This window comes from Sturnira hondurensis, unplaced genomic scaffold, assembly GCF_014824575.4.
Source record: "Sturnira hondurensis isolate 20B ecotype Veracruz unplaced genomic scaffold, ASM1482457v3 Scaffold0001304, whole genome shotgun sequence".
In the NCBI taxonomy this organism is placed as follows: domain Eukaryota; kingdom Metazoa; phylum Chordata; class Mammalia; order Chiroptera; family Phyllostomidae; genus Sturnira; species Sturnira hondurensis.
The window spans coordinates 2,762,654-2,834,742 of NW_028073935.1; the positions used below are offsets into that span (position 1 = coordinate 2,762,654).

A 72,089-nucleotide genomic window follows, 5' to 3' on the forward strand; every position below is an offset into this window, starting at 1 on the left:
AAGAAATCAAGGAAGACACAAAAAAATAGAAACATATAACATGTTCATGGATTGGAAGAATTAACATCATCAAAATGTCTACACTACCCAAAGCAATTTACAAATTCAAAGCAATAACTATTAAAGTACCAATGGAATATTTCACAGACATAGAACAAACACCTCAAAACTTTATATGTAACCATAAAAGACCCTGAATTGCAGCTGCAATGTTGAGAAAGAAGAACAAAGTAGGAGGGATCACAATACGTGATATCAAACTGTATTACAAGGTCACTGTAATCAAAACAGCCTGGTACTGGCATAAAAACAAACCATAGACCAATGGAATAGAACAGAGAGCCCAGAAATAAACCCAACTCTCTATAGTCAATTAATATTCGACAAAAAGGGCAATAACATAAAATGGAGTAAAGATAGCCTTTTCAACAAATGGTGTTGGGAGAACTGGACAGCTATGTGCAAAAAAAAAAAAACAAACAAACAAAACGAAACTCGAGCACCAACTTACACCATACACCAAAATAAATTCAAGATGGATAAAAGACTTAAATGTAAGCCATGAAACCATTAAAGCCCTAGAAGAGAATATTGGCAGGAAAATCTCAGATATTCCATGCAGCAATATTTTTACTGATACATACCCTAGAGCAAGGAACATAAAGGAAGGAATAAACAAATGGGATCTCATTACAATTAAAAGTTTCTGCATGGCTAAGGAAAACAGTATCAAGAAACAAAGAGAAGCAACTGTTTGGGAAAACATATTTGCCAATGATACCTCAGACAAAGGATTAATCTCCAAAATACAAAAAGAACTCCCTCGAATCCCCTCAAAGAAGAAGAGCAACCCAATTAAAAAATGGGCAAAGGACTTGAACAGACATTTCTCCAAGGAGGGCATACAGAGGATGCAGAGACACATGAAAAGTTGCTCGATATCACTATCTATCAGAGAGTTGCAAATTAAAACCACAAAGAGATACCACTTTACACCAGTCAGAATGGCTATCATAAACAAAGAAAGAAATAACAAGTACTGACATCGTGATGATGTTAATTCTTTCAATCCATGAACATGTTATATGTTTCCATTTGTTTGTGTCTTCCTTGATTTCTTTCTTCAGTGTTGTGTAGTTTTCTGCATACAGGGAAAAGGGGACCCTAGTTCGCTGTTGGTGGGATTGCAGACTGTTACAAACACTATGGAATTCTCTGAGAAAACTAAAAATGAACGTGCCTTTTGACCCAGCAATTCCACTATGAGGAGTATATCTTAAGAATACTGAAACATCAATCCAAAAGAACTTATGCACCCTGATGTTCATAGCAGCACAATTTACATAGCCAAGAGTTGGAAGCAACCTAGATGCCCATCGGTAAATGACTGGATCAAAAAGCTATGGTACATTTACTCAATGGAATTCTATACTGCAGAAAGGAAGAAGGAGTTTCTACCCTTTGCAACATCATGGATGGAACTGGTCAGCATTATACTGAGGGAAATAACTCAGGTGGTGAAAGACAAATACCATATGATATCACCATTAACAGAAATCTAAACAACAAACGAAACAAGCAAGCAAAATATGACCGAAGACACTCAAATACGGAACAGGCTGACAGGGTTCAGAGGGGAGAGGGGAGAGAATCATAGGGGAAAAGGGGAAGGACTCACATGAAGAAGTATAAAGGACACATGGACAATAACTAGGAGTTGGGGGCGGAAATGTGAGGGAGGTGGGGAGCTCTGGGGGGGGCAGGGCTGGGAATATAAGACAGAAAACTGTACTTGAACAAGAATTGAATGAAAATAAAAATTTAAAAAAAGAATAAACAAATGGGATCCCATCAAAATGAAAAGCTTCTGCATGGCTAAGGAAAACAGTATCAAGATAAAAATAGAAGCAACTCTTTGGAAAACATATTTCCAATGATACCTCAAACAAAGGTTTAATCTCCAAAATATACAAAGAATTTGCATGACTCCACTCAAAGAAGATGAGCAACCCAATTAAAAAATGGGCAAAGGGCATGAGCAGACACTTCTCCAAGGAGGACATACAGAGAATCCAGAGACACATGAAAAGATGCTTGATATCGCTAGCTATCAGAGAGATGCAAATTAAAACCTCAATGAGATATCACTTAACACAAGTCAGAATGGCTATCATAAACAAAGAAACAAACAATAAGTGCTGGAGAGGTTGTGGGGAAAAGGGGACCCTAGTTCACTGTTGGTGGGATTGCATTCTGGTACATTCGCTATGGAAAATAGTATGCAATTTTCTAAGAAAACTTAAAAATTAATGTGCCTTTTGACCCAGCAATTCCACTATTAGGAGTATATCCCAAGCACTCTGAAACACGAATCCAAAAGAACGTATGCACCCCGATGTTCATAGCAGCACAATTTATGATAGCCAAGAGTTGGAAGCAACCTAGATGCCCATTGGTAAATGACTGGCTCAAAAAGCTATGGTACATTTACACAATGGGATTCTATGCTGCAGAAAGAAGAAGGAGCTTCTACCCTTTGCAACATCATGGATGGACCTGGAAAGCATTATGCTGAGTGAAGGAAGCCTGGCGGTGAAAGACAAATACCATATGATATCACCATTAACAGAAATCTAAACAACAAAGCAAATACGCAAGCAAAATATGACCGAAGACACTCAAATACAGAACACGCTGACAGGGACCAGAGGGGAGAGGGGATAGAATCACAGGGGAAAAGGGGAAGGACTCACATGAACAAGTATAAAGGACACATGGACAATAACTAAGGTGGGGGGCAGAAATGGGAGGGAGGTGGGGACCACTGGGAGGTCAGGGCTGGGAATATAAGACAGAAAACTGTACTTGAACAAGAATTTAATAAAAAAGAAAAATACTCCATAGTACATATGTATTATTAATATTGCTATTTCTTTTTTATTTAAATTCCTGTTAAACTAATAGCATAGAATATTTGTCTTTCACTACCTTGCTTATTTCGGTCAGCATAATGCTTTCCAGTTCCATCCATGCTGTTGCAAAGGATCGGAGAATTTTCATATCATGGAATGATTACAAAATATTTGCTAATATTTTATTTATTTTGTTAGAGAGCTGGGGAGGAGAAAGTCAGGGAGAGAGATATCAATGTGCAGTTGCCCCTCATGTGTCCCTTATTGGGGACTTGGCCCGCAACCCATACATGTGCCCTAACTGGGAGTCAAATTGGTGACCCTTCACTTCGCAGTTCAGTTTTCAATGCACTTAGCTCTGCAAGCCAGGGCTGATTACAAACATGTTTTAACTGACCTGTTTTATCAGTCTATTTTTTGTCCGTGATGTTGGGGTTCATAGGAAGATAATGAAGAGAATTCCTAACACAAATTTTTTCACTGAAATGGGAACTTCTACCCTGACAGGAAACCTTACTCCCAGCCTCTGTTTTCCATGCCTATGGAGATGGTCCCAGAACTCCAATGGTGCTGGGCTTTCCCACATGACACATGACATTCTTAATGTACAATAAACACTTTCTTCCATCAGACATGTGATTTAAAATATATTTTCATGTCTATTCTTTTAAAATATTTATTTATTTTTAGAGATAAGGGGAGGGAGAGAGAAAGAGTGGGAGAGAAACATCAATATGTGAATGCCTGTCATGTGTCCCCTACTGGGAACTGGCCTACAACCCAGGCATGTGCCCTGAATGCAGATTACACCTGGAACCCTTTGGTTTTCAGGCCCATTCTCAATCTACTGAGCCACACCAGCCAATGCTTCCTGTCTATTCTTGTCATTTAATTCCCTTAGTGTAATTTTTGGTGGGAGACATGTTTATTCCTTCTGTTAACAAATTTCTTTTTATTACACTTTTTAAAACCGGGTCTTGTTTTTGGTGTTTTATTTAAAATCCTCACAAAATTTGATCTCCTCCACTGTTCATGGAATAACAAATCTTGATGTGGACAGAAAGGTCCTAAAACCTGAGAAAGCAATGTGGTTGTAATACTTAATATGATTGAAAATTGGATTCCTTTGGCAGTGTGGCCAGGAGAGCAATGTTTCAAAGTATGAAGCAGTGACTCATGTCAAAATTTGATTCACTTGACAAATGCCATATGATCCCACCTTTAACAGGAATCTAAACAACAAAACAAACAAGCAAGCAAAATATAACCAAAGACACTGAAATGGAGAACAGGCTGACAGTGACCAGAGGAGAGAGGGGAGGGAATTTCATGGGAAATAGGGGAGGGATTTAGAGGAGCATATATAATGGATACATGGACAACTGAGAAGGGTGGAAACGGGAGGGAGTGGGGGGCACGGGGGGTGGAATGAGATGGGACTAATAGACAGAAAACTGTACTTGAAAAATAATTAAATAAAAATTGGAAAAAAAAACTTTGATTCACTTGATAGAAATTTATATTGTGAATCTCCCAACAATATTCAGCAGAGAGTTCTAGAATATCCCTTGAGAAAATATGTTATGTAACTACCAGGCAGATGAGAGATGAACTAGCAAAAATGGGATGGAGACGCTAAGCAGAGATGACAGAGAGAGGGTCTGAGAACTTCCTTCATGAAGATGAACATGGCCAGGCATGGCCAAGGTTGCAGAGAGACTGAGATGTACATAAGAAGATAGACTGGGACTGATACCCAGGCGTGTCAACAGCCCATTGAGAGTTCTTTGTCGAGCTGTGTGTGCAGAACTAATGTTGGAAAGAGGGACAGAGAAAGGACCTAGTGATTGTGAAAGCCTGGATTGGATGGCACTCTTAGTGTGTCCCGAAGGAATGGAAGGGTGCCTCTGGATGGGCAGTGGGGTATTCAACCTTGTTCTTCTGTCCAGAGAGTCATACATCTAACTTCTCATGAAATGTGTGGAAACAGGGTTGTGGAGGTTACACTGTACCCCAGTGGTCACTCTGAACCAATAAGGCAGCAAGACCCTTGTACTTAAACAGCTTCCTTTCCATCCATCTTATTCCTGTGTCAGGAAGAGCTCAATGCAGAGGCAGGATTTTAATCTCTGAAGAAGAGAGGAACACACGGACGTGAACAATGAACCTATTTTGCATCATTTCAGTGTCCTTAGGAGTGACACACGTGGAAACATCTCCGGGTGACTTGGTATTTGCAAATTCTGTGATTTGATTTTAAGTGGAAACACAAATCAAATAGCAGTTTACTGATTTTGAGTGACTGGAATAAAATAAGACAAATTTAAAATGTGACCAGTTTGACTCTAAGATTTTAAGATGAAAGTTGGTATCTGTGGGGCTCTGTTTACTGTTAAGTGAGAATGAGTTGTCTCCCTGACACTTCCTGCTTTCTTTCCATAGCCCTATGCCATATAGGACTAAGCTTCATCACCCCCAAGCACTTGATACACTCTTACATTGTTTCATGACATGAGTTTGAGACAGTCTTGGGTACCATCCATTCTGTACCTTTGTGATTAGAGATGATGGCATGTGGTGAAAACTTCACGTGGGGCCATAGGATGGATCCACTCTGTCACACAGGCTGAAAAACACATTCTGTTGTGTTCTCTCCTTTAGTGGGCCAATACCACTCTTAGTTTTTTTATGCCATAACAGGCATAGGAAAAACAGCATTTTCGAGGTCAATAGCCTCACAGCATGCACAAGTGTTATGTTGGTTTGCTCAGCACTGAAGTCGCATTGCTAGGAAATCTGTACAGAAAGGAAAGAGGAATTTGCAGATGTGGGGCACTGGACTGAGAAGTGATGAACTGAAGGACATGAAGTTTTGTTGGAGGGGAAGAAATACTTTTACCATTATATCGTGATGAAACAGAGATGTGCGACTATATTAGGGTATAGTGAATAGAATATTTAAAAGGCTAAAATGATGAATTTCATGTTGTATTTTATAAATATACATATATATGTAGATATGCATTTGTTTGTTTGTTTGTTTATTTTTTTTTATTTAATATATGTTCTACATTGTAAACTGTAAGACAAAAGAAGCCAGATCGTTGGAAATGGAGAATCTAAGAATTTCAGGGTACAAGTTGCTGAGCAGAGACAGGAAATACCAAAATTAGAAAAAAAAAGGACATCTAAAAAATAGCCTGCACCTGCTCCTGGGCTGATCCTCTGTTTGGTGGGTCTTCAGCAGCCCCTGGTGTTATGAACGCCCACTGCAACCCAGACTTCCTGTTTTCTGCAGGGAGGTTTGTGTCTGGGTTCACACTGGCTTCCCATCTCTGTGTCCCTTGAACATTAGTACACAGTCATATGATCAGATTTTAAGTTGGCCATTTTAAGAGATACTGTGTTGGTAGGATTGTCTGTGAAGATTGTAAAATTTCCTTGAACTGATGGAACATAAAACTGATTTTTCTTCTTGGTTGACTCACTTGGCTATAACTTTATACAAAACTGTTCATCCTTGGAGGTTTAGCCTTAGGTTCACCATCGGCATCTGTGTATGTGCACATGTGATGTAGCTGTAACCAGGGAGCTGAAGAGGGAGTAGTTTTGGGTCCCCTGTTTGGTCCATACTTAATTTTAGAAGAACTATCTCCTCTCTATCATAGTCCCCATTGATGTCTGCATGAGACCGTATATAGTGCTGTCACCATGTGCACACATGATTGACATCCAGTGAACTTGGACATGATGCACTGAATGTATCAATGTGGCAAATGGAAAAAAAGATCTCCATGCAAGGGAATAAATTAACAAGGACAGTGAATGATCATGTCTGAGCTGACACATACTGTCTGTGACCTTGTTGAAACAAACCTTCCTGGTCTTGTGTGTACCCTGGTGTCATGAACACCCTGGTGTCCTGTGTGTCTCCTATAGGCCAGCCCTCCTTTCTCTGGCAGGGTGGTTTGTTTGTGGGCTCACACTGACTTCCCCTCACTGTATCTCTCACAGTGTAATAATACGTGGCCATGTCCTTGGTGATCATAGAGCTCAGCAGTAGAGATAATTGGTTCTTGTTTTTTCTTTGATGGTGGAAGCATGGCTCTTGAGGGTCGGGCTATAGAATATGTTCTTATTAACATATATGCACCCTGTTCATTCCAGCCTTTTCCTGGAGTCTGGCAGGACCAGTGCACATTTATGTTGTTTACAGATAATACAGAGACAATGATGGTTAGGGAGAGGGTCTGTGAGGGCTTTACCAGCTTCGGGGCACATTTGAGACTCCAAATTAATCACATAAGAAATAGTAATGCTTTTACATGAATAATTACTAGAAATGAGAATAGTTACTTTGTATGTGTAAAAATCAGGATTCTCCAAGTATTGAAATGATTGTGTCAGTGGATTATTTTATCAGCCTATTATTGGTAAGGGTGGCTGGTACAAAGGCTGTGAAAGAATTCACAGAGAGAAGAAAATGCAGAGAACAAAGTTTATTCACTTTACAAATAAGGAAAGGGGCTTATGTGAGGAGGGATACAGCAGTAGTAAGATATAGGGGCTTTTGTTTTTTGTTGGAATTTTAAGGAGTTGCTGTGGCTGCATTTGTGTGGTCACTGTGCTGTCAGGGGCATTGCAACACAGAAAGTTTTGATTCTTTTGCATAAGCTACAGTTTGCTCCAGTGTTTTCTTTTGCTTGTGGCTGTGGGTCAGTTTGTCACATTCTATTATTTTTTTCCAGTTGTTTCCCACTTGTAGAGAAATCAGCTCAAAAGAGTAAAATGGAAGTCATGTTTAACAAGGTCTCAGGCCCACTTGGTAAATGACACAAGTAAATGGTGCCAGATTGGTCCTTTCAGAATTATCAGTATTGTTGGGGTTCAGAGGGAGGGGAATGAGAATCCCTTCTACAGTTTTGATCACAGGAAAGGGCATGTCAATCCTGACAGGAAACCCTCACCCCTAGACTCCCTGAACCCTGATTTTTGGGGATAGTCAATTTGGTCAGAGATTGCTGGGCTCTCCCACACAACATACAACCTTCTTAGATACAATGAACACTCTTTTCCTTTAGACATATGATGTGGAAATATATTCTTCATTTCACAAGTCTTTTCACTAGCTTAATGGGTTTTTGTTGGTGTAAATTGATTTAATTTCAGCAAATTAAGTCAACAATGTTTTTTTTAAATGTTTCATTTATTTATTTTTAGAGAGAGAGGAAGGGGAAGAGAAAGAAAGGGAGAGAAACATCAATGTGTGGTTGCCTCTCATGTTCCCCCTACTAGGAACCTGATCAGCAACCCAGTAATGTGCCCTGACTGGGAATTGAAGTTGTGACTCTTCGATTTACAGCCTGCGCTCAATTCACTAAGCTACCCGAGCAAGGGCTATCAATGTGTCTAATTGATTCTCCATTGTGTGTGTGGGGGGGTGTTTCAAAATCAACTCCCCAGAAATTGGTCATCCACCATTGTCCATGTCATTTGATTACAGCAGCCACAGAAACTAGGATTTGGTAACAGGAGTGGACCACTGCTGGAAAAAGTAACCACAAACTTGGAAGTGACTTTGGACTGGGTATGGGGAGGATGTTGGACTTAGTTTAAGTCATATAATAGAAATATGCCTGATTTTCATAAACAAAATGTTGCACAGAACATGGGTGTAAAACCTTTTAAGTGAAGACCCAGATGAAAGAACAAGGCATGATAGAGACAGATTATATTATATTAGAAAATACCAAAATAAGTATAAACACAAGCTGGTTAGAAAGAGAAACTTGCAAGAATGTGCAGGCAGAGATTAAGGGAATTAAGGAGCATGTCATTGTCCATGGGTGGAAGGGGATTACTTATAACCCATATACACATTTTCACAGTGCCCGTTTACACAGGTAACAGGTCTAGAGACTCAGGCCTGTGGCTTTTATTTACCTGGTCACACTATGGATCAGCCAAGCTTCATAATTCACTTGGGATCCATTTATAAAATCTGTCCCCAATTACAGGGAAGAGAGTGCACCCCTGCCTGGATGGTCCCTGGTGATGGTGTGTCTGTGTGAAGGGTCATATTTTCATGGGATCAGATGTCATGTCTCTGCCCATTGTCATCATCTTCATCATCACTATCTTCCTGTTTATCATCATTGGATTATTTAAAACTATATTTTTATTTTCTATAAACATGGTGATCATCCACATATAATGACTTTATCTCATTATTTACCCATTTTTAGGGTTGTTACATAGAATGGGTATCAAACTCAATGTTCTTTTATGTTTGAATGCTGACAATGATGTCTCATCCCAGCTTCTGCTCCATCTGCCCCACATGGAAAATCTCATAAGAAAGGCTGTGTCTCCTCCTTAAATGTCATTGGGAGACTGAAACCACATAAGTGCTTATATGTAGAATTCCCCCTTAACCATTTCTTTTCCAGCCTCTATCAAAGCACATCTGACAGTGCTAATGGGAATTTAGCACTGAACAGTTAAAATCTCTGTTCCTCCAAGTGATTTTAACCCTGTGAAGGGCATATTCCTTTGGTCTGTGTGTTTGTCCTCAGCCTGAACATGGACACCAAGCTGTTGTGGGTCCATATGCCTCTGTGGCGTCATCTGCACTTGGTGCTGTGAGCCTGATGCCAAATGTAAGACCACCACCACCAAGGCTCTTTCTTCTCTGGTGTTTGATTCATATGCTTCTGATGCCCACAGTCCAGCCTTAAGGATGCCTGCTGGGGACTAGCTTGACACAGCTGTGTGGGGTTGGGCTGCAGTGTTGGGTCCAACAGAGCCTGTGGTTATTATAGCTGACATGGGTCAGAAGTTTTGATGATTCATTGGAATTAGGAACAAGAGTGTCTGAAAGAGACTCTGTCTTTTGTCAACATGAAAATTTGCAATAGACTTTTCTAACTCAGAGAATTCAGATGTGTGGACATACACAGGAATCCAGAAAGTTTATCTGGGGAAAATTGTTACATGAAGAGGAAACCAGCCCACATATCAAAGTGAACCTATTCCCGAGATGATCCTTGTGTTCAGGGACATTGAGCTCCCCCTGGTGATCACAGTCCTTCCTGCAGGGAGGTTTGTGTCTGTGCTCACAGTGACTTCCACTCAATGTATTTCTCACACAGTAATACATGTCTTTGACCTTGGTTCTCAGGCTGTTCATCTGTAGATACAGCATATTCCTGTCATTGTCTCTAGAAATGGCAAATCAGCCTTTCATGGAGTTGGCATAGTATGTGGTATCACAACCACCACTAATGACTGAAATCCACTCCAGCCCTTACCATGGAGCCTGGTGGACCCAGTATATGGCATAGTCTTAAAACTAGAATCCAGAAGCCACACAGGAAAGTCTCAGAGATCCCGCAGGCTCCACCAATCCTTCCCCAGACTCCACCAGCTGCACCTCATACTGGACACCTGCAAACACAAAGACATCAAGACAGGAATCTGCCACCCATTTGCTGTTTATCTCATTCATATACACGGACACACTGAGGGTTTATCATTATCCTTAAATTAACTTTTAAAATTACAACAAGGAAAACCCAGCTGAGCCCAATCTTCATGGTGAGTGGTCTGTGTTCTGTCCTGAGATGGGACTAGGAACACCTGGGAATTCCTGCCTTGGCTCTTGTCCCAGAGCTGAAGGGTCAGAGCTGAGCTGCTTTTCATGAGTAGAGGGGCCCTATTTGCATGTCATCTTACTATATAAAGAGCTGTGGTGTTAGAGACCTGCAGAGAGGACTGTGACTCAGTGCAGGTGTGAGTGTCTTGGGAATGGTGATCATGATAGCATTTCAGTTATTACATACAGAATCCTGAGCAGGTCTAGGTCAGGTCCAAGAGGCCATTTCTGGTGACAATGACCTATATCTGGGTCTGTGACCTCCCTGCTTGCCTCTACTGCAGCTCTGACCCTAATCCAGAAGAGTGGAGCAAAACCACAAGATTTTAGGGCTCCTTTTCAGTAATGAGAGCATGTACCTCTAATCCATTTCAGGTTATGACTGTTAACAATAAAAGAAATATTCTGCAAGTTGTGTCCACAGATGTGGTGGGGACATTGTCCTGCTCAACACCCTGTGCTCCACGATTGATGTAGCTCCTGGTTACTGTACTGGGCACTGTGTTAGGGGTATATAGAGTGTTCTGGGGTGAATGGTGTCTACATTATTGACTTATTTAGAAACTAATGTGTTCCTGGAAAGTTCTGCTGTCAGTCATTTGGTCCAAAAATATTTGGGACCCAATCCATACCTTGGAATCCACACTCCACAGTTCTACTAGCCTTTCTGCCTCTGGAATACTTAAATGACATGGGTTGAATGTGTGCCATGCTCTTGTTCCTGCTGTGTGCCTCTTGTCCTTCCATGGCCACCAGGTCCACTGGCCCAAGAGACCTCACATAGAATTTCACTTCAGGGAATCAGACATTAGCACTTTGGAGATTTCTTGTAACAGATGCCATTCAATAGCAAACTCACACCCATGTGTAAATAAAGTCCATCCTAGTGAGGAGTAAGTTCTACCTATCCATGGTTGGCTAGGGTCTGAATTAGTTGACACACCTTGCAGTGTCCCCAGTGACTAGAGCCCAGATACACAGTCAATGTCTGTGAGCCCAGCACTATTCCAGTGGAATAGACCTACTGGAGGACTGAAAGACAAATCCACTTTGGATCAAATCCACTTCCTCCATTTTGGTGGACCTGCCGAAGCTTCCAGTGAACAATGTGAGCCATTAATTTAGGACAATCAATGTTATACCAAACTGAAGATAGCTCACATACTCAAAATACCCAAGTAAAGTTTTGAAAATCATTTGCACCAGCTTAGTTTTGTTAATTGTGTTCATGTCTGGGTTCCACATAATTAAGTAAAAATCCCCACTGGACTATATTTTCACGTGTAATTCTCCCCTTAAACATAATAAAATCATTTTGCTTCAAAAACAAGTTGTGATGGGTGATGAAAGTGGATACTTTACAATGGTGTGAAATGAAAGAGACCATGGGGCAATTGGAATCAACCCCCACCAGCCACAACAAAGCCTGGTCTTCATCCTAAGAAGGTGATGATGTGTATTTAGTGAGATTGGAAGGGAGTCCACTATTATTAGCTTCTTCTGGAAAGCAAAATGATTAATTTCAATGAGTACTGCTCACAGTTAGACCAACTGAAAGCAGCGCTTAGTGGAAAGCACCTGGATTTCTCAAAGTAAATCACAGATTATTCCATCAGGATGAGGCATGTTACCTTGATGACAAGGCAAAAACTGTTACAGCCTGGCCAATAAGGTCTCGTTCATCCACTGTATTCATCAGACATTGAAACTTTGATTTCCACTTGTTTTGGTCTTTAAAAAAATTATCCTAATGGAAAAAATAAATTCCCTGGAAGACTGCAAAGGGCACATGAAAATGTTCTTAGCGAAAAAATATATAAAAGTTTTGGGAAGATGGATTACAAAGTTGCCTGAGAAATGGCAGGAGGTGGTAGAAATAAATGATAAATGCTTCGTTCAATGAAGTTATTGGTGCAAAAAATATGTCTTTCATTTTTACTTTAAAACTTAACTAATTTCTTGGCCAAATAGTGTAAGCTCCTAAAATGTATAACTTTAAATATAGTCAATATAGAGGGACTTTTAAAAGGGCATGATAAAGATGCCGAACAGAGTTTTCTGAGAAAGCTAATGGAAAATATGAATCCCAGACATTGAAAGTGGTTGGTGGAGGCTGAAGCTGTGAGGAGGTTATGTAGAATGTGACTCAAAGCAAAGGTGGAATTACCCCCGGTTCACTTAAGATTTGTCTTTTTATGGTCCATTATTAATTGAGCCAGCAACTGTCCTGACAGTGTGAGTCTTTAAGGATTCATCAAAACACAATATCCTCCTTTCAAATATAAACTAAAAGTTGTACTCATTTAAAACACCTGCCCCGTGACATTCTCCACCTTGCTAAGTGCACCTGTTAGCTCATGATATTTGCTATTTATCAATGCTGTCATTAAAGTATTTCACAAAGTGGATTTGACTCTCAGTCCTCCAGTAGGTCTATTCCACTGCAATAGTGCCGGGCTCATGGACATTGACTGTGTATCTGGGCTCTGGTCACTGGGGACACTGGGGACATTGGGGATGGCCAGCCCATGTTCCTATTCATGGACCCTCATGTGCTGAAGCCACCCATGAACTTGTCCAACATAGTTCCCTGAAGCTGGTCAGTCCACCCAGTTAACTCAGAACTAAGTTGTGTGACTGTTTTATGTGCCCTGGGGTGAGCAGCTTGCTGGACTCATACATGACACAGGTGTGACCTAAACCACGTCCCAGATATGTGCCATGATAACTGATACCCTAACAATCCTGAGGGGATTTAAAGACAGGCCACACACTCAGAATATATATTGAAATTGCATATTTGATAAATGACTAAGTGTCACAAACATACAATAAATCTTCAAAAAGAAGAAAACAAAAAGCAAACCAAACCTTAGCCAGTCATCAGAACAGATCCCTGCTCAAAGGACCCAACTGCTTGATAAGTAGCATGGAATGTTCTCTGAAGCATGAAAACAGAAGTCCCACATAAGCAGCAACTCAGCGTCCAGTGCTTTCCTCCAACAGAAAATAATCAGGGTCTGGAAGAGAGGACCCCTCCTCATTGCCAAGGAATGGGAACCACCTGAATGTTTGTCAGGGGATGGGTAGATGAAGTATGTTATATACTCACAATGCAAACTTCTACTCAGCCTTGAAACAGAGGAGATGCTGTCATAAACTGCAACATGGGTGACACAGCAAGATGTCAGGCAATGTGCACTAAGCCATCAGGAAGAACCAGCACTGTGTAATCCACAGAAGCGACATATTTGAGTTAACACAGCTAATGGACACAAACAGCAGGATAGTGCTTGCAGTGCAAGAGGAGAAACTTGGGAAGCAGTTATTTCCTAGCTAAACATTTCCACCACGGGGCAGAGTGAGGGCTGGCAGTGGGCTATAGTGCTTAAGACTGTAATTAGTTACACTGTGTTGCACACTCAGGGGTTTGTGGTGGACACATCACATGTGAAGGGTCCTCACTGTGAGAAGGTGACAGGAGAGGGATTGTGTTAAAATAGAGTGGGAACAGCCATTTCAGACAAACCATATGGCACATCTTCCTTCTCCAATCTTTGCAGTGTGTGGACTCACCACAATCACCTTTGCACTGGGTCCCAACACAGCATTTCACACAACTGTTTGCACAGCTAACAGGGAAAAGGTATCTTGACTACAGGACTGAAGATTGCAGATAATCTTTACATTTACACCCCACATGCAGCTAAAGACTAACTTAGCTTGTCCGCAGTGACAGAAGTTTCTCCCCCATCCCTGTACCTGCATACCTCGCTGTCTCATAAACACCCTTTTCCTTCACCCCTACTCAGACCAGTGTTAGGGCTTCTACCTGAATATCTGTTTCCCAAAAAGGGTTTCTTTTTGATCTCAGATAAACACTGACTCTAAATCACTTTATGCTTTTATTTTTACAGTATCAGTGCAATAATTAAAAGGAAATCCTGCTTCATGAAACTACAGGGATCAACCTTGAGTACATCATGTTGAGGAAAGAGCAGGTACAGAGGGGCAAACACCAAATGTACCCTCTTATGTCAGGACTCACAGACAGTCCAGATGCAACAGCAGAGGAAAGTGTGGTGGTTTGTTTGTGATGGTGGAGTGGGTATGGTGAGTGGTCTTCCCAGGAAAGAGGCATCCTATGTAGCACGGTGGTTATGTTCCAGAGGTTGCTGCCCATCGCTGCACCTGGGGCCATCAAGCAGCATGTGCATTTGGTTTGTGTCAAGTATAGATCTCACATGGAGTTCTCACCACAACAACAAAAAAAAGGGCAGACAGGATTTCAAATCCAGTGCAAGGGCATGAAGAGCTGCAAGGGCTTCAGTCCTAGTCAGAAGGCAGGCATTGTTTTTAAAAGTCCTACCACGACTGGAGATGGTCCTATTGACACATGAACAATGAAGAAGAATTTACTCCCGAAGTGGTGCTAACAGTGGGAAAAGCTAGACAACATAAACAAATGAAGGTCCATACCCTCCCTTCTCTGTCCAAGCACAGCAATGGAAACTCCCCAGACAGACACATTAAACAGCAGCAATTCCATGCTTCAAGCTCCTCGTCAGATATTCTATTTCCAAAGGAGAAGACATCAGTGACCCTTGTGTAGCCCCAAGCTGTTGGCTTCTGAGTTTGAGCTCCAGGCTGGTGCCATCAAGAGACAGGACACACTCTGTCCACTCCACCCCACTCCTGGGGTGATGTGTCCATGACACAACACCATTAAAATCCTGAGTCCCTCACTAGTCCCCCTGACTCCCTGGCAAGGTTCATCCATCAGGACAGGAGGTCCATAGAGACAGAATGTCAGCACCCAACTCTGAGCACTCAGTCCTTACTGAGTGAGGAGTGAAGCTGTCTCTGTCCTCAAAGACAACTGAAGAACCTGCCTTCGAGCTTTACTGGAAAAGAGATGGAAATTAGCCATCAGGTAGATTTTCACATCTATTACCCATGATGATTAAGTTATTTTCATCAGTGTTCAGAGGTGCTGGAGGACCAGGTGTAGTGAAAAGTCATTGCAGGAGATAGGACCAGCTGACCAATGTCAGCTGCCCTTGGGTCCTACTGTTGTGGAAGAGAACAAACTACAAGGAACCTGGAGGAAACAGCTACTGTGAGGACAACATCAGACCTGGTTGTGGATGCTGTGCATTCAGAGGAGCCTGGAGGTGTTTGTTTCCACAAGTGGAGCTGTCCCTCCTTTGGGACACTGTTGAGAACGAGGAAAATGTAGGTCTATTCAGAGGGCAGCTTCCCACTTGGGAATGGGAAGAAAGAAAGAGAAAGCTCAGTGAAGTCACTGTTATACTGGGGCAGCCATGTGATAACCAAATCAGGCCCTTCTTTAAACTCTGAGCCTGGGTCTTCCATGCTGAGTGATCAGCGAGACCCATCTGCATTGATGTCTGTGCCATTGATCATTATTTTCATTGCTCAGTAGAAATGCATTCATGGATGTTTCCTAGATTTCTTATTTTAAAATTGTAATGTTTTGGCGTTATCTGTAGCTTTGAATAATATAAAGAATCTGTAGCTATTTACATGTATTTTTGTGTGAACATATAATTATTTCTTCTGGAGCAAACACACATACAGGTATGCAAAGGTCTTGTGCTAAATATGATCTGATAGTAAAGTGTGGTGCACTTTGCTGAGATTGAAAAACAGGAAAGAGAGGGACTTGGTGAAGGAGAGGTCTCCAGTCACTGCTGATATGTCATCTGCAAGTGCACAATGTCACCTTTTGTATTATCTGCAGTGAGTATCTGAGGAATCAGATTCACTGCAATGAGTCAAGTGTCCATGGATGCTACTGAGAACTCTGAGAGGAAATACCTTCTCTCAAAAGGAAGCCTCTTCCTTCCCTACCCAGGTCCACACCAGCTCCTGGGTTTGTTTTCTCTGGTGGGTGGGACCTGAGCACCCTCTGGTGTCACTGAGTGCCTTTGCAGCCCAGCCCTCATGTCTCATGCAGAGAGGTTTGTATCTGGGCTCACATCAACTTTCCCTCTCTGCCTCTGTTGTACAGTAGTGCAAAGTTGTGTCCTCAGCTTTCAGGCTGTTCGTTTCCATGTACAGCATGTTCTTGGTATTGTTTCTGGAGATGGTGAATTGGCCTTTCATAGAGTCTGCATAGTATTTCTGACTTCCATCACTCCATATGACTGCCACCAACTCCAGCTCTTTCCTGGGAGCCTGGTGGACCCAGTGCATTCAGTAGCTACTGAAGGTGAATCCAGAGGCTACACAGGAGAGTCTCAGAGACCCCCCAGGCTGTACCAAGCCTTCCCCGGACTCCAGCTGCACCTCATACTGGACACCTGCAAACACAGACATCAGGTCAAGAAACTATCACATGTCCACTGTTTATCTCAGATCTGCTCACATGCTTATTATCTTTATATCTCCATGAAGCACCTCTTAAAATAGCAACCAAAAGAAAATCCAGCTGAGCCCAAACTCCATGGTGAGAGGTCTGTGTCCTGTCCTGAGCAGGGAAAGGGAACACCTGAGTATCTTGTTTTGGGCTCCTATCCCAGAGCTGAATGGTCAGGGCCGGGCTGCTTTTTTGTGAGCAGAACAGCCCTATTTTCATGACTTCCTACTATATATGGAGCTGTGGTGTTGGACAGTAACATGGAGGACATGGTCCCAGAGTACAACATTTCTGAGGACACATGTCTATTAAGAATCATCCTCCAGCCTTGCAGTTTGGCTCAGTTGGTTGGAGTGTAGTCCTGTACCCAAAAGGATATGGTTTTGATCCCACATTATTTGAGTGCATATGATTCCTGGTCTGGGTTTGTATGAGAAGAAATCAATTTTAATCTCTCTCTCTCTCTCTTTCACACACACACACACACACACACACACACACACCTTTTTTTTTCTTTTTTTTAAATTTATTTAACTTTTGTTCAAGTACAGTTTTCTTTCCTGTATTCCCAGCCCTGCACCCCCCAGTGCTCCCCACCCCACTCCCATCTCCGCCCCCCGTCTTAGTTATTGTCCATGTGTCTTTCATACTTNTCACACATTTTTTTAGTTGTTTTTTTTACTGGGGTGGGTTTTTTTGTTAATATATATATTTTTATATCTCTCTCTCTCTGTCACACACACACACACACACACACACACACACACACACCCCTTTTTTTTTCTATAAAAGCAATGGAAAATGTCTTCTGGTGAAGAGAAAAATAGGAATAAAAATAAAAGAATTACTTTCTACATTTTGTCCCCTGCCCTCTCCAGTGACCCAACTGCTCCAGGAGATGGGCACACAAACAAAGAGAGTGAATTGCCATAAGTGGAGAGAGATTTAAAATGAGAGATGCCTTTGAGAGTCACCAGTAATGAACTCACCAAGAGATTTCAACCCTTATGGCCAGAGGCAGTTTTTGTTCAGAAGATGGGAATTTCCTACTGAAACCATTTCCCCTACAAACTGATCATAGAGCACCTGAACCCAGTGTTAGAGAAGTGGGATCCTCTGTTTGGACCACTGGGAGACAGAAGCATGGACTCTACAGAGAAGCAGATAGTGCTCCTGTATCGTATTTCTTCAGGGGAGTTCAGTACTGAATGTGAAGCAGCTTAACTGTCTCATTTTTCCCCCTAAACTCTGTGGTAAAAATAGGTACAAACATTGGAGACACAGAGGAACTCAGTCATGACTAGATCCTTAGGTGAAGATGTAGGTAGGGATTGGAGAGTAACTATGTTTAAATTACAGAAATTTCATTATGGGCAATCTTGATGTAAATCATTAATACATGATAACACATATAAATAAAATATTATTGATATGAGGAATATAGTTTTATTTGTCCATTGATTAAAGGATAAAAAAATCATTCAAGCAACCTCCCATTACTGGAGCTGATGGATCTAAGTTTGTATAAACTGTTCATCCTTGGTGGTTCAGCCTTAGATTCACCGTCAGGATCTGTGTTTGTGCACACGTGACATAGCTGTAATCAGGGAGCTGGAGAGGGAGTAGGTTTGGGCCCCCTGGTGTGTCAGTACTGAATTTCAGAAGAACCATCTCCTTTATCTCACAGTCCTTATTCATGTCTCTGCATGGGAGCCTTTGTAGTGCTGCCTTCATGGCCATGCATGATGGATGTCCACTGAACTTGAACCTAATTCACTGCGTGTATCAGTATGCTAATGGGAAAAGGGAGCTCCCCCCCCCCATGGGGATAAAATAACATGGATGGTTAAGGAAGCTCACCTGAACTTACATTCACGTAGAATTGTCATTTCTCTATGCTGTGATTTTCCTCATTGTTTAATCAGTTCAATTTCTCATAGTTTTCCTGAAATAATATCTAGACTCACTCAGATAAGAAAGCACTCATTTGAAAATGTATCCATGTTCTAGGTTCCAGGTGAGGCCCACACATCTGTGTGGTGCATCTCAAAGAGACAGACAGGTATCATGATTAAATTCCACAACTGGGCTCACAATTGTTTAGTCTCCACCAAGGGAAATTCATTGCAAACCTTAAATTTATTCACAATTCTACTGTAGAACCTGAATCTCACAATATTTCTGATATATTGTATAGCAATATTAAACCTGGTGGTTAGTGATCAGGACTAGTGTAATACCAGGACCTTACTCAGCATCCATTCCTCCACCTGATGTAAAATTAGAGCGGATTTCAGAGGGCACTGCAGATGCTAAGTCTTTTCAATCAGGATGAAAGCAGGAAAGAAACAGAGGTCTGGGGAACAGTGTATGATTTCTACTGTTTGGCACAAAAAGCATTAAGGAATGGGTAGAAATTTTACTTCACTGTCCCCGGTTTCCTCCTCAACACAGAGATTGGGAGACCCCTTACCTCTAGCAACTACCACCAAGAAGAGGGCTCTCCATCTCCAGTCCATGGTGAGGGGCCTTGCAGCCAGGACATCTGTAGGGGAAGGTGTGGCTGTAGGTGATGCTCTCAAGGCCGAGAAAGACACACATTTGGCCTAGTAAAATTCTTCTCATTTGCATATTCATGAGGTAGAGTGTGTCATAGCTGAAGACTGTACCCCATCTGAGAGAAGATAGAGGACACAGGAATCATGCTCACTGGGAATCAGAGTCTAAGTCCTAATCTATTCTGTGAGCTATGTGTCTCCTCTCAAGTCCCTGAGCTCTGTGCAGACATAGCTCCTCGCACTGAGGAACAGGCCCTTACAGGACAAGATCCTCATTAAGATCTGAACTTTAAGTGACAGAGAGACAATCTGGACTTGGTCTGGGCTTTAATGTCTGAATGCCTTACTCCTGGGTCAAGGTATCTCCAAAATGTTGCACTTAGTGTGTCAATAAATCCATCATTGTAACCAGCTCTTTAAAATTCACCTGCAAAAATGCCTTAGAAATACATCAATTGCATGCAGTTCTCTGTTCTTACCAAGTTTGGTAAATGGTTTGACAGAATAGGGTATGTAAGTTGCCTCTTGTCCAACTCTCTTTTTCCAACTCTTTTTTAAATATTTTTAAAAGATTTTATTTATTTATCATTAGAGAGGAAAGGAAGGAGAGAAGGAGAGAAACATCAATGTATGGTTGCCTCTCGCAAGTCCCCTGCTGGGAACTGGCCTGCAACCCAGGCATGTGCCCTAACTGGGAATCGAACCGTGATCGTGTGGTTCGCAGGCCCACGCTCAATCCACTGAGCTACACCAGCCAGGGCTTTCCAACTCTTATTTTAGTTACTTTATGAACAGGAAGACCCAAGGCCTCAGAAGAAATCCCTCCAGGATACCGCTGCACCTGCTCCTGAGTCAGGAGTCCTGAACTTATTGGTCCCTATGTGCCTTTTGTTTCCCAGCACCCTCCATGTACAGAAAGGTCCCTTCTGGGCTCACAGGGCATGGATATATTTGTGTCTCTAATGCAAAAAATGTTTTACAATGTATGAAGAAGATCCTGTGACAGATCAAACGTACCAAAAATGGTTTGTGAAGTTTCACCATGGAGATTTCTCTCTGAATGCTGCTCCATGGTCAGGTAGAACAATTTAAATTGACAGCAATCAAATGGCACATTAAATAAGAACAACCAGTGTTATATTACACAGGTGATAAAAGTATTGGTAAAAATGAAAAAAAAAGTATTTTTGCCAACGTACTGATTTGAGAATTAACCCATTGTTATTCAGTCATAAAAAATATGTATTTCCATTTGTTACAATGTAGATTGATGTAAGTATTATGACTGAGGGATTGAGGGAGTATTATGCTGAGTGAAAAGAGTGTGAAAGATATACAGAAGTATAGCATGATCTCTCGTATGTGGAATCTAAAGAACAAAATAAATAAACAAGAATAGAAACAGAGTCATAGACCCTGAGAACAGACTAGGCAATTCTAGGGGGGGGGGATTTTCAAGCCTGGGTGAAAAGAGTAAAGAGATTAAGAAGCATAAACCAGCAGTTACAGATTAAACATAGGGATGTAAAGTACTGCACAGTCAGTTATGTGAATACTATATGTGCTTCCTGGGGTGCACAGGATCCATAGGGCCTTCACATCACAAATTCAACAAATGCCTGGACACTCTTCTGTAGGCTAGAAGCTCATATAAAATAGTATGTAAAAATTCAATAGGAATTGAAGAGAAGAAACAGAAAATTTTCCCAAATTGCAGTGAAGCTAAGACAAGGGTGTGGGTCAGAATGTGACAGGGAGAAAAAAATGGCTGAACTCAGGAATGTGCTCAGATGTGTAATCTTTATTGGGGAAATTCAGAAAGCTTTTCAGTTTACTAGAAATTCCCATTGAGAACCATAGTCTGGTATTATTTGCGGGGGGCATGATTCCTCAGAAAACAGCCTGGGGGCTGCTAACCATGACTTCCTCTAATAATCTGACTTGCTGAAGGGCCTTTACTGTCCCTCCCAGATATTTTAATGCTGAGCTTGATAAACATTCCATGTCCCCTTGTGTATGTGTGCTTGTTGTCAGCCTGGGCATCCACACCAAGCTGTGCGAGTGCCTCTACCTTGGTGTGGTGTCACCTACATTTGGTGCTGTGAGCATGCCAAGTCTATGACCATCATCACTGGGTATATTTGTCCACAGGAACTGGGCTCATACATCTCTAGTGTCCACTGTCAAGCATGAATATGTCCTGCCACTGACCAGCTTGGGAGTAGTTGTGTGTCCTAGGCTGACTGTTGTGTCGAGTAGAGCCTCTGCTTAGATTCAACCAACATGTGCCAGTAAGTTTGATGATTCATTAGAATTGGGAAAGAGTGTCTGAAGGAAACTCTGCCTTCAGTCCACAGGATTATACTTTCTTCCTTTATTACTGACTTTTATCATGCAGAGATTTCAGATGTGAGTGCTTAATGAGGAATCCAGAGAGGTTCCCTAAAGGAAACAGATACAGGAAGAGGAGACCAGATAAGAAACCAGAACAAATGTCCAAGTGCACCTGCTCCTTTGATGGCCCTTGTATTCAGAGACCCTGAGCAAACCCTAGTATTTACAGCCTTGGTTATGTCCATGTTGCCACAGATGGTAACAGTGAGCGTCTGGACCTCTGCTCTTTCCAGTGACCCCCACTGCTCCCATGACCCTAATAAAGGGCAGTGTGGGACATGGACATAGGACCATAGGAGGACTTAGGACCCCTTTTCTGTAATGAGAGTATGAATGGGTGTCTGTATCTATTGTTACCTAATCTCCATAGCTGTATACACCTGTGGACTTAGAATCTTCACCCAAGTGGAGAAGCTTGTGTATGACCTGTGACATGGTCCTCAGTCAGCTGACATGAGCCAGGTTCACCTAGAACTGTCACAGATAACTGCTGCTAAAGTCTGTGTTGGGCCCAGGACCACTATTGTAGATACACACTGTCCCTGTTCCGTCCCCTCTGTTATCAGAGATTCTTCCTCTCTCATGCCTGCCAGGGCTAAACTCACCAGGGACCCCAGGTCTGCTTCCCTGTAATGCAACCCCAGAGCCCAAAACATGCCCATATGACTCCAGGGCAGAAACTCACTTGTGAGACAGTCCAAAATCCTAGCTCTGTGTGTATTGCTGGCACATTCACATACCCTAGTCAAGATGAAGTTGATCACAAAAAAAAAAAAAAAATCAGGGCAACTTGGCACTATAATTTCCCCAACCCCTTCCAGGCTCCAAAGGGACAACTGATCCCCTCACTCCTGTTCTGTCTAACAAGGATGACGGGGCCAAACATCCAGTCCAGGCCATACTCCTTTTCTCTGGAATACTACAGGACAAGGACTGGATGAACCTAACAACTAATCAGGTGGGGGTGGGCCACTGTTCATGCACACAAAGTAAGTAACACTAGTCATCTTCCTCAAGCCACACTCCAGACTTTCAGTGGTTCTCTGATCACAGTTATTCCAGAGAATAAAGAGCCCCTGAAAGTCATTACTAGATGAATCAAGCAGACCCTTTCTTCAGGCTGGAACTGCCATGAGGCCCCTCCAGCAATCACAGATCCTGGTCTTGTAACAATAGGGACTCTCCCTCCCTGGGGTGCTGTGCTCAGAGTCTCCCAGGTGGACCAAATCCTCATAAATTCCCATCACCAGATGCTATGTGGGCTCCCATTCCAATCTTTGTTTCTGTGTATTGAAGATGCTTGCATGGGCTGAGACATCATGGTCCCAAAATGAGAGAGATCCCAGATGCAACATCCTTTGGACTTCCCAGTCACTGCACTTTTGGGTCAAGTCTCACCTTCTCCTTCTCTCCTCCCATCTTTCCCCCTGCTCCTGTTCATAAAGTTTCAGACCAGCTACCCTTCAACTGGTTTTTCAAGTTTATTGCTCTGGCTTGAGCATGTGGATGGAGCTTCAAGCTTTCTGGTCAGCTAATGTTTCTCTTACACAAAATCCAACCATTTTTTAAACAATGGTAGACTTTGAATTTATTTGTATTCTGCCATATGGAAGGACAATAGCCCATGAAACAATGACATCCAGTAGATTACATTTCTTTCATATGTAACTGACCTTGTTGCGTACAATTTTTATGAAACAAAATGTTCATCTCTCCTGCCTGCACCACAATCAAGGATGTGGGTCTTGTTAGACATAGGTGTCAAACACAAGGCCCGTGGGCTGAATCCCACCCTCCACCTTGTTTTATCAGGCTTAGCACCTCATTTCAACCTGGAACCAGTGCTAAGCTTCTTGCCCCTAGTTAAGGAGTAGTTACATTTATAAAATCCTAAAATTACATTCAGCCCTTTGAAGGCAATAGTGAGGCTGAGGTGTTCCCTGGTGAAAATGACTTTGACACCCCTGTTCTAAGGGGAAAAGAGAAAGAAAGACAGGGCACTGAGCCTGTGGGAGGCAAAATGAAACACCAGAGCCTGGCAAAAAAAAATACCATATCCTCATGCTTTCCTGTCCTACAGATGTGGGACTCAGCTGACATCCACCCAGGTCCTTGTACAGGAGGCCCCTGGGAAATACCTCTGTGCCCTCTGTTCACAGTAATATATGACTGTGTCTTCAAGTTCCATGCTGGTCATTGTGAGAACCACCTGGTTTTTGGAGCTGTCCTTAGAGATGTGAGCCTGCTCCTCAGAGATGGGTGGTAATTCTTATTATCACCCCACCACGCATGTGAGAACCACTCCAATGCCTACCCAGGGGGGCTGATGGATCCAGTCCACACCCATACCACTAGTTCCCAGTAAGAAACCAGAGAAGGAGCAGGTCAGCATGAGGGTCTGGGAAGGTCTCACCAGCCCAGGGCCAGACTCCTGCAGGGTGACCTGAGTCAGAACCCCTGTGGAGAAAGAACTAGAAGAGGTAAAAAGGACTTGAGTAAGAGAACATGAGTCTTTTCTTCCCTGAGGGCATTCCTGATTAGATAACTCATGGGAAGGGAAGGTCAGCAGCAGGCAAGTTGAGCACAGTGTGTCCAAGGTGAGCACAGGAATCACAGACACAGGCCTAGTTCCCAGCTTTTCAACCCAGCTAGGGTGAGGCTGGGTGAAATTTGCATTCACTTCCATGGTCTTGACCCTTCAGGCCTCAGAGCTCTACAGTAGGAGAGCAAGTCTGTGCTGGAGGAGCAGTGAAACATGAACTCTGGGCTCCCTATCTGCTTGTGCTGGGGACACTGCCATTCAGGACCAGGACCCTCAGAGCACAAAATTTGTGGAAAGGCCCTGTGCTGTGGAGGAGACAAGGCAATGTTGCCCTATCTAGCAAACAAATCCTTCCCTCGGGGCTCACCCAAGTCTCTTGACCTGTGCATCCTGTCCTAGAGGGATAGGCTTAGAGGACTGCAGAGGTGGACGGGCTGATCTTGGGCTACAGGATATTCTTGCAATGAAACCCTCTGCTGTATTAGTGAATATGTGAATGGGTATAGCTGCTAAGAAAAATAATATTGAAGTTCTCCCAAAAATTAAAGAGAGAACTCACGACCAAGCTATTCCATGTCTTGGTGTTTTCCAAGCCAACAAAAGCACTATATCAAAGAGCTGTCTATAGTTCCATGTTGATTTGAGAATTATATACGACAGGCAAACCATGGATGAAGTAAATGTACATGATGGAATATTATTCACCATGAACAACAACAACAACAAAAAAAACTTGCCTTTATGGACAACATAAATGGACCTTGAGGGCATAGTGACAGACAGAGTAAGTGAGATGCAGAAAGACAAATATTTTCTGACCTTACTTGTATGTGAAATCTTAAGAAACCATTAAAAAGATTCTATTTGTGTTTTTCTGAGGTGGATGTTGGGCAGTGGGATAATCGGATGATGATGATCTGACAAACTTCCACTTGCAGGATAAGCAAGTTCTGGTAATATAATGGGGAACATTAAAAAATGGAAATCTTCTTTTTTGAGGGAAGATGGTGGTGGAGTAGGACAAAGGATTTCGCTTCTCTCCACGCACCGGAGAAGGACCTGGCTGATCTGCAGAAGAGCACAGCAGATGCCAAACTGGGACCCAGCATATAAGAAGGCAGGACTCCAGAGACTGTAGCGGACACTGAATGACCAGAGGTTGAGGAGAGGAGAGGACCGCAGATCAACAAGGTACGAGGGAGCAGCACAGAGGCGGTGGTGGGCCCCCTGCCAGGCCAAGCCAGGGCCCAGGCCGGCCACCCAGGTCTCTGAGAGCTGAGGGTGGGCAACACCGTCTCTGGGAGAGAACTGGTCACCGACCGGCACCACCCCTGTCTGGCAGGGCACAGATTGGAAAACACCATAGGAGATAGGTCTGCCTGTAGTGGCAGAGAGAGGAGTGAGCATTCGGAAGCAAACCAGAAAGCTCCGATAACCCGTGGAGTGAGGTTGCTGGCTTGGGAGAACTGAGAGCTGCCAGAGCACTCCTTGCTTCGAGGGGCCCGTGCCTGCCTGCCAGCAGTCCTGGGGAATCTTGGGCTGCTGTCAGGGCCTCCAGAAGTGGGTCAGTTGCGAGCTCCATCCCTACTCAGCGGGTGCAGACCAACCCCATCCCTGCTCGCCCGGCGGCGAGGTGGAACAAACCTGCTCCATCCCTGCTCAGCTGGCGCAGACTAGGAGACACTGTGAGTCAAGCATTGATCTTCGGCTTTACCGGCTGCAAGTCGGTCCCCAAGTGGCCCGAGCCATCGCCAGCGCCTGCTCCTTCAGCCGCGCCCACCTTCCCGGCCCCCCCCCCCCCCCGGCTTCATCAGCCTCGGGGCTCACGCGCCTTCCCGGCCCCCCGAGAGGCCCCCGAGCAGCTCTTCTACTCGCGGAACTGCCAGTCGCTCGTTCTTTTCCCGTGGGACAGGGTCTGCGCCGAACCTCGGCTTGGGGAATTGAGAGTCACCCAGGTGATCCCTGTGGCACAGGACCTGCACCGGCTGGCGAATAAATTCGGGGAGTCTCTGGCTGCTGGCTGGGCCCCTGGAAGAGAGCCAGTCACCAGCTTCACCCCTACTCAGTCGGCGCAGACAGGGAAACACAGGGAGTCGGGCTGTTGCTGTTGGTTTGGGAGAATTGTGAGTTGCCCTGTGTATTCAGCCACAACACAGGGAAAGGTAAACACCCAAGCCTACCAGAACAAGAAAGCCAGGCTGGGAGCGCGCACCCTCATGTCAGACCAGGGCTGGGAAGCCTGGGAGAAAATCTGCTCTCAGTAGGGCACCAGTGAGAGGCGCCAGTCTGGATCTTGGGGGGTACTGGAAAGGCCAGTTGAGTGTGCCAAGGACTGAGAAGAGCCACAATAACAGCCCCTCAGGTGGCTGCAGTTAGTGAGACCAGACGGTTTGACTTGCTGGACACCAACCGGAGGAGTAGTGGGAGCAGAGAAGACCAAGATACCTACAGGAGACTGCACCACTGAATTCCACAGGTATCCTCCACAGAAGTTCACTCCATAAACTCAGGGTAACAGAACAGATCAATCTAAGAAGCTGAGACGACCGAGAAGAGCAGTACAAACAATGGGGAGAGAAAGAAACAATCCCCAAATAAAAGAAAAGGAGGAAGCCTCAGAAAGAATGTTAGATGAAATAGAGGCAAGCCAACTATCAGATGTGGAATTCAAAGCACTGGTTATCAGGAAATTCAAAGAGCTTACAACGAGTTACCAGAAACTACAGGGGAGCTACAATGAACTCTCCACAAATTATACCAGTATGAAAAAGGAAGTAGAAATCATTAGCAAAGGCCAAGAGGAAATGAAAAATACAATTTCTGAATTGAAGAACACAGTAGAAGGTATGAAGAGTAGGATTGATGAGGCGGAGGACCGCATAAGCGAGCTCGAAGACAGGGTGGAAAGAATCTCCCAGACGGACGAGGTAATGGAAAAGAGAATCAGAAAAAATGAGGAGAGTCTAAGAGAAATGCAAGACAATATGAAACGTAATAATATCCGAATAATAGGAATACCAGAAGGGGAAGAAGAAGAACAAGGGATAGAAAACCTACTTGAAAGAGTAATAACAGAAAATTTTCCTAAGATGAGGGGAGAGAAAGTCACACGAATCCAGGAATCGCAGAGAGTCCCAGGCAGGTGGAACCCAAAGAGGCCTACTGCAAGACACATCATCATTAAAATGGCAAAACTCCAGGACAAAGAGAGAATCCTAAAGGCAGCAAGGGAGAAAAAGGAAGTAACATACAAGGGGGTCCCAATAAGGTTGGCTAATGACTTCTCAACGGAAACATTCCAAGCAAGAAAAGAATGGCAGGAAATATTCCAAGTAATGAGAAACAGAGGCCTACAACCGAGACTGCTTTATCCAGCAAGGCTCTCAATCAAGATAGAAGGCCAAATAAAGAGCTTCCAAGACAAAAGAAGTCTAAAAGAATACGCCTCCACAAAACCTGCTCTACAAGAATTACTAAAAGGGCTGCTTTAAGGAAAGGAAGGAAAAGAGAGAGACAGAGAGGAACACAGGTACATAAATGGCAATGAATAAGTACCTTTCGATAATAACTTTAAACGTAAATGGATTAAATGCACCAATTAAGAGACATAGAATAGCTGAATGGATAAGAAAGCATGACCCACACATATGCTGCCTACAAGAGACTCACCTGAGGACAAAAGACCACCACAGACTGAAAGTGAAAGGATGGAAACAAATTTTCCAAGCAAATGGACATGAAAAAAAAGCCGGGGTAGCAATCCTCATATCAGACAAAATAGACTTCAAAAAAAAGGCTATAAAGAGAGACCCAGAAGGTCACTTCATAATACTCAAGGGAAGAATCCACCAAGAAGACATTAACATCATAAATATATATGCACCCAACACAGGAGCACCCAAATATATAAAGAAAATCCTAGAGGACCTCAAGAAAGATATTGACAGCAACACAATTATAGTAGGGGATTTTAACACCCCACTGTCAAAAATGGACAGATCTTCCAAACAAAATATCAACAAAGATATAGCAGCATTAAACGACACTCTAGAAGAAATGGACCTAATTGATATATATAGAGCCATCCATCCCAAAGAAACTAAATACACTTTCTTTTCAAACGCACATGGAACATTTTCAAAGATAGATCACATGATAGGACACAAAACCAGTCTCAACAACTTCAGGAAAATAGAAATCATACCAAGCATCTTCTCTGATCACAAGGGACTGAAATTGGAAACCAACCCCACAGGAAAAAACCCAAAACACCCAAAATCATGGAGACTGAATGGTAGGCTATTGAACAATGAATGGGTCAAGATTGAAATTAGGGAGGAAATCAAAAAACTCCTTGAAACAAATGAAAATGAACTCACCACAACCCAAAATTTATGGGACACAGTGAAGGCAGTCCTGAGAGGGAAGTTCATAGCGATACAGGCTCACCTAAAGAGGATAGAAACATTTCAAACAAACAACCTAACCCAACGCCTGCAAGAACTCGAGGAACAACAACAAAGACAGCCCAGAGCAAGTAGAAGGAAGGAAATAACCAAGATCAAAGCAGAATTAAATGACATAGAGACTAAAAGCACAATTCTAAAGATCAATGAATCCAGGAGTTGGTTTTTTGAAAAGATAAACAAAATAGACAAACCTTTAAGTAGGCTCATTAAGAAAAGAAGAGAGAGGACACAAATAAACACAATCAGAAATGAAAGAGGAGAGATTACAACTGATACCACAGAAATAGAAAGGATTGTAAGAAATTACTATGCGGAACTGTATGCCAAGAAATTTGAAAACCTGGGTGAAATGGACAAATTTCTAGAAAAATATAATCTTCCAAAACTCAATGAAAAAGAAGCAGAAAACCTGAACAGGCCAATAACAGCAAATGAAATTGAAGAAGTAATCAAAAAACTCCCATCACACAAAAGCCCTGGGCCAGATGGTTTCACAGGAGAATTCTACAAAGCTTTTAAGGAAGAGCTAACCCCTATTCTTCACAGACTATTCCAAAAAATCCAAAAGGAGGGAAAACTCCCCAACTCTTTCTATGAAGCCAGCATCACCCTAATCCCAAAGCCAGATAGAGACACAACAAAGAAAGAAAATTACAGACCAATATCACTGATGAACATAGATGCTAAAATCCTCAACAAAATATTGGCAAATCGCATCCAACAATACATCAAAAAGATCATACACCATGACCAAGTGGGATTCATCCCGGGGATGCAAGGATGGTTCAATATACGCAAATCAATAAATGTAATACACGAAATAAACAAAAGCAAAGACAAAAACCACATGGTCATATCAATAGATGCGGAAAAAGCTTTTGATAAGGTACAACACCCATTTATGATAAAGGTACTCAGCAAGGTGGGAATAGAGGGAACATTCCTCAATATAATAAAGGCCATATATGAAAGACCTACAGCCAACATCATACTCAATGGGCAAAAACTAAAAGCTTTTCCACTAAGATCAGGTACAAGACAAGGTTGCCCACTTTCACCACTTCTATTCAATATAGTATTAGAAGTTCTAGCTGCAGCGATCAGACAAGAAAAGGAAATAAAAGGCATCCAAATCGGAAAGGAGGAAACAAAACTGGCATTGTTTGCAGATGACATGATAGTGTACATGGAAAACCCTATAGCCTCTACCAAAAAACTGCTGGAACTAATAAATGAATTTGGCATAACAGCGGGATACAAAGTTAATATCCAGAAATCAAAGGCATTTTTGTATACCAACAATGAAGCAGCAGAAGCAGAAATCAGGAAAAAAATCCCATTCGATATAGCAAAAAGAAAAATAAAATATCTGGGAATAAACCTAACCAAGGAGGTAAAAGACCTGTATGCAGAAAACTACACAACACTGAAGAAAGAAATCAAGGAAGACACAAATAAATGGAAACATATACCGTGTTCATGGATTGGAAGAATTAACATCATCAAAATGTCCATACTACCCAAAGCAATTTACAGATTCAATGCAATACCTATTAAAGTACCAATGGCGTATTTCACAGACATAGAACAAACACTTCAAAAATTTATATGGAACCAGAAAAGACCCCGAATAGCTGCTGCAATTTTGAGAAAGAAGAACAAAGTAGGAGGGATCACAATACCTGATATCAAACTGTATTACAAGGCCACTGTAATCAAAACAGCCTGGTACTGGCACAAAAACAGGCACATAGACCAATGGAATAGAACAGAGAGCCCAGAAATAAACCCAACTCTCTACAGTCAATTAATATTCGACAAAGGGGGCAATAACATAAAATGGAGTAAAGACAGCCTTTTCAACAAATGGTGTTGGGAGAACTGGACAGCTACATGCAAAAAAATGAAACTTGAGCACCAACTTACACCATACACCAAAATAAATTCAAGGTGGATAAAAGACTTAAATATAAGCCGTGAAACCATTAAAACCCTAGAGGAGAGCCTTGGCAAGAAAATCTCAGATATTCCACGCAGCAATATTTTTACTGATACGTCCCCTAGAGCAAGGAACATAAAGGAAAGAATAAACAAATGGGATCTCATCAAAATTAAAAGCTTCTGCATGGCTAAGGAAAACAGTATCAAGATACAAAGAGAAGCAACAGCTTGGGAAAACATATTTGCCAATGATACCTCAGATAAGGGTTTAATCTCCAAAATATACAAAGAACTCATTCGGCTCCACTCAAAGAAGACAAGCAACCCAATCAAAAAATGGGCAGAGGACTTGAACAGACATTTCTCCAAGGAGGACATACAGAGAATCCAGAGACACATGAAAAGATGCTCGATATCACTAGCTATCAGAGAGATGCAAATTAAAACCGCAATGAGATACCACTTAACACCAGTCAGATTGGCTATCATAAACAAAGAAACAAACAACAAGTGCTGGAGAGGTTGTGGGGAAAAGGGGACTCTAGTTCACTGTTGGTGGGATTGCAGACTGGTACAACCACTATGGAAAACAGTATGGAATTTTCTAAGAAAACTAAAAATGAACGTACCTTTTGACCCAGCAATTCCACTCTTGGGAGTATATCCTAAGAACCCTGAAACACCAATCCAAAAGAACCTATGCACCCCGATGTTCATAGCAGCACAATTTACTATAGCCAAGAGTTGGAAGCAACCTTGATGCCCATCGGTAAATGACTGGATCAAAAAACTTTGGTACATTTACACAATGGAATTCTATGCTGCAGAAAGGAAGAAGGAACTGCTACCCTTTGCAGCATCATGGATGGAACTGGAAAGCATTATGCTGACCGAAATAAGCCAGGCGGTGAAAGACAAATATCATATGATCTTACCGTTAACAGGAATCTAAACAAACCAAACAAGCAAGCAAAATACGACCAATGACACTCAAATATGGAACAGGCTGTCAGGGCCCAGTGGGGAGAGTGGAGAGAATCATAGGGGAAANGACTGTAGCTGACAGGGTCCAGAGGGGAGAGGGGAGAGAATCACAGGGGAAAAAGAGATGGACTCACATGAACAAGTATAAAGGACACATGGACAATAACTAAGGGTGGGGGGTGGAAATGGGAGGGAGGCGGGAGCACGGGGTGGGGGGCGGGCAGGGTTGGGAATATAAGACAGAAAGCTGTACTTGAACAAGAATTNTGGGAATATAAGACAGAAACCTGTACTTGAACAAGAATTAAATAAAAATTATATTAAAAAATAAAAAAATAAAATTTCTGTCAAAATTGTTTTGTAAAAAAAAAACAAAAAAAAACAAAAAAAATTGGAAATCTTGTCAGATGATTCAGCATGAATAGGCTTTGAGAACTTTATGATAAAATAAATAAGACAGTCTTGAAAAGATAACTCTGTATGATTCCACTTATACACTGTGTCAATCTAGAGTAGGCAAGTGTATGGAAATAGGAAGTAAAATAGTGAGTGCCTGCGCTTAAAGGTGGGGAAGATGTTATGTGTATAAAATGTCAGATTTTGGAAGATTGAAGATTTCTTCAAGGAGGAACATGGATGCAAGGTAGGAGAGAACAGATTCCACTTCCCCCTACTTTTGGGCAAAACAAAACAAAACAAAACAAAAACTAGCCAATCTACGGAGGAACAGAGCAAACAAACAACAGTACCCCAGCACATATGAAAATAGTATACTAAAAATTGTAGTGGACACTGAAAAACCAGATGGTAAGGAGAGTACTTCAGGATAATAGGGTCCCACGGAACAGCGCAGGGACCAGGAAGGCTGCAGCCCCAGGCCCAGTGCCAGGTCTGTCACAGGGTCCTTGTGAGAGAGCCAAGACAACTGCTCCCTTCTCATCTAAACAAGGTTTGAGCAGCACGGGGAGAGACCTGACTAACTGAAGTCCCAGAGAGGGGAATAAGGGCTAAGTGGCAAATATATAGAAGCTGTGAGCACCCACTGAGTTTGTGGATGCTGGTTTGGGAGAGTTGAGAGTTGTGCAGTGATGGGCCCTGACCCCGATAGCCACTGATCTGGCTGGAGAATTGGGCTGTGCCAAAGGCCAGGCCACTGTATGGAGTAGCAGGCTTGAGTAGGAGGAATTTCTCAAACATAAAAAGGGAAAAGAGAGACACTATTTGGGGAATTCTCCTGCAGCAATTGCTCTAGCTATTTCCCCACCCAGCTGGGCAGCAATTCAGAGGTTTAGTGCAAGGCCTTGCACATCCCCATAGCACTGCTGGCTTGCACCCAGTTCACAGCAGGTGTGTGCTGGGGAGGAACTGGATCCCATACCCAAGGCGCCAGGGAGAGGTGCCAGGCTAGCTCAGGGGAGAGTGTGAGAAGCTGACTGAGTGCAGATCCAAAAAAGAGAAAAGCCATATCAATAGTTTCTCACTAAGCCTGATGCAGCCAGCAAGACCAGAAAAAAAATGATTTGGCCAGTTGAAAACCAACAAGAGACTCTTTGGGTTTTTGTTTTGTTTTGTTTTGTTTTGTTGTTTGTTTGTTTGTTTTTAAAGTATTTTTATTTTTTTAATTTTTATCATTTTTTATCTTTCAATTTATTTTTTTTTCACTATTTTCTTCTTTCCTTCCTTTTTTCTTTATTTCCAATTTTATCTATTTTTCCACCTTTTTAAAAACACCCACGAGTGAGACAAAAAAATCTGGAACTGTGAAAAACCAGAGCTGGACCCAAAGAGGTGGCATCACAACCACTGAAACAATGAGACTAATTTCACTTTACTATTACAGAGAACCTGCAAGTTATTGCTTCTTTGTATTATTATTATTAATTTCTTTTTAAAAATATTGTATTTATTTATTTTTAGAGAGAGGGGGCAGGAAGGAGAACAAGTGGGAGAGAAACATCAATGTGGGGTTGCCTCTCATGTGTCCCCTACTGGGGACCTGGACTACAACCCAGGCATTTTCCCTGACTGGGAATTGAACCAGCAACCCTTTGCTTCACAAGCCCGTGCTCAATCCACTGAGCTACACCAGCCAGGGCTATTATTATTATTTGCATTAATTTTACATCTTTTATTTTAATAGCATTTTTTGTATACTCTTTTTTTTTCTGTATAGTCTTTTTTTCTGGGCTGGTTATATTGTATCGTTTGACAGGTTTTCCCCATTCTCTATTTCATAGTGTATTGCTAATTTACTGCCCTTCACTTCACTAGGGTCCCATTAGCACACTACTCAAGGTCCTATATTCCATAATCTTGTTATCCAGATCACGTAGATCCTGTCATATGATTGTTGCTCTAATATTATTGTAAATAATAGCTGTTCCATTCAATTGTAAATAATCCACAACACCCTGCCCCGAGCTTAGCCCACTTCACAGTTTCCTGAACTCTACTACTGCAGTAGTTAACTGTATTCTCTCACACACTATGCCTATTTACTATTCTTTATTCTTACTTTACCTCAGATTCTGACCTCCCACAACCTCACTGCTTCCTACATCCAACTCACAACACTTCCCACCCCCAAAAGAGACTTATACTCTTTCCATCCTTTCTAAAAAGTGGTTAGTTAGGTGGAAGATCATGGTTAACACTATACAGAGTCAAAAGATCTCATATATTTTCTGTACTGGATGCTATTGTAAATATCACAGAATGCTCTCTTGCTGTCTTAAAACATTTTGCCTTCCCCCTCCAACTGGTCACAAAAAAAGAGTAAGTGGAAGTAGTGAACACTAGGATACCCACTGAAAGAGGAAACCCACCAACAAAGGAACCACCAAGATATAACAACAGGAGAAGGTGAAAGATGGAGTGCAAACCACACAAATCACAATCCCCGACCTATCTGAAAGTACAACTAAATAGTGGAGAAACTACCCAGCACAAATGACTGAACAAGAGCAAGGCAGAATGCTCAAAATCTTGTACACATGGAAGAACCAGCTTCAATACAACATGCCCTCACCAACAACAACAAAAAAAAATACAAGAGGTGGTGAACAGAGTGACCCTCAGTTATCCAGCTGGTGGGAAGGACCTACCAAAGAAAGACATGAAAATAATCTAAACCCAAATAAAAACACAGAACCAAATTAAATGACAGTCCAAGATCAGTGAGCTTGTGAGATCAAATAGACTGCACCACTGAATCTCGCAGGCATTCTACCACAGAAGTTCACACCATAAACCCAAGGATTCAGAACCCATCAAGTTAAGAAGCTGATGCTAACAAGAAGAATCTCACAAACAGTGGGAAGACAAAGAAACAATTCCCAACTGGAAAAAAAGGAGGAAGGCTCAGAAAGAATGCCAAATTAAACAGAGGCAAGTCAACCATAAGATACTGAGTTCAAAGCTATGGTTATCAAGAAGCTCCATGACCTCATAGAGAATTACCAGAAACTACAGGGAAACTACAATGAACTCGCTGAAAACTGTATCAGCATGAAAAAGGAAATAGAAAGTATCAACAAGGGCCAAGAGGAAATGAAGAATACAATTTCTGAACTGAAGAACACAGTGGAAGAAATAAAAAGCAGGATTGATGAAGCAGAAGATGGAATCAGCCAGCTGAAGGACAAAGTAGAAAAACACACTCAGAAAGAACAAGGAAAGGAAAAGAGGCTTAAAAATTAAGAGGGATTAATATAAGCACAAGACAGTATGAAACATAATAATATCTGAACAATAGGGACATCAGGAGGAGAAGAAGAGGAGAAAGGAATAGAAAACCTATATGAAAAGGTAATGATGAAAAACTTTCCTAATTTGATGAGAGAAAAAGTCACACAAATCCAGGAAACACAGAGTCCTATCATAAACAAAGCAATNGCTTAAAAATTAAGAGGGATTAATATAAGCACAAGACAGTATGAAACATAATAATATCTGAACAATAGGGACAACAGAAGGAGAAGAAGAGGAGAAAGGAATAGAAAACCTATATGAAAAGGTAATGATGAAAAACTTTCCTAATTTGATGAGAGAAAAAGTCACACAAATCCAGGAAACACAGAGTCCCAACCAAGAGGAACTCAAAGAGGCCCACTTCAAGACACATAAGTAAAATGTCAAAATTCCAAGACAAAGATATAATCTTAAAGGCAGCAAGGGAGAAAAAGGAAGTAATATACAAGGGAGCCCCAATAAAGTTAGCTACTTACTTCCCAATGGAAACACTCCAAGCAAGAAGAGAATGGCAAGAAATATTTCAAGTAATGAGAAACAGAACTACAACCAAGGCTACTTTATCCAGCCAGGCTCTCAGTCAAGATAGAAGGCCAAATAAGGAGCTTCCCAGACAAAAGAAGTCTAAAATAATACAGCTCCACCAAACCAGCTCTGTAAGAGATGCTAAAGGACATGCTTCAAGGAAAACAAAAAGGAAAACATAGATACAGAAAGTGGAACACAGGCACAAAAATGGCAATCAATAAGTAGGTATCAACAATAACCTTAATTTTAGATGTATGAAATGCTCCAATCAAAAGACATAATAGATGAAAACATAGGAAAGCATGATCCACACATATGCTGCCTACAAGAGACCCACCTCAGGACAAAAGGCCTACACAGAATGAAAGTAAAGGACTTGAAACAAGTTTCCCAAGCCAATGGACAGGAAAAAGAATCTGTAGTAGCAATACTCATATGAGGCAAAATAGACTTCAAAAAAAGGGCCATAAAGAGAGATCCAGAAGGTCCCTTCATTATGAGTAAGGGAAGAATCCACCAAGAAGACATAAACATTGTAAATATATATGCACCCAACACAGGAGCATCCAAATACATAAATGTAGGAAACCGGTTTGTTTTAGTCTGGCAAATGTGACTCAACTCTGTGCAAGACTTACATAAGTGAAGTGGTGGGCAGGAACCAGACTTTCACACAGAGTTTTCCTGTGCGATTGAGGCCTAGAAAATGCATACAGACTGTTATGGCTTGCTCTTGCTAAAACTCCATGACCGTGGTCTAAAACAACAAATGTGTTTTGTCCATCTTCAAGGTAATGTCCAAAGCCTGTGTAAATTTTCCCAAGGACAAAGCTAATCAGCTCATCACCATTCCCCTCTGCATGTTATCTTCATTTCCTTGATTGTACCTAAAATATAGACAATAATGTTATATGTAGTAGATCATAAATCTTTGTGTGATGTAAGACCCTAGAAAAACAATAAAAGCCCATTTAGGCAAAGGTCGAGGCACTATCCTCTTGAAGGAGTATCTGAGGCATCCATAGACCCTCTCCTCTTGAGAAAGTAGCCATGCAGTTTCTTTTTTTCTCCAAAGGTTTATTGTCATCTGTGCATTTATTCTCATTGTCACCCACAACATGTGGACTCCGCTGGCCCTAATCTGTCACAGTTTATCCTTCAAGAATTGTACCTCCATCTCCAGAGACATGTCCAAGAACGACTTCTCCATGTAGCCTAGGTACATGACCACCCAGGACTCAGCCATGTATTACTGCCTAAGAAACACAATGAGCGGGATTAAATGTGGCCTATCAATGTCAGCCACGACAGGCAGACTCTGCTGGCTGGAGTCCACCACAAATAAAGAAAATCTTAAAGGATTTCAAGAAAGATATTGACAGCAATGCAATTATAGTAGGAGGTTTTGACACCCCACTGTCAATAATGGACAGATCTTCCAAACCAAATACCAACAATGATAGTCTGGCATCAAACAATGCCCTACATGAAATGGACTTAGCTGATATATATAGAGAGAGACCTTCATCTCAAAGAAGCTAAATACACATTCTTTTCAAATGCACATGGAACATTTTCAAAAATAGTCTACATGATGGGACAAAAAACAAGCCTCAACAAATTCAAGAAAATTAAAATAATACCAATTATTTTCTCTGACCACAAGGGACTGAAAAGAGAAACCAACCCCAAGGGAAAAAAAAAAAACCCAAAGCACTCAAAATCATGGAGATTGAATAGCATGCTATTAAACAATGAATGGGTCAATCATGAAATCAAAGAAAAAATTTTTAAAGTTTCTAAAAACAAACAAAAATAAACTCACAACAAACCAAAATTTATGGGACACAGTAAAGGCAGTCCTGAGAGGAAAATTCATGGCAATACAGGCCTATCTAAAAAAGACAGAAACATTTCAAATAAACAACTTAACCCTCTGCCTACAAGGACTCGGGGAAAAACAACAAAAACAGCTCAGAGAAAGAAGAAGAAAGAAAATAATCAAGATCAGGATTAAATGACATAGAGACTAAAAGCACAATTCTAAGGATCAATGAATTCAGGAACTTGTCCCTTGAAAAGATCAATGGAATTGACAAGCCTTTAAGTAGGCTCATCAAGATAAAAAAATGAGAGAGGACCCAAATAAACACAATCAAAAATGAAAGAGGAGAGATTACAACTGACACCACAGAAATACAAAGGATTGTAAGAAATTTCTATGATGAACAGGATGCCCAGAAATTTAGAAACCTAGGTGAAATGGACACGTTTCTAGAAAAATATAATCTTCCAAAACTCAATGAAGAAGGAACAGAAAGCCTAAAGAGACCAGTAACAGCAGATGAAATTGAAGCAGTAATAATAATTAAAAAAATCATGACACACAAAAGCCCCGGACCAGATGGTTTCACAGGAGAATTCTACAGAGCCCTTAAGGAAGAGGTAACCCCTATACATCACAGATTATTCCAAAATCCAAAATGATGGAAGACTCCCAAACTCTTTTTATAAAGCCAGCATCATCCTAATTCCAAAACCAGATAGAGACACATGACAGAAAGAAAACTTCAATCCAATATCACTGATGAACAGAGATGCTAAAATCCTCAACAAAATAATAGTAAAGCTTATTAAACAACACATTAAAAAGATCATACACTGTGACCAAGGGGGATTCATTCCAGGGATGCAAGAATGGTTCAATATTTGCAAATAAGTAAATGTAATACATCAAATAAACAAAAACAAAGACCAAAATCTAATAAACATATCAATAGATGCAGAAAAATCATTTGATAAGGTACAGCACCCATTTATGATAAAAAACACTCAGCAAAGTGGGAATAAAGGGAGCATTCCTAAATATAACAAAGGTCACATATGAGAGGCCTACAGCCAACATCATACTCAATGGACAAAAAATAAAACCACTAAGATTCTACCTTTTGCAACAGCATGGATGAAACTGGAAAGCATTATGCTTAGTGAAATAAGCCAGGTATTGAAGGACAAATACCATATGACCTCACCTTTAACAGGAAGCTAAACAACAAAACAAACAAGCAAGCAAAATATATCCAAATTCACTGAAATAGAGAACAGGTTGACAGTGACCAGATGGGGGAGGGGAGGGGATTTCACGGGAAATAGGGGAAGGACTTAGAGGAACAAATATAAAGGATACATGGACAACAACTGAGATGGGTGGAAATGGGAGGGAGGGGGAATCACAGGGGATGGGATGGGATGGGAGTAATAGACAGAAAACTGTACTTGAAAAGTAATTAAACATTTTTTTTTAAAAGAAAAACACAATGTTGTCCATTTTCACCCCTTCTATTCAACGTGGTATTGGAAGCTTTAACCACACTGATCATACAAGAAAATAAAATGAAAGGAATTCAAATTGAAAGGGAGGAAACAAAACTTCTACTGTTTGCAGATGACATGATAGTGCACATGAAAAATCGTATAGACTCTAACCCAAAACTTCTTGACCTAATAAATGAATCTGGCAAACAATACAAAGTCAATATCCAGAAATCAAAGGCATTTTTGTAGACCAACAATGAAACAGCAGAAGCAGAAATCAAGAAAAAACTTCCCATTTGATATAGCAAAAACAGAAATAAAATATCTGGGAATAAACCTAACCAAGGAGATAAAAGACCTGTATGCAGAAAACTACACAACACGGAAGAAAGATATCAAGGAAGACACAAACAAATGGAAACATATACCATGTTCATGGATTGGAAGAATTAACATCATCAAAATGTCCATACTACCCAAAGCAATTTACAGATTCAGAGAAATACCTATTAAATTCCCAATGGCATATTTCACAGACATAGAACAAACAGTTCAAAAATTTATATGGAACCATAAAAGACCCCGAATAGCAGCTTCAATTTTGAGGGGAAAAAAAACAAAGTAGGAGGGATCACAATACCTGATATCAAACTGTATTATAATGCCACTGTAATGAAAACAGCCTGGTACTGGCATAAAAACTGGTACATAGACCAGTGGAACAGAGCACAAAGCCAAGAAATAAACCCAATTCTCTATTATCAATTAAATTCAAGAAAGGGTAAAGCAATATGAAATGGTGTAAAAGTAGCCTCTTCAAAAAATGGTGCTGGGAGAACTGGAGAGATCCATGCAAAAAGAAAAGAAGGAAAAAAAAAGACAAGAAAGAGAAACTCGAACAACAACTTATACCATACACAAAAATAAATTCAAGGGGGGATAAAAGATTTAAATATAAGCCATGACACTATTAAAGTCATAGAGGAGAACATAGGCTGGAATATCTCAGATACTTCACACAGCAACATTTTTACTTATATGTCTTCTAGAGAAAGGAACATAAAGGAAAAAATAAACAAATGGGATCTCATCAAAATTAAAAGCTTCTGCATGGCTAAAGAAAACAGTATTAAAATAAAATAATAACCAACTGTATGGGCAAACATATTTGGCAATGATACCTCAGACAAGGATTTGATCTCCAAAATATATAAAGAACACACAAGACTTCACTCTAAGAAAACAACTAACCCAATTAAAAAATGGGAAAGGGACTTAAACACACAGTTCTCCAAGGAGGGCATACAGAGAATCCAGAGACATACGAAAAGATGCTCAATATTGCTAGCTATCAGAGAGATGCAAATTAAAACCACAATGACATACCACTTTACACTGGTCAGAATGACCATCATAAACAAAGCAACAAACAACAAATGTTGGAGAGGTAGTGGGGGAAAGGGGACCCTAGTTCACTGTTGGTTGGATTGCAGACTGGTACAACTATTATTGAAAACAGTATGGAATTTTCTCAGAAAAGTAAAAATGGACCTGCCTTTTGATGCAGCCATTCCACTGCTGGGTTTATATCCTAAGGACCCTAAAACACAAATCCCAAAGAACCTATGCACCCCAATGTTCATAGCAGCACAATTTACAATAGCCAAGCATTGGAAGCAACCTAGGTACCCATCAGTAAATGAGTGGATTCAAAACCATGGTATACTTACACAGTGGAATTTTATGCAGCAGAAAGAAAGAATGAGCTTCTACCCTTTAAGACAGCATGTATGGAACTGGAAAGATGTTAAGAGAAGTAAGTCAGCTGGTGAAAGAAGACTGCCATATGATCTCAACTTTAACAGGATCCTGAACAACAAAACAAACAAGCAAGCAAAATATAACCAAAGGCACTGAAATAGAGAACAGGCTGACAGTGACCAGGAGGGAGAGGTGAGGGAATTTCAGAGGAAAAGGGGAAGGGTTTACAGGAACTAGTATAAAGGACATGTGGTCAAAAACTAGGCAGGGAGGAAATGGGAAGCAGGTGAGGAGTGCTGATGGGTGGACTGGGATGGGAGTAAAAGAAAACTGTACATGAACTACTATTACAATGAATTTTTTAAAAAAGAAAAATGTTCCTCAACATGTTATGTGTCAATGCCAATATTCTAAATAGTAGTGACATGTGTACTTCACGTAGTTAGATGGTACTTTTTAGGTTTCTACAGCAATTGACAACTTAAAATATATAAAATTAGATTGCACAATTGTTGTGTTGTCCCCTTTACAAGTAGTTTTTGAGATCTGGCCATGGTCTGTAACAGGTCAATCCCATGTCAGACAACACCAGCACACTACATGTAAACTGCACGCTGGTCAAGCTTCTGTTTCTGTCCTCATTGACCTTCACTCCTTTGGTAAGAGAAGCAGAGAATGTAGCAAAGAGGGATAGATGCATGAGCCATCAGGCACAGCATGATTATCTCCCACATTTTATCCCCCGTAAACTCAACCTGAACATTTCTTCCCAACTTATCTTTGGGAAGTTTAATTGTTCTAATTGTGTATTTTCCTAACTTTATAAAAAATATTATAGAACATAAAACTTATAGATTAAATGCAAGCTCATCTCTGGCTGGAATAGCTCAGTGGATTGAGCATGGGCTGCGAACTGAAGGGTTGCTAGTTAGATACCCAGTCAGGGCATATACCTGGGTTGTGGACCAGGTCCCCAGTAGGAGGTGAGTGAAAGTCAACCACACATTGATATGTCTCTGTCTGTTTCTTCCTCATTTCCCCTCTGTCTATAAATACATAGATAGATAGATTGATAAATAAATAAATATTAATAAATGACAATTTATCATGTTCAAATGAGATTTTGGAAATAAAGAAATTATATTTTTATACCTTAACATAGGTGTAGGTGGTGACGTTTGCTCTGCTATTACCTGGTGATTAAACGTGACTTGGGATAAACTTTTGAACAGGCTGCTGAAAGCATTTGGGTAGTAAGTGTAAATTTGCTCATAATTACACATTTGCAGTTATAGATTTACTTATTAATTTTCAGGTTTGCATTAATTTCAAGCACAAAATTTTATTTGTAATGATTGCTACTGCAGGTTAATATAAACAAATGTTAGTAAAAGTCACCTTTTAAGTACAAGTTGTAACAATTTTACAAGGGAACCATCTGCCCTGAGCATTTTTTTGGACTGGCCATTAACGTGCAGAAAACACCCTGACACGTTTTACAGAATATGGTGTGCAATGACATGATCAGTTTTGCATCATAGCTCAAGTGTGAGTGTATGCCTTTTTCAAAAACAAGTGTGTGACTGTGTGTTGCTCTGTGTGTAAGTGTGTGTGACTCTGTGTGCAACTGTGTGGATGAGATTGTGCATGACTTTGTGTGAGAATGTATTTTGTGAGACTGTGTGTGACTGTGTCTCTGTGCATGTTCTGTGTGTGAATGTGTGTGGCTGTCTGTGTGTACATGGCTGTGATATGATTTTTGACTGTGCATGTGCCTCTGAGTGTTCTGCTCAAGTACTAAGAGTAAAGGAGGAACACTACTCTACCTGAGCTAACAAATATGTTCACTCATGCACATTTTGTTATATACTGAAGAGGGAAACATACATTTTACTTAAAAGTGTAACAAAGACACATTCCCCTCTAGAAGAGGTTTTGATTAAACATATATCCTGTCTGATTATCAAGATCATGGATTGGGCCTACTGGCCATCAGAGCCAGTGAGTCAGGATCCCTTGGTTTGCTCCTAGGGCCCAGATTCTCCCAATGTAAATCTTACATGCAGAGAAGGCTGAAGTCCTTGCATCAGGAAGAAATCTCGAAGGAGTTTGAGGAGTTACACCCCAGGCCTCAGAGTCCTATATCTTGACTGTGGTGTTAGCACTGCTTCCTTCAGGAGAAAGGGACTTCTCCTAAGGGTGGAAGTAGGGGATTGCATGTTTGGAGCACTAAGTTGACAGCCCTTTCCAGGGTCCACATGGATGCCAACATGATGGGTGAGGTCCACCACCCCTGAACCTGATTAATCTTGTTAGCAGGTGGAGGGCCTATAGGATCTTGGACTAGGACAAGCAGGGTGAACAGAGAGCCTGACACTGTGTGCACGCATGTCCACCTGAAATATGGGCAAAGGACTGGGCACACAGAAAAGTCACCACCAAGATGCCTGTGGAGTTTAAACTCACGGAGAAAAAGGTAAAAGGACACAAGAACAGCAAACAAACAAAAATGTGTCATCAGGCATATTTTTCAGCAGCTGAGCATTTTGTTGAAAATTAGGAAGTGCTGTAAAGAAACATTAAGCCGCTGAACTTCAAAAAAAGTTACACCAGTATTAGGACTATAAGAACACTTAGAAATATAGGTAAACTTACATGCACATGTGTACATAAATGTGCACACACACATTCTCCAGTTTCCTCCATGTGGGCTGGTGGATCCACCTCCAACAGTAATAACTGGTTGTGTTGGAGAATATAGCAACAGTGCAGGTGAGGGAGAGGGTCTTCAAGGGCTTCGCAAGTCCTGGGCCTGACTCCTGCAGCTGAACTTGGGATGGGACAGCTGGGGACAAGAGCATCAGTCCCTGTAAGTCAAGTGTAGTAACAAACACCCCATGGACCAGTGTCTGACATATGAGACACTCAGTGGGGGAGCTATCACCAGGCAAAAGAGGACACACAACAGTCTTATTTCCTTCTAGAGCACAATTCTGCCTTCCCCAGAGAGAACTCAGTGTGGGGAGAGAACTGTGAACCTCCACAGCCCAGGGGAGGATTTACCCTGGAGCTGTAAGGGAAATTTATATGTGGATCAGCCTTTATTGTATAAGTGAAGAGGGACTGAGATCAGGCACTGTGGTTATTCTGGCATGTCTTTGAGAACATCTCTTCTCTTGAACTCTTTCAACTTGTATGCCAGGGGTAAGGGATCACCTGGTTTATGAGACACATTGGAATTTGAACAATGGACAACTTGACCTACTGAGCATAAAAAAATGGTGGACTAGATGATTAGGTGGCCCTTTTGAATTCTCATGCATTTTTCGAACAGATTTAAATGAGATTACCACTGGTTCAGAAAGTTTATGAATCCAGAAAGTCTAGTATTTTCCAAATAATTACCAAATTGCATATGATAATTTCATAGAAATTGTGTGTGAATTGGTAAAATTATTCAGAAATAAAGGGCAGTTAGAGTCAACATCTAATTTTTTAATTTAGGATTTCATTTTCATCTGACAAACTTCCTGACATGCATAGGCAGCTGGGGAACTCTTGATTCTTGATGTTGGAAGATTTGAGTTGGTGTTTATAGCACCCTGTGCAAGCTGTTCACTTAAGCAAGCCCAGGGAAGATTGTAGAGACTCCATACCAATCACGTCAGTAATGGTCACCTTATTGCAGGAACACATGATTGAAAGTGAAAGGAGTAATTATATCTGTCTACAATTAAAAACCTTCAATACGATGAAAGATTATGGCAACAGATCAACTGAACTGTTTTCTCACTCTATTGTTGTCAGTGATGTTAAGGTTCAGAGGGAGAGAAATGAGGAAAAGCCCTTGCATACATTTGCTCACAGGAAAGTAAACTTCAACTCTGACAGGAAACCCTCACTCCCAGCATCTCTTGGCCCTGTTTCTGGGGATGGTCACTGTGGTCAGCAGGTGGTGGGCTCTCCAAAACAACTTATAATATTATTAATGTATAATAATCATTTTCTTCCATTAGTCTTATGAATTGTAAGTATTTTATTCATGTTCATGTTTCTTTCTATTGACTTAACAGATCTTTGTTGTGCCATATGTATTTAATTTTATCAATGTCTAATATATTAATTTTTATTGGTCTTTTATTTGGTGATTTTTTCCAAAACACTCCTAAAAATTTGTCAGACTCCACTCTCCATGTTGGGTGTAACTTTGAAATTGAGTAAGGGGAGGATGCCAGACTACTTTTGTGTCACATGACAGAAATATGCTTGATTTCATGGATAGATAACTATGAATTTTAAGACTTTTTTCAGTGAAGACTCAAGAGTAAGTAAGGACGTGGCATAGAAAGACTATAACATCTCAGAAAAATACATAAAAAATTATGGACAGGTGTTTGTTAGAAAGAGAAATGTGAAAGGTTCTGCAGGTAGAGATCAAGGAAAATAAAGAATATGACACTGAAAACAGTCGAAAGGGGGTTCCTCGTTATTCATATTTTCATAGTGTCTCTGATATATTTGGTAACAATGTCACAGGTCTGGTATATTAGAAGTAAGATAACTTTGAGGTCATTACTCATCTGGTCACAAGCAAACTCACCCAAGCTGCATTATTCACTGGGATCACATTTATGAAATTTCTCAACACTGATAAAAAAGACGGGGAACCTCTGACCACAGGAGTCATGGTAACAATGTGTCTGAATGAGGGACCACAGTTTCATTGGACCAAGTGTCCTATCTCAGTACATCACCATGGTCATTTCTATCACAGTCTCCATCATCATCATTATCACTATTATTGTCATCACCACTATCTACATCATCACCATCATCATGATTTCTTTACTCGTAAATGCTCTCATTTTCTATAGACATGGTGGTCATCCACACAGAATGAGTCTTTATCTCATTATTTGCTCATTTTTATGACTGTTAAGTGTAAATAGTAAGCAGACTTTTATGTTTGACTGCTAACAAATGAAGAATTTCTCATTCTCTTCTCCATCTACCCCACATTTCTTGTCAGAAATTGGAAAATAAATAATGGGTATTCTCTTTAACGTCATTGAATGATTGAAACCACACAAACCCCTGTAAGTAAAATCCTCCTTCTACCACCTCAACAAAATACAGGCCGTGAGGCAAAATCCTTTCCTGGCTCCAGCAAAGCATGTCTGACTTCTTGAACGTGCTTTCCTATGGTCTTCCCATAGACTTCAAGTACATTTATAATGAATGTTTCATGTCTTCATTGTGTGTGTTTCTTGTCAGCCTGACCATCAACACCAACCTGTCATGGGTCCCTCTGACTCTGTGTGATATCAATATGCTTGGTGCTGTGAGCATGATGCCAACTCATTGACTGTTAGCAACAGGTATCTTTGTCCTCTGGTTTTGGTTTCATATGTCTCTTGTTCCCACTGTCTCGCATGCATGTGCCCTGATTCTGGCTGGCTTGGACACTAGGGTATGGAAATGGGCTTTACTCTTTGGTCCAGCAGTACTCTGGTTTTATACACCTGATGTGGGTCAGAAGATTCTATGGAATTGGGCACAAGAGTGTGTGAAAGAGATACTCCATATTGAAGAGAATATCATCTTCCTTTATGATAGACATTTCTACTCAGAGACTTCAAAGTGTCCTCGGAATCAGGAATCCAGAAAGATTTCTTGAGAGGAACTGTTACAGGGAGAAGAAACCAGGAAGGAAATGAAACCAAACAACCAAATGCACCTGGTGAGGGACCGTGAGCACCCCCTGGTAGTCACAGCCCCTCCCGCTGGGACATTTGTGTGGGCTCACAAAGACTTCCCCTGACTCTGTCTTGCACAGTAATACATAACCATGTCCTCAGTTCTCAAGCTACTCAGCTCCGTGTGGTCCGTTACTGTAGACTTGTCTGTGGTCATGGTGACTCTCCCCTTAAATTTCTGTGTGCAATTTGTGTTACAACGTTTAGGATAAATGTACACCACCCACTCAAGTCCTTGTCATGGAGTCTGTCATGCACTGTTTATCAAGCAACTGGTTAATGTTTATCTGGAAACCTTGCAGGAGACTTTAACTGAGGCCCTGGATCTACTCAACTCAGCCAAAGACAACACCTGCTGTACCTTGAAGTGAACACCTATGCAGAGGAGGCAGGAAGGAGTGGAAATGCCCCTTGACTGTACCTGACACACTCCTCAAACCAAGGACTGGGAAAGTCCCTTACNTGAGTAAGGGGAGGATGCCAGACTACTTTTGTGTCACATGACAGAAATATGCTTGATTTCATGGATAGATAACTATGAATTTTAAGACTTTTTTCAGTGAAGACTCAAGAGTAAGTAAGGACGTGGCATAGAAAGACTATAACATCTCAGAAAAATACATAAAAAATTATGGACAGGTGTTTGTTAGAAAGAGAAATGTGAAAGGTTCTGCAGGTAGAGATCAAGGAAAATAAAGAATATGACACTGAAAACAGTCGAAAGGGGGTTCCTCGTTATTCATATTTTCATAGTGTCTCTGATATATTTGGTAACAATGTCACAGGTCTGGTATATTAGAAGTAAGATAACTTTGAGGTCATTACTCATCTGGTCACAAGCAAACTCACCCAAGCTGCATTATTCACTGGGATCACATTTATGAAATTTCTCAACACTGATAAAAAAGACGGGGAACCTCTGACCACAGGAGTCATGGTAACAATGTGTCTGAATGAGGGACCACAGTTTCATTGGACCAAGTGTCCTATCTCAGTACATCACCATGGTCATTTCTATCACAGTCTCCATCATCATCATTATCACTATTATTGTCATCACCACTATCTACATCATCACCATCATCATGATTTCTTTACTCATAAATGTTCTCGTTTTCTATAGACATGGTGGTCATCCACACAGAATGAGTCTTTATCTCAGTGTTTGACTGCTAACAAATGAAGAATTTCTCATTCTCTTCTCCATCTACCCCACATATCTTGTCAGAAATTGGATAATAAATAATGGGTATTCTCTTTAACGTCATTGAATGATTGAAACCACACAAACCCCTGTAAACAAAACCCCCCTTCTACCACCTCAATAAAATACAGACCCTGAGGCAAAATCCTTTCCTGGCTCCAGCAAAGCATGTCTGACTTCTTGAATGTTCTTTCCTATGGTCTTCCCATAGACTTCAAGTACATTTATAATGAATGTTTCATGTCTTCATGGTGTGTGTTTCTTGTCAGCCTGAACATCAGCACCAACCTGTCATGGGTCTCTCTGACTCTGTGTGATATCAATATGCTTGGTGCCGTGAGCATGATGCCAACTCATTGACTGTTAGCAACAGGTGTCTTTGTCCTCTGGTGTTGGTTTCATATGGCTCTGGTTCCCACTGTCTAGCATGTATGTGTCCTGATTCTGGCTGGCTTGGACACTAGGGTATGGAAATGGGCTTTACTCTTTGGTCCAGCAGAACTCTGGTTTTATACATCTGATGTGGGTCAGAAGGTATGAAGATTCAATGGGATTGGGCACAAGAGTGTGTGAAAGAGATACTCCATATTGAAGAGAATATTGTCTTCCTTTATGATAGACATTTCTACTCAGAGACTTCAAAGTGTCCTCGGAATCAGGAATCCAGAAAGATTTATTGAGAGGAACTGGTACAGGGAGAAGAAACCAGGAAGGAAATGAAACTAAACAACCAAATGCACCTGCTGATGGACTGTGAGCACCCCCTGGTAGTCACAGCCCTTCCCGCTGGGACATCTGTGAGGGCTCACAAAGACTTCCCCTGACTGTCTCTTGCACAGTAATACATAACCATGTCCTCAGTTCTCAAGCTACTCAGCTCCGTGTGGTCCATTCCTGTAGACTTGTCTGTGGACATGGTGACTCTCCCCTTAAATTTCTGTGTGCAATTTGTGTTACCACGTTTAGGATAAATGTACACCACCCACTCAAGTCCTTGTCATGGAGTCTGTCATACACTGTTTATCAAGCAACTGGTTAATGTTTATCTGGAAACCTTGCAGGAGACTTTAACCGAGGCCCTGGATCTACTCAACTCAGCCAAAGACTACACCTGCTGCACCTTGAAGTGAACACCTATGTAGAGGAGGCAGGAAGGAGTGGAAATGCCCCCTGACTGTACCTGCCACTCTCCTCAAACCAAGGACTGGGAAAGTCCCTTACCTGTAGCCATAGCCATCACAAAGCAGGCTCTCCAGCTCCAGTCAGTGGTGAGGGCCTGTGTCATCAGGACTCGTGTAAGGGAGGGTGTGGCTTTGGGAGATGCTCTCAGGGTACAGAAAGTCCCACATTTAACCTAGCTTACCTCCTCTCATTTATGTATTCATAAGGTAGAGTGTCTAACACTTGATGACTTCTCTCCACTTCAGAGAAGATAGAGGACATGGGGCCATGCTCAAAGGGAGTTTGATGGTCAAAGTCCTAGTCAATGGTGAGGATAGGTGTCCCCTGGCAGTACTCTGAGGTCTGTGCTGACCTAGATACTACCACAGAGAACAAGACCCCACAGCACATGCTCCTCCATGTGAACCCAACTTTGAGTGACCCAGAGACCTCCTGCAATGGTTCTGGGATTTAATACATGAATGTTTTATGCTGAATCAGTGTGTCTCCAAATTGCTGCACCTAATGAGTTAACAAAACACTCCCTGTCTTTAGCTCTTTCCAATTCAAATATGAAGAAGACCAACAAATATCCCCAATGACTGGATTCCTTGTGTCATAGAGTTTGGTAAACGCTCTGATAGTGTAGGATATTTACCTCATGTTCAGATATTATTTTAGATGTTTTCTTGAAAAGAGGAAAGCACATTACATCAGAGGAAATTCTTCCTCATCCCCCTCTGCATACCTCTGGGAATAATCCTTGATTTGTGTGTGCCATGCACCTGCTGATGCTCAGTGTGTGTGTTACAGTGGAGGCCTTCTCTGCACTGACAGGATGTGGACTTCTCAGCATCTCTAGTCTAGAGTTATAGGCTGCACGCTGACTTCAGGCATCTAGCTCAGGGACATTTTGTTCTTAGAGACCTCAGGGTATGGAGAATTGGACATACTAAACTCCAGTGACTCAGCCGGGGCTCCAGGCCAGACTCTGTTAAACAACCAGGGGGTCCCACTCCTGGAGTGCAAGATGCACTGACTCATCCAAAACCTATGAACCCTGAAGCCCTCAAGAGCTTGGAAGACTCTTATGTCCTCAGGTTCCTCTGCCTGCAGGTTTCATTTTAGTAGTTCTGTATGTGTTCCTAAAGCCACTGCACTTCTTGTACTCAGTAAAACACACATACACAGTGATGATTTTCATTGTAATAACCTATAGGTCTCCTTTATCCCCTGTTCTTAGCACATGGGCAAGGCCCCTGAACTGACCCTAACCTGGCAAGCCCCCTGATATGACAACAGAACAAAATCAAACCTGATTGACATACAGAATGGCACCTATCCACTCTTTGTTTTTTCCTGCTCTCCAAGAGCGTGGAACCTGGAGACTCTCTGTTTAGAAGGGTCCTGGCTTGTCTTCAGAAGAGTCAGAACCAGAGGACCGTTTTCTAGTCAGTGTAGTCAACACTGACTCGATATGTGGGGACATCACACTGTCTAGAGCCCACAGGTCCCTATTCTCAGAGCTCACAGCCAGGAGTCCTGAGAGCAGAAACAGGGGGGGACTGGTGTCTCCATAGGAGCAAAGTCAGCTCCTAATGAAAGAACAGGTAACAAAGAAAATTGGCCCTGGCTACTTGGAGTCCCTTTTTCACAGTAATAGGTTTTTCACAGTATGTATCCTTGTGTCTTGAGTATCCCCTGGTATTCTGAGCACACCCTGCACTTCAACTCTTTTATCTTTCCAAAAAAAAAATGTTTGTGTCTGGGATCATACTTTATGTCTAATACTAGGAGGTGTCTGTCTGCAGATGGACAATGCTCTAAATCATCCCTTTAGATGGAGCGTTTGCCTTTCACACATGCAGTATAATTTGTCATGTGACTTTAGATTCTTTCTAAAGAGATCTATATACTTTGATCTTTTTGTTCTTGTTGTTGTTGAACCTCTAACATTCAATTGGTATAAACTAGATAATGTAAATCTAGAACTTTTACAGGGTAATAAAAAAATCCATGGAAGAAAAAGAATAGCTCCAAAGACACATTCCAGACTTGGGCACATCTCTGTCTAAGAATAAGACTCAGTACAAGGTCTAAGAATGATTCTAGCTCAGACCTTCCATCACATCCACAACTATCTTTAAGCATAAGAGTGGCATGAACCTGGTAAGGAAAGAATGGAGAGATAATCTGTGAGGAGGTCAGGAAGTTCCAATTCCATTCCAAGGAGGGGACACAGTCAAGAGAAACTGGACAATTTGTATTATCTGGAGATAACTGCCGAACCCAACTTCAACAACAGTTTCCAGAGATGGAGGCATAGGTAAACATGGTTAGCAACCTCACACAACCCTTTCAAAATTACAACTAAACTACACAACAACCATCACTTAATACTGTTAAGAATTGAATAGAATGGAAGTTTGACAAGTATGGTTTAAAGAAACCACATTCATCCAGACAGAAGAAAAGGGTGAAGGCATGGAATAGGCCAGTCCTGTATTCACTGTGGTGGAAAATTTTTGTAAAGAATATTTTAGGACAATGATTCAAACCAGGACACCAGGTCCTGAAGCCCATGGTTCCAGTGTGGTGAAGATTAAGACTCCATAACTTCTGGCTGCAAAGTTGAGTGGGGATGGAGTAAGTGGAAAAAAAAAAAAACTCCTAGAGTCCTAGGATGTTTTTCTTAAAGATACCACACACAGAGGTACTCATACTAAATCCCTCTGAATGGCAGCACCAAGGTAGTATCTTGAAAGTGACCAGTGCCATACTAAGAAAAAATGAAGTGTCTGGTATCAAGGCAAGTGCAGGGGGACAGCTTTCTCCCAGACAGGAAGTCAAACAGAGGCTATTGTCCCTCTTCCAATCCTTCCCTACAAAGACTCATTGAGCGAGCACGTGAGCACCATACCAGAGACTCCATCAACCACAATAAAGCTGCTGTCCCTGCCATGGAGTTTCCCTAAAGTGATATACTATCCAATGTATAGGTTCACACAGGTGTTAACAGTTGTTTTCCCATATAACGGCTGGTGTTGGCTCATGCTTCACAACTTCCTAACACCCTGATCACTTGCTAAGTGCAAAGAAGTTTGGAACTAGCAGCTTCTGGTGTAGATTCACAATTTTGCTTCTTCTGTGACACTCCAAGCCCAGCTCAATAGCAACCATCTTCATGCTGTTTTATAGCTAATTCAGCCTGTCCCCAGGCAGAAAATAGGTGGGCCTGACATCCACCTGTAGTACCCAGGAAATCCTAGAGACTGTGCACCCAGTGGAAAGGTTCAGACTATCTAAGAGCATGAATGTCTTACTCCTGCACAAATGATCCCTCATAGAGAGCAAAAGTAGTCAGTCACTGGTCACAGCAAGACCTCACAGCTTACTAGCACATGTAAATACTTCCCATTGACCTGCAAAAAACAAGACTAAACTACAAGATCAGGGTGTACTCAATCCACTCAATGTGTGCATCTGAATGATAGTGGAGGATGTGCACCTAGCCCCTACAGAACACCTACTACATGAGGCCACACTACCAAGATATAGAGTCAAAGCAGCTCTACCTACTATATAAAAACAAACACAGGCAGGCTGCTGGAATTAGGAGATTAAATGAAAGAGAAAACAAATGTTCATAAAATGTACTAGAAAGTTGGAGATAATCAATCTGTCAGATGTAGATATCAAAACAATAAATATAAGGATATTAAAAGAATGTAGTGAGGATCTCAACAGCTTAAATAAAAGATCTAGTCAGAAATAAAAGACATACTAATGTAAATAAAAAAACAATTTATAGAAAAACAATAGTACAGTGCAAGACCAAGATCAAATAAATCATTTGCAATATAAGAAAACATACAACAAAAATGAATAAACAAACAAAACAGCCAACTAGAATGACACAAGGTAAAAATAATCCAAAAAAGTGAGGGTAATGTAAGCAGCCTCTGAGACAACCACAAGCATTCCAACATCTGCATCATATGGATGTCACAGGAGAAGAGAAAGAGCAAGAAACTGGAAATCTATTTGGAAAAAAATGAAAGAAAACTTCCCAATGTGGTGAAGAAAATAGATGTGCAAGTAGTCCAGGAAGCACATAGAGTACTAAACAAGATGGATGCAAAGGGGCCCATGCAAAGACACATCATAATTAAAATGGCAAAGGTTAATGATACAAAGAGAATATTAAAAACAGCAAGAGAAAAAGCAATACATTACTGTTAGGGCAATTTCCATAAAAATGTCACCTTACTTATTAAAAGAAACTGGACTGATCAGAAGGGATTGGAAAGTAATCTTCAAAGTCATAAAAAGCAGGGAATATAATTGCCCTACACAGCTAAACTCTCATTTAATATCAATGGGCAGATAAAGTATTTCCCAATCATGCACCACACTCATGGATTGGGAGAATTAACATCATCAAAATGTCCATACAACCAAAAGCAATTTATAGATTCAGTGCAATCCCTATTAAAGTGCCAATGACATATTTCACAGATACAGAAGAAAATTAAAAAAAAACACATGAGGGGGAAGGAAGATGGCAGCAGAGTAGGACAAAAAGGATTCCACTTTCCCCCATGCATGGGAGAAAAACCTGACTGAACTGTGGAGGGACACAGCAAATAGCCAATAGTGCCCCAGTATATTGGAAAATAGAAGTCCAGAAACTGCCCTGGCTGGTGTAGCTCAGTGGATTGATCATGGGCCTGTGGAGCAAAGGGTCACCAATTCGATTCCCAGTCAGGGCACATGCCTGGGTTGCAGGCCAGGTCCCCATTAGGGGACACATGAGAGGCAACCACACACTGATGTTTCTCTCCCAGTCTTTCTCCTTCCCTCCCCCTCTCTCTAAAAATAAATAAATAAAATATTTAAAAAAAAAGAAGTCCAGAAACTGTAGCGGACACTGAAAGAACAGATGATGAGGAGATGGCTGAAAGTCAATAAGGTCCAAGGGACCAGTGCAGAGGCTGCAGTTCACAGCTGCCACTTCTGCCACCCCAAGTGCCAGGGCTGGGGCTGGGTCTGCCACAGATTCTTTGGGAGCTGAGGGCTGGCAGCAAGGTCTTTGGGAGAGTGCCCGGTCATCAGCTCCCTCCTTACCCGGCTGGGAGCAGTTTGAAAAAAAAAAAACACAGGAGAGACCTGTTTGGTTGAAGTGTCAGAGAGAGGAATGGGTGCAAGGAAGCAAATAAGGGGGGCTTGATCACCAGTGGAGTCTGTGGTTGCCAGCTTGGAGAATTAAAAGCTGCTCTTGTGTTCCCTTGTAGCACTGGGAAAGGTTCCAGCCCAAGCCTGCGGGACCAGAGAAGCCTGGCCAGGCATAAGCACCTGCAGCCCAGCCCCCAGTAGTGACTTCCAGGGGAAAAGTGCTCTAAAAAAGGACCTGGATTCCCTAGGTGGAGTGCTGGGGAGAGGTGCCAGTCTGGATCTTGGGAGAGTGCTCATGAGATAGGCTGAGTACACCAAGAGGGGAAATAGGCCAAACCAACCAGCCTGCTGCAGCCAGTGAGACCAGAAACCTGGTTTGGCCAGTTGGAAACCAATAAAAGTTGTTTTTTTTTTTTATCTTTTTTTAAAGTAATATTTTTCAAGTTTGTTATTATTTTATCTTCTAATAATTTTCCTCTCTTGCCTTCTTTCTTGTTTTATTTCTTGTTTGTTTCTTTCCAATCTTATGACTTTTTCCTCCCTTCTGCTAGGTTTTTGTTTTTGTTTTTTCTCTCCCCACAAGTGAGACAAAAGACTTGGAACTGCAAAAAGGCCAGAGTTGAGCATAAAGAGGGGGCATCCCAGAAGTAGAGACAGAGAGACAAATTTCACTTTGCTATAACAGAGAAACTAAAAGTTGCTGAATATTTATATTATTATTTTTATTATTTCTTTTTAAAATAACTTTTTATTTAGTTCTTGTTCAAGCACAGCTTTCTGTCTTATATTCACAACCCTGCCCGCCCCCCGCCCCATGCTCCCCGCCTCCTTCCCATTTTCCTCCCACCCTTAGTTATTGTCCATGTGTCCTTTATACTTGTTCATGTGAGTCCCTTTTCCCCTATGATTCTCTCCCCTCTCCCCTCTTATTTCTACATGTTTTATTTTAATAGTATCCTTGTATCCCTCCTCTTTCTGCGTAGACTTCTTTGACTTGGCTGGATATATTGTATCATTTGACAGGTTTTCGCTCTTCACTCATTCATAGTCTATTGCTAATTTACTGTCCCTTACTTCACCTGTGCTCCATCAACACATTAGTGAAGGTCCGATACTCCCTATACTTGGTATCTCATAGATTCTCTCATATGATTGTTGCTCTAATATTATAGTAAATAATAGCTGTTCCATACTATTGTAAACACTACACAATACCTCTCCCAGATCTTAGCTCACTTCATCGTTTCCTGAACTATAATACTATAGTGGTTAACTCTATTCTCTCTCACACTGCACCTATTTACCATCTTTTATTCTCACCTTACCTCAGAATCTGACCTCCCACAACCTCACTGCTTTCTAGATCCAACTCAAAAACCTTCCCTCACCAACAAGAGACTTATCTCCTTTCCATTCTTTCTATAAAGTGGCTAGTTAGGTTGAATATTATGGTTATCACTATACATACACAAATGATATCCTATCTCTTCTCTACTGAATGCTACTGTAAATATCATAGAATACTCTCCTGCTGCCATAAACCATTTTGCTTTCCCCTCCAACTGATCACAAAAAAAGATGAAATGCAAAGGGGTAAGAGTAGGTGGAAGTGATGAACACCAGGATACCCATTGAAAGAGGAAACCCAAAAACAAAGGAACCACCAACTGATAACAACAGAAAAAGGTGAAAGAGAAAGAGGAAACCTCAGTCCAAGTCCTATCTGAAAATACAACTAAACAGTGGAGAAACTACTCAGTGCAAACAACTGAACAAGAGCAAAAGAGAATCATTAAAGCCTTGTACAAAGAGAAGAACTACCTTCAACACAACCAGCCCTCACCAGCACAACAAATTAAAATAAACAGTGTACAGAGGGACCAGCAGTTTACCAGCTGGTGGGAAGGACACACAAAACAAAGACCCCCAAAAAACCAAAACTCAGAGAAAAACACAGAGCAAGTGAGCTGGGGATATCAAGGAGACTACACCACTGAATTTCACAGGTATTATACCACATAAGTTCACACCATAAACCCAGAAAGCCAGAACAAATCAATTTAAGAGCTGAAGCTAACAAAAAGAATTTCACAAAAAATGGGAAGAAAAAGAAACAATCCCCAAATGAAAGGGAAAAAAAGGAAGCTTCATAAATAATGCTATATGAAGTCAGCTATCAGATATTGAATGCAAGTCAGATATCAGATATTGAATTCCAAGCACTGGTTATGAGGAAGTTCAAAGAGCTCACAATGAACTACCAGAAACTACAGGGGAGCTACAATGAACTCACCACAAGCTACATCATCATGAAAAAGAAAATAGAAACTATCAGCAAGGGTGAAGAGGAAATGAAGAACAGAATTGCTGAAATGAAGAACACACTGAAAGGAATCAAAAGTAGGATCAATGAAGCAGAAGATGAGATCGGACAGTTGGAAGACAAAGCAAAACAAAAGACTCTCAGAAAAAGCAAGGAAAGGAAAAGAGGCTCAGAAAGAATGAAGAGGGACTAAGAGAAATGCAAGACAATATGAAACATAATACTATCCCAATAACAGGGATACCAAAAGGAGTAGAAAAGCAAAAGATAGAAAACCTATTTGAAAAAGTAATAATGGAAAACTTCTCTAATTTGATGACAGAAAAAGTCACACAAATTCAGTAAACACAGAGAGTTCCAATAAAGAGGAACCCAAAGAGGCCCACTTCAAGACACATAATCATTAAAATGTCAAAATTCCAAGACAAAGACAGAATCTTAAAGGCAGCATGGAAGGAAAAGGAAGTAATATAAAAGGAAGCACAAATAAGTTTAGCTACTCACTTCTCAATGGAAATGTTCCAAGCAAGAAGAAAATGTCAATAAATATTTCAAGTAAGAAAAACCAGGGGCCAGCAACCAAGGTTACTTTACCCAACAAGGCTCTTAATCAAGATCGAAAGCCAGCCCTGGATGGTGTAGCTCAGTGGATTGAACACGGGCCTCTGAACCACAGGGTTGCAGTTCGATTCCCAGTCAGGGCACATGCCTGGGTTGCAGGCCAGTTCCCGGCAGGGGACTCACGAGAGGCAACCATACATTGATGTTGCTGTCCTTCTTTCCTTCCCTTCCCCTCTAAAGATAAATAAATAAAAATCTTTTAAAAAGATTGAAAGCCAAATAAAGAGCTTCCAAGACAAAAGAAGTCTAAAAAAATACAGCTCCACCAAACCAGCTCTACAAGAGATGATAAAAGGACTGCATTAAGGAAAGGAAAAATAAGAGAAAGAGAGGAATATAGCTACAAAAATGGCAATGAATAAGTACCCATCAACCTTAAATGTAACCTTAAATGTAAGTGGATTAAATGCTCCAATTAAAAGACATAGAATAGCTAAATGGATAAGAAAGCATGACCCGCACATATGCTGCCTACAAGAGACCCACCTCAGGACAAAAGATCTACAAAGAGTGAAAGAAAAGGGCTGGAAACAAAATTTCGAAGCAAATGACCAGGAGAAAAAAGCCGGCGTAGCAATACTGATATCAGACACAATAGTCTTTAAAAAAAGCCATAAAAAGAGACCTAGAAGTTCATTTCATAATACTCAAGGGAAGAATCTACCAAGAAGACATAAACATTGTAAATATATATGCACCAAACATAGGAGAACCCAAAGATATAAAGAAAATCTTAGAGGACTTCAAGAAAGATATTGACAACAACACAATTATACTAGGGGATTTTAACACCCCACTGTCAAAAATGGAGATCTTCCAAACAAAATATCAGAAAAGATGTTTTCCCTTGGCTGATGTAGCTCAGTGGATTGAGCGCGGGACTTCAAACCAGAAGATCGCAGTTCGATTCCCAGTCAGGGCACATGCCTGGGTTGCAGGCCAGTTCCCAGCAGGGGATGTAGTTCCCCACAGGGAGCGCACAAGAGGCAACCATATATTGATATTTCTCTCCCTCTCACCTTCCCTTCCCCTCTAAAGATAAGTGAAATCTAAAAAAAGGGATTGTCGCATACAATAACATCCTACATGAAATAGACTCATCTAATATATATATAGAGAGAGCCCTTCATCCCAAAGAAGCTAATACACATTGTTTTCAAATGCACATGGAACATTGTCAAAGATAGACCACATGATAGGACACAAAACGAGCCTCAACAAATTTAAGAAAATTGAAATCATCCCAAGCATTTTCTCTGATAACAAAGGACTGCAATTGGAAACAGACCTCAAGAGAAAAGACTCAAAACATTCAAACTCATGGAGATTCAATAGCATGTGATTAAACAACAGATGGGTCGAGAAGGAAATTATTGAAGAAATCAAAAAGTTTCTGGAAACAAATGAAAATGAACTCACAACAACCCAAAACTTATGGGGCGCAGTGAAGGCAGTCCTGAGAAGGATGTTCATAACAATCCAGGCCTACCTAAAAAAGACAGAAACATTTCAAACAACCTAATCCTATGCCTATAAGAACTAAAAAAACAAGGAAAAAGACATTCCAGAGCAAGTAGAAGGAAGGAAATAACCAAGATTGAACAGAATTAAATGACATAGAAGTTAGAAGCACAATTTTAAGGATCAATGAATCCAGGAGTTGTTTTTTGGAAAAGATAAACAATATCGACAGACCTTTAAGCATGCTCATCAAGAAAAGAAGAGAGAGGACCCAAATAAACACAATCAGAAATGAAAGAGGAGGTATTACAACTGACACCACAGAAATACAAAGGACTGTAAGAAATTACTACAAAGAAGTGTATGCCAAATATTTGAAAACTTACGTGAAGTGAACACATTTCTAGAAAAATATAATATCCCAAAACTCAATGAAGAAGAGCCAAAATGCCTGAATAGACCAATAACTAAAATCCTTAACAAAATATTGGCAAACCACATCCAAAAATACATTAAAAAGATAATAAAACATGACCAAGTTGGATTCATTCCAGGGATGCAAGGATGGTTCAATATTCGCAAATCAGTAAATGTAATACATCACATAAACAAAAGCAAAGACAAAAATCACATGATCATAACAATAAATTTAGAAAAAGCTTTTGATAAGGTACAACACCCATTCATGATTAAAAAAAAATCAGCGGAGTGGCAATAGAGGGAGCATTCCTAAAGATAACAACTGCCATATATGAGAGACCTGAAGCCACCATCATATTTAATGGGAAAGAACTAAAAGCTTTCCACCATGATCAGGAAAAATACAAGGTTGTCCACTTTCACCACTCCTATTCAATATAGTATTGGAAGTTCTAGCCACAGCAATCAGACAAGAAAAGTAAATAAAAGGCATCAAAATCGGAAAGGAGGAAACAAAACAGCCATTGTTTGTAGATGACATGATAGTGTACATGAAAAGTCCTACAGATTCTACCCCAAAACTGCTTGACCTAATAAATGAATTTGGCAAAACAGTGGGATACAATGTCAATATCCAGAAATCAATGGCATTTTTGCATGCCAACAATGAAACAGCAGAAGCAGAAATCAATTCAAAAAATCCCATTTGATATGGCAAAAAGAAAAAATAAAGTAACTAGGAGTAAACCTAACCAAGGAGGTAAAAGACTTTTATGCAGAAAACAACACAACACTGAAGGAAGAAGTGAAGGAAGGCACAAACAAATGGAAACATATACCACGTTCATGGACTGGAAGAATTAACATCATCAAAATGTCCATACTACCAAAAGCAATTTACAGATTCAATGCAATATCTATTAAAGTAACAATGGCATACTTAGCAGGCATAGAACAGACACTTCTAAAATTTATATGGAACCATAAATGACCCCAAATAGCAGCTTAAATTTTGAGAAAGAAGAACAAAGTAGGAAGCCATGGCTGGCATAGCCCAGTGTATTAAGTGTGGGCCTTCCAACCACATGATTATGGTTTGATTCCCAGCCAGGGCACATGCCTGGGTTGCAGGCCAATCCCAGCAGGGGTATCATGAGACGCAACCATACATCGATACTTCTCTCCTTCCCTTCCCCTCTAAAGATAGATAAATATAATCTGTAGAAAAAGAACAAAGTAGGAGAGATCATAACACCTGATACAAAACTGTATTACAAGGCCACTGTAAACAAAACAGCCTGACACTGGCATAAAAACAGGCACATAGACCAATGGAACAGAACAGAGAGCTCAGAAATAAACCCAACTCTCTACCGTCAATTAATATTCAGCAAATGTGGCAACAATATAAAATGGACTAAAAATAGCCTCTGTAATGAATGGTGTTCAGAGAACTGGACAACTACATGAAAAAAAAAAGAAAGAAACTCGAGCACCAACTTACACCATACACCAAAATAAATTCAAGGTGTATAAAAGACTTAAATATAAGCCATGACACTGTTAAAGGCTTAGAGGAGAACATTGACAGGAAAATATCAGATATTTCACACAGCAACATTTTTACTGATATGTCCCCTAGAGCAAGAGACATAAAAGAAATAATAAACAAATGGGATCTCATCAAAATTAAAAGCTTCTGCATGGCTTAGGAAAACAGTATCAAGATAAAAAGAGAAGCAACAGTTTGGGAAAACATATTTGCCAATGATACCTCAAACAAAGTTTTAATCTCCAAAATATGCAGAGAACTCACACAAACCCACTATAAAAAGACAAGCAACCCATAAAAATGGGCAAAGAACTTGAACAGACATTTGTCCAAGGAGGACATGCAGAAGATCCAGAGACATGTGAAAAGATGCTCAGTATTGGTAGCTATCAGAGAGATGCAAATTAAAACCACAATGAGATACCACTTTACACTGGTCAGAATGGCCATCTTAAGCAAAGCAACAAAGAACAAGTGTTGGAGAGGGTGTGGAGAAAAGGGGACCCTAATCCATTGTTGGTAGGATTGCATACTGGTACAACCACTCTGGAAATGTATGGAATTTTCTCAGAAAACTAAACATGGGTCTGACTTTTGACCCAGCAATTCTACTTCTTGAGTTATATCCTAGGAACCCTAAAACACCAATCCAAAAGAACCTATGCACCCCAATGTTCATAGCAGCACAATTTACAATAGCAAAGAGTTGGAAGCAATCTAGGTGCCCATCAATAAACAAATGGATCCAAAAACCATGGTACATATAAACAATGGAATATTACACAGCAGAAAGAAAGAAGGAGCCTCTACCCTTTTCAACAGCATGGCTGAAACTGGAGAGCATTGTGCTAAGTAAAATAAGCCTGGCTGTGAGGTAAAACTACTGTATGACCTCGACTTTAAGTGGAACCTAATGAACAAAATAAACAAGCAAGCCAAATACAAGCAAAGACATTGAAATTAATAATAATCTGAAGGTAACTAGAGGAAAAATGGGAGGGGATAATGGGGCAGAGGGGAAAAGGTTTTCAGGAACAACTATAAAGGACGTAAGAAGAAAACCAAGGTGTGATGGAAGCAGGGAAGGAAGGTGGGGATGGTTTGTGTGGGGGCAAGTGGTGGGGGTAAATTCAGAAAACTGTACTTGAACAACAATAAGATTTATTTTAAATGGAAGATAAAATTATTTTAAGGTGACTAATTTTTAATGTACCGCCACAAAAAAGTGCTCCCCAGAACCCTCCAAAAATTAAAAAAAATATATCATCACCAAAGCATTATGATATAAAATGTTAAGTGCCTTATTGAAGAAAAAGTTTTCCAGAAGGCACAGTATGATGAAGATGTTTGAAGAGGTAAAGGCTTTAACTACAAATAGATAGTTACAAAATACCCATGTGGATGTAAAGTATGGTTTAGGAAATGGATTAGCCAAAGGACTTATAGAAATTATTCATGCACATGAGTGATGGTGCATGGATTGCTTGAGGGAGAGGGAGTACTATGTACAGGGAGCAAAGGGGAAATTTTGGAAAACTGTAATGTCATAATGAGTAAAATATAATTTACAAAAAAAGGTCTCCATGGCAACCAATGCCTCCAGATGAGGCCCTGACCACTGAGATGTGCAGAGTGATCAGGTAACAGGAGGAAGGGAGAGCTTGTGTCCCAGATGAGTTAATTAATTATGAGCATGAAGTAATGGCACATAAAGCAACACAGGAGGACCCCTGTAGCTTTTGCCCTTTCTGTCAGATCAAGTGCACCAGAATTATGGTAATGACAAAGAGCCAGACCCAAATACTAATGGGCACACATTCAAATGGCATCCACATGGGATTCAGGTATTGGGATTGTCAAACACTGAATTTAAAATGACTCTGATTACTTGATAGCAGCTATTAGGAAGAGGTAGGCAGACATCGGGATCGTGAAGGTAACTACAGGTGAGTGATGAAAACTAGAGGAAATTATTGAATTGAGAAAATGACAACACTACATCAGTAATGGACACAACAATGAAAAGACTTACAAGGACACACCTAGGTATCAGGAACTCAGGATAAATGTCCCTGTAAGAAATTGCCTCGCCTTGGTGGGATGGCTTTTGTAAAGTGACACAGAACAAAAGTGAAATAAACCAACTGCTGGTAACAGTGTGAAGAAACAGAGCCCTCACACTCTCTGGATGAGAAGAAAATAAGAATGAAATTATAATTTTCAATTTTATATTTATGTAATTGTGCCATTGTACAGTGCATTCCTCATGTATTCTATTACATATAAAATATTTTACAATTAGGAAAAAAGTCAAAATAATTGTGTTTAATTTTCCCATATTTAAAGCAAATAGTGATAGAGTAACAAGATTGCTTCCTATGATAAGTAACAGTTAATAAATAAGAACTTGTGATCTACTTTTCCTGACATTAATAAGTTAAAATCAGAAACCATTTACTTTCAAGTAAAGATATGCAGTGCTAGAATGCCTAATAAAGGATCAAATCAGTACAAACTTACCGAATGCCTCGTTCTGGCACAAAAACTTATTATTAGGTCATTAGAGAGATCATAAAATATATTAATTAAGATGGTGTTGACAAAGACATCCTTCTTGACCAAAACTCAGTCAGCATCCCCTATGCCCTCTTCTCAATCATGATTTGATCTTGGAGCTCAGGGCCCATTCTTTTTTCATTTTTTTATTTATCTCTTGTTCAAGTACAGTTTTCTTTCTTGTATTCCCAGCCCTGCCCCCCCAGTGCTCCCCATCTCCCTCCCAACTCTGTCCCCGACCTTAGTTATTGTCCATGTGTCCTTTATACTTGTTCATGTGAGTCCTTCCCCTTTCCCCCTGTGATTCTCTCCCCTCTACCCTCTGGACCCTGTCAGCACGTTCTGTATTTCAGTGTCTTTGGTTACATTTTGCTTGCTTGTTTGTTTTGTTGTTCAGATTCGTGTTAAATGTGATATTATATGGTATTTGTCTTTCACTGCCTGGCTTATTTCGCTCAGCATAATGCTTTCAAGTAACATCCATGATGTTGCAAAGGGTAGGAGCTCCTTCTTCCTTTCTGCAGCATAGAATTCCATTGTGTAAATGTACCATAGTTTTTTGATCCAGTCATTGACCCATGGACATGTAGGTTGCTTCCAACTCTTGGCTATGGTAAATTGTGCTGCTATGAACATTGGGGTGCAAAGGTTCTTTTGGATTGGTGTTTCAGGGTTCTTAGGATATACTCCTAGTAGTGGAATTTCTGGTTCAAAAGGCACGTCCATTTTTAGTTTTCTTAGAAAATTCCATATTGCTTTCCATAGTGGCTGTACCAGTCTCCAATCCCACCAAAAGTGAACTAGAGTCCCCTTTTCCCCACAACCTTTCCAACACTTGTTGGTTGTTTCTTTGTTCATGGCAGCCATTATAACTGGTGTTAAGTGGTATCTCATTGTGGTTTTGATTTGCATCTCTCTGATAGCTAGTGATATCGAGCATCTTTTCATGTGTCCCTGGATCCTCTGTATGTCCTCCTTGGCGAAGTGTCTGTTCAAGACCTTTGGCCATTTTTTAATTGGGTTGCTCGTCTTCTTTGAGTAGAGTTGTGTGAATTCTTTGTATATTTGGGAGATTAAACCTTTATCTGAGGTATCATTGGCAAATATGTTTTCCCAAACTGTTGCTTCTCTTTTTATCTTGATACTGTTTTCCTTGACCATGCAGAAGCTTTTAATTTTGTTGAGATCCCATTTGTTTATTCTTTCCGTTATGTCCCTTGTTCTAGGGGACATGTCATTAAAAATATTGCTGCTTGGAATATTTGAGATTTTACTGCCAATGCTCTCCTCTAGGGCTTTAATGGTTTCACAGCTTATATTTAAGACTTTTATCCACCTTGAATTTATTTTGGTGTATGGTGTAAGTTGGTGCTAAAGTGTCATTTTTTTTGCATGTGACTGTCCAATTCTCCCAACACCATTTGTTGAAAAGGCTATGTTTACTCCATTTTATGTTACTGCCCCCTTTGTCGAATATTAATTGACCGTAGAGAGTTGGGTTTATTTCTGGGCTCCGTGTTCTATTCCATTGGTCTATGTGCCTGTTTTTATGCCAGTACCAGGCTGTTTTGACTACAGTGGCCTTTTAATACAGTGTGATATCAGGTATTGCAATCCCTCCTAATTTGTTCTTCTTTCCCAAAATTGAAGCTGCTATTCGCGGTCTTTTGTGGTTCCATATAAATTTTTGAAGTGTTTGTTCTATGTCTGTGAAATATGCCCTTGGCATTTTAATAGATATTGCATTGAATCTGTAAATTGCTTTCGGTAGTATGGACATTTTGATGACGTTAATTCTTCCAATCCATGAACACGGTCTATGCTTCCATTTGTTTGTGTCTTCCTTGATTTCTTTCTTCAGTGTTGTGTAGTTTTCTGCATACAGGTCTTTAACCTCCTTGGTTAGGTTTATTCCCAGATATTTTATTTTTGTTTTTGGTATATCAAATGGGATATTTTTCTTGATTTCTGCCTCTGCTGTTTAATTGTTAGTATACAAAAATGCCTTTGATTTCTGGATATTGACTTTGTATCCCGCTGTTTTGCCAAATTCATTTATTAGTTCCAGCAGTTCTTTGGTAGAATCTATAGGATTTTCCATGTTCCCTATCATGTCATCTGGAAACAATGCCAGTTTTGTTTCCTCCTTTCCGATTTTGATGCCTTTTATTTACTTTTCTTGTCTGATTGCTGTGGCTAGAACTTCCAATATTATATTGAATAGGAGTGGTGAAAGTGGACAGCCTTGTCTTGTTCCTGATCTTAGTGGAAAAGCTTTTAGTTTTTTGCCCATTGAGTATGATGTTGGCTGTAGGTCTTTCATATATGGCCTTTATTATATTGATGAATGCTCCCTCTATTCCCACTTTGCTGAGTACCTTTATCATAAATGAGTGTTGTACCTTATCAAAAGCTTTTTCCGCATCTATTGATATGATCATGTGGTTTTTGTGTTTGCTTTTGTTTATGTGATGTATTACATTTACTGATTTACGAATATTGAACCATCCTTGCATCCCTGGGATGAATCCCACTTGAGCGTGGTGTATGGTCTTTTTGATGTATTGTTGGATGCAATTTGCCAATATTTTATTGAGGAGTTTAGCGTCTATGTTCATCAGCTATATTGGCCTGAAATTTTCTTTCTTTGTTGTGTCTCTATCTGGTTTTTGGAACTAGGATGATGCTGGCTTCATAAAAAGAGTTGGGGAGTTTTCCTTCCTTTTGGATTTTTTGGAATAGTCTGTGAAGAATCGGGGTTAGTTCTTCCTTAAAAGCTTTGTAGAATTCTCCTGTGAAACCATCTGGTCCAGGGCTTTTGTGTGCTGGGAGTTTTTTTATTACTTCTTCAATTCCATCTGCTGTTATTGGTCTGTTTAGGTTTTCTGGTTCTTTTTCATTGAGTTTTGGAAGATTATATTCTTCTCGGAATTTGTCCATTTCACCTAGGTTTTCAAATTTCTTGGCATACAGCTCTGAATAGTAATTCCTTACAATCCCTTCTATTTCTGTGTTATCAGTTGTAATCTCTCCTCTTTCAGTTCTGATTGTGTTTATGTGGGTCCTCTCTCTTTTTTTCTTGATGAGCCTACTTAAAGGTTTGTCTATTTTTTTTAATCTTTTGAAAAGACCAACTCCTGGATTCATTGATCCTTAGAATTGTGCTTTTAGTCTCTATGTCATTTAATTCTGCTCTGATCTTGGTTATTTCCTTCCTTCTACTTGCTCTGGGTTGTCTCCGTTGTTCTTCCTTGAATTCTTGGAGATGTCGGGTTAGGTTGTTTGTTTGAAATGTTTCTATTTTCTTTAGGTAAGCCTGTATCGCTATGAACTTCCCTCTTTTGACTGCCTTCACTGTGTCCCATACGTTTTGGATTGTTATGAGTTCATTTTCATTTGTTTCCAGAAACTTTTTTATTTCTTCCCTGATTTGTTTCTTGACCCATTCGTTGTTTAATAGCATAACATTCAATCTCCATGATTTTGTGTGTTTTTGGTTTTTTCCTTTGGGTTTATTTCCAATTTCAGTCCCTTGTGATCAGAGAAAATGCTTGGTATTATTTCTGTTTTCCTAAATTTGTTTAGTCTCGTTTTGTGTCCTATCATGTGATCTATCTTGGAAAATATTCTGTGTCCATTTGTAAAGAATGTGTTTTTAGCTTCTTTAGGATGAAGGGCTCTATATTTATCAATTAGGTCCATTTCATCTAGAGTGTCATTTAATGCTGCAATATCTTTGTTGATATTTTGTTTGGAAGATCTGTCCATTTTTGACAGTGGGGTGTTAAAATCCCCTACTATAATGTGTTGCTGTCAATATCGTTTTTGAGGTTCAGGTCCCATTCTTGTTACACCTCCATTGTCTGCTTTCATCAAGAATCTTGTCTAGAGATAATTGTCCCTCCACATTATCTAATGAGCTTGTCCTGCCTTTAGCAAGAATCCTGTCAAAATGTTTCAGCAAGAATCACCTTCCCTTGAGGTTTCCTTTTAGTAATTTCCATCCACTGACCCCTGCAACCTTCCCCGTGCTTGCAAATAAAGTTGAACACAACTTTCATTGTTGTGTTCAAAATTAAGCCCAGTTCTATGTTAAGGTCTCTTTTCCTAGATTGCAATAATTCATGATTAAAATCTGTCAAATAGTAAAGAGCATGTTTGTTTCTCAAAAAAAAATTTTTTTGAAATACTGCGGGATCAAGCTATGCAGCTTCTAGGTGTTCATTTAATAATAAAAATCCAGGACTTGGGAGAGGTATTTGCACTGCCCTGTTCACTGCAGGATTATTCACTGCAGGCAATACATAAAAAACACCTCAGTGTCCATCAGTGGGTGAGTGGATGAACATGTGCTATGTTATTGCAGCTGAGTGTTACTCAGCCTTAAAACAGAAAGTCCTACCATAAACCAAATGTGGTTGAAACTTGGTGACATCATGCTCTGTGAAATAAAGCCATAATAGAAAGGTAAATATTGTATAATTCCATGTACACTATAAATGTATATTAGATTTCATTTCCAGAAGCATCTGAAGGCATTTGATACCTTGGTGTTGTGAAAGGTAATTGCAAGAGATGGAGAATCAGTGGATTGTCTGCTGCCATGGAGTCCTGTACCAGTGGGAGAACCAAAGATAGAGACTACAAGAGGAAATGAATGTCTGCTGTCAGAACAATGTCATGACTGGTGATGGATGCCGTGCATTCACAGGAGTCTGAAGGTGTTTGGTTCTGTGTGTGGAGCCATCCATCCCTCAGGGCCCTGATGAGAGTGAGGGGAAATCAGTCTGCACAGAGTCCAGCTCCCCACGTGGGAACAAGGATGAAGGAACAGAAAGCTGAGTCAGCCACTCTCATTAATTGATTATACAGTCAAAAATTTATTCAGAGAGCCTTCCCTCCCTGGGTTTGTTGGATCAAAGTTTATATAAAACTTGTCAGTCAGAATCATTCAGCTTTATATTCACCAACAGAATCTGTGGCTGTGTGGACAAATGACGTAGTTCTAATCAGGAATGCAAGAGACTGGTCTATCAGGGTTTAATTTCATAATCCTCCTGTCCACCGTGTTTCATCTAATTTCATGGCTGCCCTTGACCTGAGATAATGCTCTTACCTCATCCACGTGAGATGAATGTCACTTGGGCATAAAATCACATGTGGGGATCAGTGTGCAGAACTGGAAGGAGACTCAGGTACATAGTTGGTGGCTTTAAGCAAACCTGGCACTAACGCTTCCCTGGGTTCTTGTTCTTTATTTTGTGATTTTCCTCCTCGTGTAGCAACTTCAAGTTGTAGTATGCTGCTTTCCTTAGAAATAGCCTCACACATTCATTAAAACAATGGGTTGGCAAAAAAATAATAATTAGTTTTTTTTTCCTGTAAGATATTTCTAGTAGTGCTTAGCTTGCTTTATCTTCATTTAATATAATTTGATTTTGTGACAGTTGTCATATTCAGCATGTGTTTAAAAAACTTCAGAATTACACTTCCGGCAAAGACAGAGGCATAGGGGGAAACACTGTACCTCCTCGCACAACCAAGTTTAAAGACAGCAACAATTTAGTAACAAAAATGTAACCAAAACAGATAGAAAATTGAACTGTACAGAAGTCCAACAACAACAAAACATGCACCCAGACTGGTAGGAGGAGTCGAGANCAGACTAAAAAAAAAAAAAAAAAAAAAAAAACAGGTGAAAAAATGGACAGTGAGACAGACTACACAATGCAGGGATGCAGCGACAGGAATTAAAGTCAGAAAGTACCAATTGGAAAAACTTTTGGGTGTCGAGGTGCCGGGACAGGCTCTTAGCCTAACAGAGAGTTGTTGAAGAGACCCACAGGGTCCTGGAGGGTGCACAAGCCCACACACCTGGGAACAAGCACCAGAAGGGCCCAATTTGCTTTCAGAAAGCAGCAGAAGGAACCAAAATCCGAGAAGGTGCAGAACAATTGCCATCGCTCCTCTCTGACCCCGAGCCCACATAGAGTATCACAACCCAGCTAATGGGTTGCCCCACCCTAGTGAACACATAAGGCTTTGCCCCTCATACATAATGGGTTCAAACAGATCAGAACATTGTGGCTCAAGAAAAAGAACAGCTCAAAGCCCCAGAGCTAATACTTCTAAGCTACAAAGAGATAGCCAAGTTATCAGATGCACAGTTCAAAATACTGGTGACCAGGATGCTCACAGAACTGATTGATTTTAGTCACAAATTAGAGGAACAAATGAAGGCTAAACTAAGTGAAATGAAGGGAAATACACAGAAAACCAATACTGATGGGAAGGAAACTGGGACTCAAATCAATGGACTGGACAAGAAGGAAAAAAATGACCAAACCAAAAAGAATGAAGAAACAGGAATTTTAAAAAATGAGGAGAGGCTGAGGAACCTCCAGAACATCTTTAAACGTTCCACCACGACCCAACTCTGCTCAGCCACCTGACTGCGCCCGCCTACCAGTCTGGATGAATGTGTCTATTATAACTTCTTGGTTGTCGGACTTCCATACAGCTTAATTTTTTTCAGTTTTGGTTCTTACTTTGTGTCTGAATTGTTGTACTCCTTATCTTGGTTGTTCAAGGAGGCACAGTGTGTCTACCTATGCCTCCATCTTGGCCGGAAGTTATGTAGCCATTTTTATACATCTTTGCATATTATGCCTCATTATATTAAGAAAGGTAAAATAACAACTTAAATGCAAAAAATATTTCAGTGTATGGAGGTGGTAGTGTGAGTAAGGAGACATATGAAAAGTGATTTGCAATGTTTCATAGTGGTGATTTCTCAGTGGACAATGCTCTATGGTTGGGTAAACCCATTGAAGTTGATGATGATGAAATTGACACTACACATGTTAACAAACAACATTATGTTATGAGTGATAACCAGCATACTCACATATACAAATCCATAAAGGCATTGGTGAAAATTAGAAATGACTTTCTGGCCAGCACACCAATTTGAAAATTAATCCATCATCTCTACTATGCCATACAAAATGAAATATTTTCTTCTGTGACAATCTGGATGGATGTAGAGGGTACTAGGCTGAGTAAAGTAAGTCAGAGAAAGATACACAGATACAATGTGATCTCAATTATATGTACAAGCAAAATAACAAAATAAATACACCAGCAATATAAAAGGAGGCACACAGACACCAAGAACATATTGGGGATTTCTAGGTGGGAGGAGAGTTGGGAGCCTGGGAGAAAAAACATAAATATATTAAAAACTACAAACTGGAAGTTGCAGATAAAACACAGGGATATAAAGTACAGCACAGTCAATAAAGCAAATGATAATGTAAAAATGACTGAGTGGTGCCAATGGGTACTGGATATATAGGGCCATCACATCACAAATTGTACAAATGTCTGACCACTCTACTGTAGGCTAGAAGCTCACATAAAGTGAAATATAGAACAGCAAAAGGAATTGAAAACAAGAAAAGGAAAATCATCTCAAATTCTAGGGAGGCTAAGGAAAGGGTGAGGGGCTAAATGCAACAAGTAGGTGACATGGCTGAATTCCAGTAGTGTGCTCACACATTTCATCTTTACTGGGGAAATTCATATCTTGTAGGTGTCTTAGTGATGACCATTGATAACCTCAACCTAGTATTACTCGCCTCTGGTTCATATCAGGGCTTCTGTTAGGATGTCTCTGCTCTTGAATTCACTCACCAGGTTTGTCAGGGGTAAGGGAAAACTAGTTTATTAGACACAATGGAATGAGATCAAAGGATGGCTATGTGAGCATAAGAATAAATGGTGGACTAGGCAATGGTGAGTAGGAAACACTTAAATTCTGATGCATTTTACAAAAAAACTTTTTTTTAATTCTCCCATATTCCGATAGTTCCTAAATCCCCAAATTCTAGTATGCATATAGTTATAAAAAATTTACAAATTTTCATACAAATAATATCTACTTTGGTAGAAACAATAAAGGAAAATCACACTAGATAATCCATTTCTTCATTTCTGAACTTTTATAAGATGCTGGTGAATTTGCTTGCTGTAGAGTGATTGCTGTTGCTAATTTATAACATTGGTCCATTTAATATAGTTTAATTCACAGATATACTCCATATGCACAGTGCTTCGTGCTCTTCATTTCAGAATAAATGCTCTGTACGTCCTTGTCCATGTGCCACCAGCCTCCCAGGGCCGAGGGCAGTGGGCACTGCAAGGGCTGATCTTTGAGATTTCAAGTCAGTATCCCTGCCCAATGCTCGTTTGTGCACTGAGCATCACCATCAAGAGAGTGAGGCAAAAGGGCATGGACACATGTAGAGAATTTTAACTCCCCTGAACACCCACTGTGGTCAACATCTTCTCCCTCATCCTTCAATGGCTTGTTGACTGTGACATCAAATGACTGAGGTGGGAACAGAACAGTAATAATTATTCAGTAAGGGGTTACTCTGATCCATATGTCACACTGTAACTATTATATACAATCACTCAGAAGTTTGAAAACATGATGTGCTTAGTTAAAATGATCAAACCTAAGTGAAACCTCCTTGACCAATGCTCCTCCTGAGTGGTGTTAATGTCCACATCTTCAAGCACACATCAGACATGCCTCTGTGACATGGTTACAGGGAGGACCATGCATTTATAGATCTTACCTCCAATGAATCCTGGACCTGGCTC

General features: G+C 40.7%; 1 long non-coding RNA gene across 1 annotated transcript; it reads left to right on the top strand.

Moving 5' to 3' along the window:
* Positions 1-24,050: 24,050 nt before the first annotated feature.
* On the top strand, positions 24,051-36,967 carry LOC119004258 (uncharacterized). The gene is made up of 4 exons (XR_005070158.1): positions 24,051-24,159; positions 27,101-27,102; positions 36,758-36,764; positions 36,954-36,967. It is a non-coding gene; the product is annotated as an uncharacterized LOC119004258 (long non-coding RNA).
* The last annotated feature ends 35,122 nt before the right edge of the window (positions 36,968-72,089 follow it).